The sequence below is a fragment of the Haemaphysalis longicornis genome, unplaced genomic scaffold, assembly GCF_048455015.1.
Source record: "Haemaphysalis longicornis isolate Haplotype H1 unplaced genomic scaffold, Haemaphysalis longicornis Haplotype H1 scaffold_2, whole genome shotgun sequence".
Taxonomy (NCBI): Eukaryota; Metazoa; Arthropoda; class Arachnida; order Ixodida; family Ixodidae; genus Haemaphysalis; species Haemaphysalis longicornis.
The window spans coordinates 293,821,678-293,893,766 of record NW_027526295.1 but is presented as its reverse complement, the minus strand read 5'-3'; positions in this window follow the sequence as shown (position 1 = coordinate 293,893,766).

Below are 72,089 nucleotides of genomic sequence, written 5' to 3'. Positions count from 1 at the left end.
ATGACTGTCATATGCAATACACATTAAGTGTCTGAATACTCTATATTAGCGATTGATAGTCTCATGCTAGGCAGTCTGATTCACCTGCAATAGTCATGTTTGGCAGCTGTTTCAAAATTAACTACTATGATTGAACTAATGAGGGGCAATAACAATTTTTAGGTACACTCAAATTAATTTACTTTTCAAGGGAGACGTATATCCTTCGTCAACTTCGCCTTGCACAAAATACACGACGGTCCCATCGCGACCCAAGAAAGCTCATATGTTACCTCAACATGCTTCCTAGGTGGTTTCTGTTGACAGACAGATTTCCAGCCGAACCCGCACGCATTTCAGGCAAACCCGCCTGCAGGCGGGGTGGTCCTGATGATTGGGCGTGAACAGGAGTGGCCGTTTCTGTTCATTTGCGAAGGCACCCAGGGAAGGACAGAATAATTTTTCTTAACGCCCCACCACACGGGTGCCCATCTCACAGGAATGAAGTTTACTCCTCCTCTTCCTCCTCTGTGCAGGTATGTACATGGACCATATGAGAGTAGACGTGCAAGTAGACGTAATAAAACAACGTCGCTGATCCACCGAGTTTAAGAAATGTGTCATGCGAAGCATCAAATATATTCTCGAAAATTTCAGATTGCGTGTTTCAGCGATCGAAGGAGCATGCACCAATCGCACACACGCATACAGGAGATTTCTGCACCTACATTCTGGATTACCTTTCGGCTTCGCCTTGTCCTCCTCTAGAAAACCACCTAATTGTGCAAATAAAGTTGCCATTATTATTATTAGTTGGCAGTTGTTTTATCTCTCACTTAAGTAAAACACCGTTCAGTGAAAGTATAACAGCACTCGTAAACACGAGCCTAGTCATAAGCTAGGCATGGTAAAATGTTTCGTACATTTTGTTGTTTTTAATTTACGAATCATATACGGTCAAAAGGAGCCGATCTGCCCAGCAATATCTCGCGTAACATGATATGACCGGCTGACGGCGAGTTCAAATCGGCAGCAGCCACTACGGACATGTAGAGAAGGTGTCCTTGAAGATAGGCGGCGGCGGCTTTATTCCGTATCGTCGGCAATATTCGCAAGCTTGTCTTCGCATGCAACGAAGTGACACAGCAGACACTAAGGCGTGTTAGAGTGAACCTTTGTAAATTACCCCCACATGAGTGACGCTCCTCACAATATGCCGAAACTGAATTTGGCGCCTCAGCCCGACTACCTCTTTTTGCTTGACATTTATTTTTGTTCGTCAAGCATGAATGCTCCGAGAAAACTAATAAAAAGCATACAAACTCGTAGAAAAACTCAGTTCTTGGCATAAAAATTGCCTAATTTTAGCTTAGGGCCCTAAATTTGTGCCTCGTTTTCAAGAAAAATTGTTAGCCATATCTTCAACTACTGATCTCGCAACTACAGCGTGGCATCATGGCGGCATCTGTGTTTAGACACATTTTTGAGCCAGCTTTACCCGCCTGGCACAGGGGGCAGGGAAGGATAGGAGGGGGAACAGGTGTGGAGCCATCTGGTCTTTTTCTGCCGAAACGCCGGTACCAGGTCTATCGGTCGCGGACGTCAGGAGTGACCGCTGTGCCGGAGTGGGCCTTGTGTAGAAGGACCTGGAGGCCTGGCGGTGTGTCCTCGGGAACTGGTGGGTCTGGGCTTGGGGTCGTTTCCTTGAGGTGACGGCGTCACCGCATTTTTCGGATACGGCGTTCAATGACTGGGTTGTTGAGGGCAGGTTCGGGAAATGGGGCGGGCGTCGCATGAGAGTTCTGGGAGGTACGAAGTGACACAGATGCCATGCGATGGGCCGTCTCGTTCCCTGGGTTGGACTGGTGGCCGGGGGTCCATTCTATAAGAAATGTGGTGTCATTCATTTCGGCAAGGTTGTCGATGGTTCGTCTAATTGCATTGAAGATGTAGTCATGCGGATATGGAGAGTGCATTGTGCTGATTGCCTCTGCATTGTCAGTATATATGACGACTTTAGAGGGATTGTGTTTTGTCTTGATGGACGGGAGATCCCTCTTAAGTAGGGCGGTTGCCAGTAGAATGGCTTTAAGTTCTGGGTCGATTTCGGATTTCGTAGAGAACGTCATGTACTCTGTCAAGCTCGGATCGTTGACGTGGTGTATCCCGCACGTAAATCGGTCAGATGCTAGTGCGGCATCAGTGTAGATGGCGTATGTGCCTGGTTCTAGTAGGTGCTGGAAGCGAGATAGGGTGTTTCTTTGATGCTTGTGCCTTTTCCGCTCTTTTGTCGACCTTGGTTTGTGATTTACCGGTTGTGTCCATTGCCAAGGCGGGTTTCGGGTCAAAGAAATGTCTGCTGACGGGCCCGGTGTAAAAGTTCGTGTCTCATCGTAGGCGATGAGATGACGGCCCTGAACGGTGAGTTCGCGACGGTCGGAATGGTTGTCGCGCGCTGCTTCCAGTGTTGCTTCAATTGGTGGCAGCGATGGAAAAGTATACAAGTCATTTAGCTTGGTGTGCCGAGGGAGTCCGGTAATGACTCGAAGCAGTGTGTGATGTAAAGTTCGAACTTTATTTAATTGGGTTTGCGTCAGGTTGAAGCAGGTCCCGCCATATGTTAGCCGGGAAGTTAGAATGGCTCTACCGATGTTCCGGATGAGGGCGGTGCTTGCGCCACTGAATTTTGTGCCGATTCTGTGGATAAGGTGGGCTGTAGTAGCCCAGCCCTGTCGGACCTGCTTGAGCCATTTTGTGGCGTTGCCTTTTTGACTGATAGGAACGCCGAGTAGGCGGATCCAACCTTGCGAGGATAGCGGAATCTCTTGATTTTCAAGGTAAAGATGGACTTTTTGCCTTTCCTGTTCTTTGCCACCCAAAAGCACTAGAGTGGACTTTTCCGGTGAGGGATGCATTCCTGCTGCCTGGATGGCGTTTTCTAGGGCAACAAGGGCTGCTTGAAGGTCTATGCACGCCTCCTCGGTGGTATACGATAATCGTCTCGCTCCGTCCACAGCGTGATATCATCCGCATAGACGGTGAGGCGCGTGCCGCTGGTTTCGTGTATGTCAATTGCCACCTGTCTCATCACCAAATTGAATAGCAGGGGTTATAATATGGAGCCTTGTGGTACTCCGCGGTCATTGTAGTAGGTCTTCGGATGGTCGTTGCCAGTTCGGATCTCGAACGTTCTATTTTCTAGCAAACTGGCAACGTGGTTGTACATCCTCTTGCCCGGATAATGGTTCTCGATTTCAGCCAGTATGGCTTCGTGCGACACCGTGTCGAAGGCCTAAAGCACGCATCAGAACGGGTCTCGGCGGCTCGTCCCTTTTCCCACATTTTTGGTGCCGAAACCCGGGACGAAAGAGAGAGTTAAGCGAAAGCCAAGTCAAAAGGAAACAATGCCTTCGATTCTAAACTCCTCGAGGCTACTAAAGGCGTTACAAACAGCGCAAACTTCTATGAAGAACGGAAAAGCCTACCGGCCAAAATGGGTATTGGATCCACTGGTGAACTGGTCGGTTCTAGGCCTCTCAGCTACACGCAAGGTTCAGCAGCTGCTCATCGAGGACAGAGTTCCAAGCTTCGGCTGGCTAACAAGCATCGATTTCATCGGTGGAAGCAGAAGCGGCGAGCTCCCGGACCCTTCTTGCTTCAACGGACTTGAATTCTTGGTACCTTTCAACTGGACTGCTTTCGGCCATTGACTCTAGCACGCCGTGATACTTTTAGCCATCTTCGCGCTGGAGAGGATGTTGAAAAAGAAGACGCCTTGCCTCCCTAGTACCCATTATCATCATCATGATCACGTTCGATTAAAGCACGCATCAGAACGGGTCTCGGCGGCTCGTCCCTTTTCCCACACCTAAAGGTCCCTGGTTCCGGCATCATAAATGTGCGAAAAGGGAGATTCGCCGAGACCCGTTCTGACGAGTACTTTAATGATACATAATGATAATGATGATGATGATGGGCACGAGGGAGGCGAGGCGTCTTCTTTTTCAACAATGCCAAGCCCATGCCAAAAAGGAGGTCTTCCCATGAACCCCCATGCCGACATGGCTTACCAAGCACAGTTTCCTCTCTAGTATACTTACTAAAACTCAATGGTCATGGTGAGCCATGGAATATAAAAGTGGGGCCCCCTTGTGGTGCTTGTGTGCGAACTAGTGTTTGAAGTACTGAAAAAGAAACTTTCAGTACATCGCAAGTGGACAGCAAGTGAACCGCAAGGAGGATGAGCAATCTGTTACGCGTTCTGAAAGAACAGGCGTCCGTGAGTGCGTGAAGAGACGCTGAAATTTCTTAAACGCTTTGTTATTGGTACAGGAGCATCCTCATTTTGCTTTTAAAAAGTAGAGCGCGATTTGGACAACGACAGTAAAGAAGGACGACGGGACAAGCGCTCACTTGCAACTAACATTTATTGAGGCATCGTCTCATATTTATACATAAATCCGGAGCATGCGCACGCGCACTTCGGTACACACATGAAACGCATCAACCAGAGAACATGCTCAAAGTGACGTTTTGAAAAATTCAAACTCGCTGGCACGCAAAAGCACAGAAGTATCGCTGACGCACTTGTCCCCTTTCTGCTTAACACAAAACGCTTCCCAGAGCTCCCTCGCCACTGTAGTATCACTCCTGCCGAGAATTCTAATTTGCTCAAAAAGAATTCTAATTTGCCAGCGAGTTTGAATTTTTGAGAACGTCACTGTGGTCATGTTCTCTGGTTGATGCGTTCCATGTGTGTACGGAAGTGCGCGTGCGCATGCTCCTGTTTTATGTATAAATATGAGACGATGCCTCAATCAATGTTAGTTGCAAGTGAGCGCTTATCCCGTCGTCCTTCTTTACTGTCGTTGTCCAAGTCGCGCTCTATTTTTTCTAAAATCATAATGCACCAAGTTGCCCCACAGATTTGCTTATTAAAGTTCCTTTCATTTACAATGGGCCCTGTTTTGTGTTTCACCATCGTCTCTACCACCAGCTCATGTGTTACTCTTATAGCGGTTTCCTCCTGCTGATCCCGCTATCTGTCGTTCTTCCTTCGCAAGGGACTTGTGCCGCCAGAGATATGTGCCTTGTTTGGTTACGCTAAGCCATCCCATAGCCATGTGAAACGTCTCATCAGAGTCCTCCGGTAAGAGCTTGGGCACCAAGTTCGTCTGTTCAACGACTGGTTGCGTGGGATCACCTACGCTCAGCATCAGGGCTGGACTGCACAGAGGTATCTGCATTCTCTCCGACGGCAAGCTTCCGAAGCTACGGAATGTTTGTGGAAGCGCAGGCCGCTAGGACTCCCGAGGAGCCAGGAAAAGTTGCTGTTAGCGAGGCAGCACCTGTAGTAACTGAACAGGTTACTGAGTAGTATGCAAAGCAGCCATGGGGTCGATTCAAGTGTCCATTAGTTTTCAGTTCGTCGTTTCCGTTAGGTTTAGGTAAGTAGCTACCATTATATTTACAGTTTGGTTTCCATGGTGACTACCACACTTTTCACTTACAGGAATTACGAAATGGGAAATTGCGTTGAGCCCATGGCTGTTTCGCATACTACTCAGGTTCCCATACGGGAAGATGGTGTAATTTTATTAGATGCGACGGGGCTATGTCCCTCCCTTGTAGTTGTTGCGCCGTACACACCCCCACTGCGCGTGCTCGGCTTCCTGAACGCTCGGTGGTGTCTTACCCTTTAATGGCTCCTGTAGCGACAGTGTTACCGGTGTCTTCCTGGGCCGGCCCGAGATGAGCCGAGCATGCGCAGTGGGGGTGTGGATGGCGTCACAACAAGGGAGGGACATAGCCCCGACCATGAGATGCTGGAGCGACAGTGTTGCTGGTGTCTTCCCGGGCCGGCACGAGACGAGCACGCTTCCCCTTAAAGGGATCCTGGAGCGGCAGTGTTGCCGGTGTCTTCCTGGGCCGGTGGATGGACGGACGACGGACGACGGATTGATTGATTGATCAAACTTTATTATGCGAAAGAGTGAGCCCCCTCCGGTGGGGGGGGACCCGTCGACGGGAGCGGAGCCTCATTCCCAGGCCCCGTACCGGGCTTGCAGCTCCCGCCCACGGGCCGCTAGGCTCGCGTGGACGTTTGCAGAGGGGCTGAGCCGAAGGATCTCCCATCGCTCATTAAGGGGAAGGGGGGAAGGGGAGGGTGTGTCGGGTATTGGTGCCTTTAGTGCGGTGCACTCTAGGGTGACGTGTTTTAACGTTGCTTTGCTAGTGTTGCAGAACGGGCACAGCTCGGAGTATTGCTGTGGATACATCTTATGTAGTAGTGTTGGGTGGGCCAGAGACCCTGCCTGTATTCCGCGTATTATCGTCTGGTCCCTGCGGGTGAGGGAGTGATGAGGCTCAGGTAGCGTTTGTCTATTTCCCCTGTACATTGTAATGATATCTTTATAGGCAGTGATTGGTGTCAATGAGTCGACCCCAGTTTCCTCCACCTCCCGGCGGGACATGTCTCGGACGTAATAGTCGGCGATGTTGTTGCCGACCAGGGAGGAGTGCGCGGGGGTCCAAATCAGTTCTACCTCGTTGTCTGGTGTTTTGTGCCGTTTGAGGACGCGTGCCGCCTCGGAGGAGATCAACCCCCCGCGGTGGTTCGCGTAGGCGTTCTTGCTGTCTGTCACGACGTGCGTCGCCCCGGGTTGGATTAGTGCCAATGCGATCGCCATCTCTTCAGCGTTTGTTGCGTTTCTTGTCCTCGTGGACGCCAGGGCGACGAGCCTGTCTCTTGTTGTTACTGCCAAAGCGGCCTTGTCGCTTCCCTTGACCAGGGCGGCGTCGACGTACATGACATTGGATTTGCCTTCCAAGCGCGTTTCCAAAGCCTTGGCGCGCGCTTTTCTCCTGTCGTCATCCTCCCCCGGCGCCATGTTGCGTGGGAGGGGTTTTGTGTTGATCTTGTCTCTCCAATGTTCGGGGACGCGGCCGGACGTTTGCACCGGTTCAGGCCTCCATCTGGTCTTTTTCAGTATCCTCCTCCCGTGTTCGGACCCGCTGAGACGCATCCTCTGATTGGAGAGGTGCGCCTCCACGAGCTCGTCCACTGTGTTGTGGACCCCCATCTCGTACAGCCGTTTGGTCGACGTGTACGCGGGTAGTCCAAGGGCTTGCGTCGTGGCTTTTCTCGAGGTGACGTCTAGTTTTGCCTTCTGTGTTCCGGTTAGGTTAAGGTATGGAGCCGAGTAGGTGGTTCTGGTAACCACGAAGTCCTGAACCAAGCGCGGAGCCGAGAGCAAGAGATGCTTTGCTTCTAAAAATATTTACACTATAAAAATATAGTCGAACTCAAAGTGCGACACTATGAAGTAACAGAAACAACCACAAATAAATAAGAAGCAATGAGAAAACAAGAAAACACGTGACGCGGTACAAAAACGAAGATTCTTTGGTTCTTCAAGCAGAAAAAAGTTAACTAGATAACAAAGTTACAGGATATGGCAGAAGATAAAAAATGTAGAATGAATGAAAAAATACGAAAACAATTAGTGGGGAAAATGCCTGAATGCATTGTCGCAACTAAGTACAGTTCCTTGTTTGAACTCCAGCAAGGGTTGCATCTCGATGTTGGAGCCAGACAGACGAACCCATTTTTTCGTCAACACTTCGTTGGCCATGTTGAATTGAAGAGCTGTTCCCCGGAAGCACTTGAGGGTACTGACATAGAGTGGAAAGCCGGGCTAGTCGAAAATGGTTTATTGTACGCAGTCCCAGTCAGGCACTGATGTTTTGTACTTGCAGAAAAGTTGGTTGGGTGCCTCGAAGTTCTTAAAATCCTCGGGCGCTGACGAGGTGGCCAGATCTGCGCTGGATGGCTCGGTCACCACAGCCAGCTCGGCCTTTATCCCGTTGGTCGCCTTTTCTCGCATAGAACTGCCTGGGATCCATGATAGCTTGACCCTTGGGATTAAGCAACTGGCGACAACGAGCTCGCGCTTTCCTTGGAGGGGTCCAAACCTGCAATCCTGAACAATTCCCGGTGACGCGGTGACCCTGCAATCCCGGTGACCCTTCGAATGACCTCATAGCGAGAGCAACTCTCTAAAAAAAAAAGCACCCGCATCTCGCGTGCACTAATGCGGTAATTACCTCTGGCAATATAGGGTGGTTTCACAAGGTACCTGCAGCGCCGCTCGGAATTGGAAACGTTTCCCGGGCAGGGAACAATTATATCGGCCAGACGCGTATCCTGACCTCTCCAGACAAACGGTGAAAGGTGAAGGGAATTCTCGCGGCTGCGCTATTCACCCGTCGAACGCCGTGTAAGCTCAACCGGCATGAAAGCAAGCACAAGCTGCGGTGCGCTGCGTGGTTATTCTTCTGCCTTTGACCTTAGAGGTAGCATGTTCTGCTGTAGGGCGGGCAAATTGACCAGCTTATAGGAATGGAAACACAACAGCGACTTGTGGCTTTTTGTGCTCGTGCCTTGGCATCAACCACAGCCAATTCCTAGTGTTGTAACGTTTGCAGAAGGAACGCGTTCCTGCCGTTCCTTCATAACTAACGAGTTACCGTTACAGTTCCACCGACCCTTAATGGAACGGTGGCGTTTCTCCGTTCCTACAAAAAGGAGCTAGTTCTAGGAACGCCGTTCCGTACAACACTGTAGGCATGTCAAATGGTGAAAGTGCATGGACTCAAGTTGGCGGCGACCGCCTGTGATAATCTCCGAAGGCACGTCAAAACGGGCGATCCATGTGGACATAAGCGTGGAAGCAACAGTCTCAGCCTCCGGCCAGCGAGTAAAACTGTCGATCACTGTCAAGATTTAACGGTAGCCCTTAGATGGTGGTAGCGGGCCAACAAGGTCGACGTGAATTGTGGAGGACCTAGAGTCTGGCAAGGGAAAAAAAGGCTAGAGACGATGTGGTGTGCCGAGAGACCTTGCACTGCTTGCGTGCGAGGCAGGAAGAAGCCCATGCACGTACGTCAGTATTCATGCCAGGCCAGGCGTACTTTTCGGCAACCAAACACCGTGATGCACGAACTCCAGGATCAGAGAGACGGTGAATTGAGTTCAAAGCAACGCGCCTGAGAGAAGCAAGAAGGTACGGCCATCTGCGGCTTGAAACCAGGTCAATGTCGCAAACAATGCTGATTCCCAAATCAGGGCAGATAGTGTGCTCGCGTTGGAGAGAGGAATTGTTTGAAGAACACTGTGTGCGGAACTCCTCGTCATCTCCGGCTTGTGCCAACTCCTGAGTACTTAAACCGGAGCGTTGTTTGCCCAAAATGCGGCTAAGGGCGTCGGCTGGGATGTTGTTAACTCCCTTGACATGCTGAATGTCCGTCGTGAATGTCCGTCGTGACTTGAAGGCGTTCGTAAGAAACTTGTGATCGGTGAAGATCACGAAGCTGCGGCCCTCAAAGAAAAAACTGAAATGCTTAACAGCGAGATATGCCGCCAGGAGCTCCCGCCCAAAAGTGCTGTAGCGTTTCTCAGTTGGAGATAGCTTCTCCGAAAAGAAACCGAGCGGGTGCCAGGTGCCGCGGATGTGTTGCTGAAATACACCTCCTACCGCACAGTGGGAAGCGTCTACCATCAGGCTCGTGGGAGTGTTGTGGCGCGGGTGCACAAGGAGAGTAGCAGAAGCCAGGCGCTCCTTGATGGTAGTGTATGCGCGATCGGCAGTTTCAGGCCATTCAAGCCTGCACTCGGTAGACTAGGAAGCTTGAAGGAAAATTTTGAGAGGGTGCACAATGGCCGCACAGTTTGGGATGAACCGTCGGTAATAATTAACCAGTCCTAGGAAACGGCGCAGTTTGCGTAAGGACTCAGGCTGAGGGAAGTCGATTACGGCCTTCAGTTTGTCTGGCAGAGGGCGAATTCCATTGCGGTCAAAGAGGCGACCGAGAAACTCCAACTACGGCAACCCGAATGTGCACTTTTCACTGTTAAGGATGAGGCCATTGCTCTGCTAGGCGTTCGAAAACTATCCGCAGATGGTGCAGATGCTCAGACGACGATGAACTGGCGACAAGAACGTCATCTATGTCGGCGAAAACAAAAGGTAAGCCACGGAGGACGACATCTAAGAAGCGTTGAAACGTCTGAGCTGCGTTGTACAATCCGAAAGGCATCTGGGTGAATTCGTAAAGGCCAAACGGTGTAATGATGGCAGTTTTCTTGCCGTGATCCTGAGCTACAGAGATTTGATGGTATGCTTTTTGGAGGTCAAGCTTTGAAAATATGGTAAATCCGCTGAAGTTATTGGTGAAGTCCTGTAAATTACCTAGGGGGTACCTGTCGGGTACAGTGGCCACGTAATTACCGCGGTAATTACGTGGCGGTAATTACCTCAGGGTCTCCAATCACCTGATTTCTTTGGAACCATGTGTAACGACGAGGACCTGTTGCTCGAGGACGGGCGAGCAATGCCGATCTCGACCATGTGATGAAATTTCTGCTCCGCGATTTTATGTTTATCTGGAGCCAGACGACGCACCATGGCCTGCGTAGGGGGACGGGTTGTAATGATCTGATGAACGACGTCATGCTTCACTGGCTTTGTCTAGTCAAGGAAGGAAACTCATTCAGCAACTCCCGGTACGGACAAGGTAGGTCGCAAAGAATTCGAGTAAACGCGAACGGGTAGACGGTAGACGATGGACCGGTGACAGAGAGGCCTGTTACGGCGTCCAGGATTCTTTTCGGGCCATGTCAACAGGGAGGCCGAAGTTTGAAAGGAAGTGCGGCTCTTAGAATGGCGTGACTCACGTTGGCCACGAGGAAAATCCAGCGGAACGCACGGCGTAGGCCGATGTTTACCATCAGAGTTTTTTTTTTTTTCGTGTACGTGGGGATGCAAGACGTTAATAGCTCGGAGACGGCACAGTGGTGGTTGAGTGCGGTCACAGGAAATAGAGGGGAAAACACTCACTTCAGCACCAGTGTCGACTAGAAAAGTTTGTCCACTCGTTGCATCCGTGATGTAGAAAAGGCGACTGCCGCAGGCTGGGGAATAGGTCGTCACCGCTAACGATCCCTCGTCGCGTTTTGCGACAAGCCACAAGGACGGGTGCAACGTTGCAACGTTGCACCGAAGCTGCGATGGTACCAGCACAAGGAATCAGTGTGGTGAGGCTGCTGGCGCGTTGTATATTCTGAAGGTAAACGTGCAGCGACGAGGGACGGGGAGAACGACGAAACCGACGAGTGTTGCAACCTTGCGACGAGCGGTAGCCAGCAGACGCGACAAGCCCTCTTGCGCTCTTGTAGATCTGTGACGTCGTTGGATACCGGTGAGGGCAAGGTGGTATGTTGGGAAGATCAAGCGGATGCCAACGTGGATGGAGACGAATGTAATGTGGCGACTTCCATTACCTTGTCGGCGTGCGCGGCCAATTGTGGCAAGGGAAGGTCAGAAGCTGTCGGGAGGATCATCTGCACAGACGAGGGAAGCCGTTGCAGGAAAAGTTCCTTCACCAAGCGGGAGTCCGTCGCAGAAGGTGTGTCGCCGAGCAGAATTGGCAGTTCGCAAAGGAGCTGGGAAGGTCGACGATCACCCAACTCCTTCGCTGAAAGCAGCCGCTGTAAACGCTTCCGCTCCGAAGGCCTCATGCGGCTCAAGATGCGGCCGTTAATGTGTCGTAAGGGTTCATGGTAGGTGGGTTTGCGAGGATGTTGCAAACCTCGACTGCGATCTCAATAGGTAGTAACTGTTGGAGATGGTTGAAGCGGGTCTCTTGCAACGTGATGTGACTCACTCGGAAACTTGCCTCGGCTTGATGAAGGAACCACACGTCGGGGTGCTGAGCGCTGAATGGGGGCAAACGGCAGGTGAGGGTGGAGATACCATAAGAAGAGGCTGCGGAGGACGCAGAATTACTGCCGCCGTCGCGAAGAAGGTCCATTCTGGCTCCTTGACTCCGCTGCAGCGTCCGGGTCACCAATGTCGGGAACGCGACAGAGAGGCGAGCCGAGACACGTCCGAACGCTATGCCGTGCATTCAAAAACTGGCGCCCCGTTTAATTCCACGCTCGTGGCATTCGTGGCTGATTGCGCACCGGTGGCGCGTGGCCCACACTCATTGCTTGTCACTCAGCCCCAGTGCCATCGCTCTTGCAGCGCCCGGCTGCGGCAGCAGACGACCCCAGCTGCTGGGGCGCCGCCACACCTTATTTTCCCCTTCCACCCCTTTTCCATTCCCCGAGCAGTGGGAGACGCTGCTGTCCAGCTGCTTCCTTTGCGATCAGTTCCTGCTGTTTGAGAGAGCTGTAGCATCCAGGACAGCACATGGCGACCTGTAAGAAGGCTCCACATCCACAAGGCTCTGCCAAATAATGAAGTTTTCTTTCTCTTCGCTTTCCACATGTCTACGAGTTTGAAGGTGCCTCTTCCAATTCGGCTTCCTCTGGAATAGTCGTTGTGGCTTTCTGAACAAATGTGTGAAGCTCTTCGACCTAGTATTTAATGTCCTATATTTCGTGCGTCTCCGTTCTATCTTCGCGAAAGTCCCTTTCGGCTGCCCTGAACTTACTGAACGTGTCCCAGTTTGTGATTTTGATCCTTTTTGATCTGTGATTGTGATTTTTGAGAAGGCCCTCTCTTTTGGGCTCGAGATGGCCTGCTTCGAGTTTTATGGCGACTATTTAGTGGTAGCTTTCGAGAAATTTTGTGTATTTACCCATGTGGCGTTGTTTAGAGCGTTCTCTAAGGAAGGTAGGTCTGGTAAGGTATCCACACTCCCGCTGTTGCCCGTACTAGTGGCGTACGCCGGGTAGTTTATCAGAGACAGCCCCCCCCCCCCCCTGCTGGGCATCCAGCCAGACATTCCGCGCCTTGATTTCTCCTCGCTTATACGCCCAGGCCGGGTTAGTGTAGCCCCATCCTGACGCACTTTCATCGTATGGCCGAAGGAAAAAGAAATTGGGGGGGAAGGACCATATCCAACCAAACGCCCACAGGCGGTAGCGTGAGGGAAGAAGGCAAGTCTGTATGCACGCTTTTTGAGCAGCCGCGATGGCTTTGCTGTAGATGAAGTTAAACTGCCGCTGTAGAAACGAAAGGCAAGAAAACCATGCACACAACGTGGTTGCTGTGCTGTTATTATGCTGCATACATCTTCCACATGGTTCGTTCCCTTCCCAATGGCTCCCGCGTTCCACTTTTACAAATGTCGCAGCTCGTTGCCTCTATCTATGCCCTCATTTCTTACCCCTTTTACTCGAGAGGGCCCCATCTATGAATGTCCGTCCTCGCGGCAGGTCGGGTTCAGGCGGCGGCATCGAGAAAGGACGTTGCCGTCCGAGTGTTGCGCCCCTTTTCTTCATTCTCCTTCTTCCTGTCTTACCACACAGTTACACGGTGCCCTTCTCTGTGCACCCTTATTCCCAACTACCTTCTCTAATTTTCTTTCCCGGCTATTTCGAAAATTCACACGGTTCCTTCCTGTCCAGAGAGTGCTCAGCGTCCGCCCAGGACATGAAAACCCCAGGGTCCTTCGTACAGTTTCTTTCTGTAACGCTTCTTTTCTACCGGTAAGGCTGCGCGCACGCTCAATGTTTCGTGTCTCTCGTTTCTCTCCCCTGCACACTCTCTCCGCTTCCCAGCCACCCGTGCCTCGCAGCCTGGAGCAGCGGCGCTTCGGGGCCTGCAAGGAGAAAAAGCGTTCGTTTGATTTGATCGCCGGGGACGTGCCATTTATTTTCCGGGTAAATTGTGCTGCCATAAGGAGATTGGACATCGTTTCGCTTTTGTGCGAGGCTTGACCTCCGCAGGAGAGGAGAAAGCTGGCCCGAGAAAGGCCCGCTCCGTTCGGGTCGATCATGCACCCTGATCTTCGTGCTCCTGGCCTTCGTTCTTCTTTTACTCTTCCGAACTGAAAAGGTCGGAGCAGGGAGAGCAATACGGGGCAGACACAAGTACAAAACAGGAGTAATAAACATAGCTCTCTGAGGCTCACTTTGACTTGCTCGCTCACTGCACATAAATGCGTAGGAACGCGAAGCAGTGAAGAAAAAAAGAACCCCTGTAGCCTCCGGGTCCCCCAAGCCACTGGTGACTTGCGGGTTTTGTGGGCCACTGTTAGTTCAACACCGAATAGCCATTGCTGACGGCTGCCCCCAGGAGTTATCAATTTAGAAGCAGCGCAGTTTATTTTCCGCGATTTAGACGTTTCACTTTGCTTTCCATTTTACCGAGTTAAGCTCCGCAATGAGAGCAGACGCGAGAACATTTATCCAGCCTCAGATGTTTGGCGAGGTTTGTTTCGCTGGGCGTTCAACTTTTCAAGCTCACAGGCTGGATGAGTTGTACATGGCTCGTAAAGTGGTGTCCTGTTTCCGCACTGTAGAAGACTCGCTGTTTGGCACTTCTAGATAGCATACGAATTTTACATAAAATTTGTGAACACAGGTTCGTTCTTAACAGCAGAGCTGTTGAAGGTGCACTGCGCCGTCCATACGCTGAAAAAATACCAAGAAAACGCCGAACGCACGTCAGCGTGCGTCTCATCACGAGCACCCGAAAAAATACCCACGAAATGCCCAGGAAGGAAAAAACCGGCACTGGCGAGCCGACGTAGAAGAGGGTGACGAACAAAATAGCGGATACCCCCAGTGGTCGTGCTAGTATGGCCAACCATTAAATCACCCCTTCGCCAGCCATGGTTCGTGTCTTCTATCCTTCCGCCGCGTAACATGTTTCGCCACTACTTGGTCTTGGCTCGGGGGAGGTAGGGTCCCGATCTCTCTTCTTTACGATAATAACGGCGGGGAGTCGTCGTTTCCGCAGATATTGGCCGCGAGGCCCACCACTGGAGAGGCTGGCGCTGCGATCGTTTTGACGTCACTTGTAGGATCACCGTTCCTACCTAGCTGCACAGTTGGCTTGCAGCGCGTGACACTTAGCTTAGGACGCGCGTTCTAAAAGTATTTTCGTGTTAATTCCCGTCGTTTGAAGTTAATTCTCAGTGCGTCAAGCGCAGTTTGACGTCATGGGGATTTTATAACCGTATCAACTGTGGTACATTCTCCACAAACAACTTGAGCGTGGTGCCGTACGCCTGCGGCCGAAGCGTAAGCTGCGGCTCGTTTCCCCGATCAACAATGTAGACTACAGTTATTGCCAAGCTAAGTTTCTAGATTTCCCTTGTTTGTAACAAATGTGTAAAGCAAGAAATCATGAAGCGTTTCCTGCTCGCAGAAACGCTCCGCGCACACTCCGCCGTGCCTGCCCGCAGGGCCGACGGAGCAGCTCGAACCGACACAGGTCGCGGCAGCAACAACTTGTCGACCCTGAATCACTCGTCCACCGTCCGTCCACCGCAGCTCAGCAACAGGTGTTATCGCGTCCTCCTCGCCCCTAGCAACGGCGCGGAGCGGAGGGAGAGCGTGTGTAGCAACGGCGCGATGACGTAGTGCGCTCGCCTGATGTCGCGCGCTCTCGCATTTCACCGCGCGAGGTGCAACGCAGTTCAGTCGGTTCAGTCTAGCGCGCGCCTCCGTCGAGGTCGGTCGCCGGTTCCGCAGTCTAGATGGATTCTTGTGAATGCCAGAGTTGATCACAAGGGGGTGATAATGTAACTAAGAGGCGAATGCCAACACAGTTCAACATAGCCCCCCTCATAGCATCAACCATGCATTCGCACTTCCCCATGCTCCCCCTCGGGGAAATGCGGGTGAATTTTTAAAATCGCGCTAGTTGTGGAAAAGAGAATTCGACAGTGGTGAATGTGGATGTTATAGTGGTGAAAAATTGTGCTAGGTAGTGTCATGAGCTGTGGTTTTCAAAGCGATGCTCAAATATCTGCTGCGATCTACGCCGACCGTCCCCGAAGGTCGGAACTGGCACCGCTGGCCCGTTCACGCGCGGTGCGGCGAGCGGCCGAAGGATATGTGCCTGCGCGCAAGCATCGGCCGAGGCCGTGGCAGGTTTTTCATCATCGATCACTTAAACGGACGCGGATACAAAGTTACACATACAAGAAAGGGGGTGACAGTGAACTGAAAAGTTGTATTAGAGACTCTCATTCGCAACTGTAACGATAGCGGCGAAGATATATCTGCCGCGACATTAAGCCTAAAGTTCCCAACATTCGATTACGTGCATCCGAAGCCGGCGGCGAGCGGTTCGAGAAGACCCTTTCGTCGCGCGCGCGCGTGTTGCGTTTAAGTTCCCCCATCACTTTGGGGGACCCCCAACGCTCGGTTCTCCTATTTTAAAACTCCCAATTACCCTAATTCATTAACGACGTGTTTCGCCTCGTACACAGCCTCGCCTTCTGTGAGCAATCGCTAGTTTCATTTATGCTAGAGGAAGGCAGGCTCACTGTAAACATAAAAGAGCCCACGTTACAATTATACATTCCCACGCTGAAGTCCTAATGAAAACTAAATATAGCAATGTCAAAACCCGCTCGCAGGCGTTGAAAACTCGCGTTCGTATACCATTTATACATTGCGGACAAGTTGTCGCGAAAAGTAAACATATCAGCCGTGCAGAGTACAGGCTACGGCAGTGATCGTTAATCAAATCCGGGAATAACTAGAAAACCATTGTAGGGGTAATAGGCACTGCTTAAGCCAAACTGCGCATCATAGCAGTACTTTTAAGCATGCGCGACGAAGCAATCCGATCACCGTTCTCACGTAGTCATTCCTTTACCAGGCAAGGCGAGCAGTAGGCGCGGTGAGATCACAAGTGAGCGACGCGCGTCCGTCGCTGTTACAAGGTGTTTGCTTGCACACACAGTATCGTACATGTCACGTCGCAAGTATTTCATACTGAATTTACCGTGTACTTTTCTCGGCATCAGTTGCATCGTCCTTGGCGTTAGCTGGCTGCGTACGAGCTGTGGGGCGCGGCGGTGTCGCCGGGAAAAAGCGAGTCGTTGATTGCTCGCCCTGATTATTCGGGTTGCAGACAACTTTTTTGGGTAATTTGTATCAAATCCACAAGGAGCGGGGGGGGGGTAGGGTGGCCACAGACACATACACACACACACAAACACGGGGCCGCATACGCACAGGAAATGGGTTGTAGCAGACGACAACCCGACCCGGCGTCCAACAAGTGACGTCATTCGTAGGTGGCGCCACTGTATGTCCTTGGGGCCAATATATACGGGACCACGTTGCATCATAACGTCGCGCTATGAAAACCTTTTACGACAGTCTTTTCGAGCTGCTAGTCAAGCGCCGAATTTATGCCGGCCTATTCCAGGGGCGCTATTCCAGAAGGCCGGAGTTTCGCCTACTCCCGAGTTTCCAGCTCCTTCGGTTATGAAAGTACAGATAGTGGAGCATTCGTTACACCTCGAGCGAAGTGCGCAGCACTCCTGGCATACTCAGCGCGCTGCGTTGGGACCGCTTACGTTGATAAAGTACGGCGCCTGCTATCTTCCACATGCAGCACCCTCTGAAATCGCTCTGCAATGCTCATTCCCGAGCATAAACTAGATAACCCCACTGCTACTTTGAAATCCCCAGCGTGGCTGTTGGCCACGATCGGTGTTCTGTTCTTCCACTGAATTATGTTTGCAACGCGGCCTGAGGGCAGTCCCAGTGCAGCTCTGTGCAAGCGCAAACCAAGCAATCAAGCGGGTTCCCTGTAGCGAATGGAACGCGCCCTGCTCCCGACCATGAAATATGGCTTTTGTTTACGGCTGGCTTGAGTGTGCACGGCGGGCGCTTATCAGAAATCGTCCCGGTCAATTGAAGAGCGTGCTGAGAATTGGCGAGTGCGTTTTAGGCGTTGAAGTTGTATCATTAGTCATCGACTATGTCTTCACGGCGTATGCAGAAGGCTCCCATGGGAAATTTCGTGTCGTTTTTGCCTCTCCTGTCGGCTTGTACTCCAGTTCGGACCGAACATTCTCGCGACTGTGACACCGTTAGCTGAGGGTGGCCTGGGGACTTTATTTTTGTTTTGTGTTTGTGCTAAGTTCTTGTTGCTGCTAGGGTGAATCAAGTGACGACTTAGTGGCTACAACGCTACGCCTCCACAAAGCGGACGCCATGGGCGGCTGTGGCTTCGATTGTTACGCCGCGCCCCGAAGGGGCTGGACGTGTTTGACAGACATTAGAACTCGGAAGAAACTCGGGTATGGTTTCGCACGGCCGAGTTGAACTCGGGACGCCCGTAGTGTCCGCTGCTGCGGCGTGGTGTATATTTATGGTCTCCGTAGCACGCATATTTCTGCCCCGACAGGTCTTTTAAACGAAATAGGAATTTCGAGCCCGTTTCTTTCTCTCGAAAACTGCTTTGCATTGGTTGTGCAGTCGTTTGGCTACAGACCCCCGTTTGCGATAACTTAGGTGCGGCTTTAGCTCCATGACCGTCGAGGAGCAAGTGTAGTGTGCGCTGTGGTTTTACGCGGCGGTCAGCTTTTACAGAAGCCTTGGTGGCGACCGCACCATCGACCGTCACCAGTCGACTGTCAGCGCGTGTGTGCGCAATACAATCAGTGCAGACGTGTTTTGCAGACCTCACCTTTTTTTTAGGTGGTTTGGCGGACATGGCTTCCGCAGGTTTGTACCGCACGTCTATCCGTCTGCAGCCGGAGCGTGCGCTTCAGTTATAGTCTGCTCGCAAAGCAGTTTCGAACGAAGCGTTGCATGACCGTGTGTTTTGTTTATCATCAGCGCGGCGGACAGTCTACCTCGCGGGGTTGCGTAGCGCGCATTTCTTGTGAAAACGTTACTGACAGGATAGTTTATATATATTACATATGGTGCCAAAGAGACAGTCGACGCACCGATAGTCGGTTGACGTGGTGTATTCGCAGGGGTGAAGCCGATAGGTAGGCAGGTCCGAGCGTTAAATGGTGGTGTTGGCCCGAAAAACGGCGTATACCCACCTAGGGGGATTGGCCAAGAAGAGTTATGTTTTCATTACGATCAATCATGCGAGGCAAAATAATAGAGCAGAAGAAATAATTTGGTCTAGGTTAATGAGAGAGAGAGAGAGAGAACACACGAAAAAAAAACAGTGAGAAGAGTAGGAAAACTATAGTAAAAGTCAGCCTAATCAGAATGTTTTTAACACTGCAGACGAGCTGTCTCCGAAATGAAGAAGTGGATGGCCTTGCACATTTCCCTATTGCATCGGCCCAGCCTAGTCATAACCCAGCTCGTTTCTCGCGCATGCACCTTATGGGGTTCATCTTCTTCCCCTGCCACGTCTTTGGCGCATATCCCCGTGTCTGGATTGGACATAACCCTGCCTTCCTCTTCCACACGGTCGATGCTGTGACGGCGACTACCCCGTTAGCTTGATGTCCTGTTGCATCTTTTCATTATCCTCTCTACAATACAATGAACGGCGCGTGCCTATTGTGAGAGGCGATCTTAACACCTTTCAACGGGTTTTGTTCGGCGTCACCGTCGTGTGGTAGGAAGCAGAACATGGAAAGCGAGCAAAAGGGAGAGCTAAGAATTGAAGGAACCGCGTGACGCCAGAGGGAGGGTAAGCGGGAGTGGGAAGGGCGCCAAGGAAGAAAGGGTTGTGAAGGAGGATTGAACTCTATGAACTCTACCCCCCCCCCCCCCCAAAAAAAAAAAAAAAAAAAAACGACTGTGGAGAGCTTCTTCGAACAAGAGCGGTGAACAGCAAAATGAAATAAAACAAACAACCCTGAAAAGTCCTTTTCCTTGTTGCTATTCCTTCCTTCGTAACACATGGCCACTTGGGGGATGGGCCCGGAATTTGGAACTTTGAGGAACTAACGTGCCGGGTTCGCAAAATTCGTAACATTGTGGATTCGAACAGTAACACTTGTAGGATAGTGCGTGTAGAGTGAAGCCTGAACGTGATGTCACGGGAGTAGGACAGGTGCACACCACCCTCGCAGAACCCCGATTCTAGTGAGGCTGTGGCGTGTTCCAGTGTGCTTGCACCCTAAGACGAACAAATAAAAGAGAAGAAACTGACGCAAACACGCAACAATCGAAAAAAAATCCGTTTAAAGTAATTCGTGCCAAAAGAAAAAGAAACGAAAGCGAGGAAAAAGGCGCAAGTACAATAAATTAAAAAAGAAATTGCTAATACATCTTACCGGGGTTTTGCCTTAAACGTACGTAAGCAGAATGGACCGCGCCGACGAAATTTTGTGTAGAAAATCGTAGGGTTTCGATAACGCAATACGAGCAGCAACTGTTTTGAATGTGGCGCGCTTTCGTCACCTGCTTTCATATTTTTGCCAGTCGGCCATAGTCACGTGATTGCACTGTGTGCCACCAACGGCAGAAACTACTTCTTAGAACGAAAAATTCCAAACGAGAAGCTCATATGAACGCCCGAAATAAAAAATAAAGTGGACTTTGCAGTGAAATACCGGTTAATAAATTAAAAGTACAATAAAATGAAGTAATTGGATTTGCGTGCCCCCAGTAGCCACCAGTGTAGCAGGGGAGCCAGAGAAAGCACTGAAAGATGCGCCACGCCCTAGTCGGGCATCCTTGGTGCGCGCTGCTTTGGACCGATTACGTCACCTCAATAATCAGCAAATAGCATGAATCGCATTTTTAAATCATTTTAAGCCCGCCTTGAAATATGTCCATTACGTGTAGGGGCGGGTACAAAGCTCGTTGATTCCCGAGTTTCGGTCAATCTCGGGCCTTCTGGAACAGCGCCCCAGGTCCGTCGGTACTGCGCTACAGAAGAGCAGGCTGGCTTGACGAGTCTGTCCTGACGCATATCCCGAAAGAGGAACTGCTAGACGGCCAAACAAGCGACAGTGTTAAGGGCACGGGGGCCTGTTCAGGCAACACTTCGCTCGCCTCCTTCCTACAGAGATCGGGCCAAGCGACGAGCTTTTTTTAACAAGCGTCTATCGGCTTTTTGTGTGTTTCTGCTGCAGAGCGGACGAAGAAGTGGGCAGCGGAACACTACGCTGTTGTTTCACTTTCCGACGATCAGGCCGCGGCCAGCTCAGTCATGGCCGCCCTGTAAATACATCGGTCGTAATTCATGCCCTTCCTCCTACCACCACGTAGCATAGTTTGGTAGAGGTTCATCCCCATCCCAGACCGCAGCTCCGTCCTTTCTCACCTCCTGAAAACGAGTTTTATGGGACACTGCGACCGCGAAGGCATGGCGAATTCATGGCGAAATGGATGGGGCATCGGTCTCCCCAGAAATGGCTGTGTGCGAAACTGCAGGCTCGCTCACTGCACCGTACTGCTATATCACCCAAGTCCCGCTGCGCCCGTCTGAGGTGCGCCGAATTAGCGGCAACCAGCGGCTGGCGTGAAATACCGCCATCCATACTGCCTCAGCTCGCCAGCGCCGCACTTTAGGACGCACGACTTTGAAGTGAAAAACGGGCCACAGACGCGAGCACACCACGGGCGTCGTCCTTTCTCGCTTTCTTCACCCCTCTGCCAACGAAAGCAGGACCCAGCCGCGCGAGATGAACTGCAGCGAGCTCGCGTGCCTGGCCCGACGGCATGCACGACACGGGCAAGCTGCGAATGGAGTTTCGGCTGCACGGCGTAACTCGGAGCCGATCAGCAGGTTTAGGGGAGCCTGAGTGGCTTGTCATCAGGACGGCTCGTTCATCACCCGCGAACGCAAATGAATCCCTTGCGGAACCACAGTCGCGAGCACTGTTGCTCCTTGGCGTCTCCACCGGAGGAGGCTGCGTGCGTACACCAGACGCTTACGGCCGACCTGGTCCTCGTTCGCAGAGCAGCCTCGAGAAGGAAAGTGCGGGCTTCCGCGTTTTATACCGGAGCTCCAGGAAGCGTCGCAGGCCCCCGGTTTTCGTTCGGTGAAATTCGCGCCCATCAATCACTACATTGCCGGTGGCCGACGGCCCCTTGAGAAGCAGGTGAAGGAGTCGCCGGTGGAGCTTCCAAGCTGTTAGCCACGCCTAGCGCGACACGTGGTTGTATTTCTTGGCTGCCTGAAAGCTGCGGCCTGGCTTTAACCGTGTTGCTGACGCTTTATGAATGCGTAACGACCTTCAAGTCAAGGGGCAACCAAGTACGGGAAACGTGCTGTTCAGAATTCGCGGGGATTAGTCGATAGTGAACACGTCCCCTCCGGCGAGTTATAAAAATACGCTGCAAGTGAGATATTTTGCATTTGTGATGGGTACGGCAGATTCTTGCTGTTCAAGAGGCAACGGCGAAGAAAAACATCTTCCTGTTGATGCTTTTCAGAAAAGGGTATGAGCAAGGCGCTGGAAGCTCCCTTAAGAATATAAAATAAAGTTGTTATCACCGTGTTGGTTGCAATTCGATCGAAAGATATACAAACCAGCGAAAAACGTTCGTTCAGCGGGTTCTTGTTCTCGGCAAAAAAAAATCTTCAGATATTCAAAGAATCGCATAGAAATGCGTAGTATTCTTGTGCTTTTTGTTTAGAGTGCATGTTCTTTGCAGTCAGATTTGGCTATCAGTAGCAAAAGACATTGACTCGTTCTCATTATTTTTAAGTTTTCTATTGTTTCTTTTAGCAAATGATGTAAATTTATACCATTACAGAGATGAAGTGGCTTTACTTCGCTAGTTTTTTTTTCGGAGATGCAAAACCTATAGGGTTGGTCCGTTATCGCTGTTTTTTTATTCGCATTTCCAACAAAAACTTTCCGCGTTATTTTGTTTAGTCTTTGTTTTTGAGAGAGGGTGTACAAGATAAATATTTTTCTTGATTTTGTCAGATAATTATCGCAAAAATGTTAGATGTTCGTCCCCATATTTATCTTTTTTGTGTTCTTATATATATATATATACATATATATATATATATATATATATATATTGCCGCGAACCATACATTGGGTTTGTTTATTTGTGTTTTGCTTTTACCGCCCGGCTGCGCCGGTCTGTGTTATCTCTGCGCCAAGGGAAGCGCGTGTTGCATTCTTTCTTTCTGTGCCGCATGTGTTATCTGTTGTGATAGGGAGAGCATTCCGATCTAACGTGAACAGCCCAGAATAATCTTCTTGGATCTACTATGTTCTCGATGTGAATCGACGTTTCGAGAACCACGCGCGCCGAAAGATAAAAAGCCTGCAGTGCGGACGCCGGGGCATTCGATTCTGCGACGCTCGCCGACGCAAGTCACTTTGTTGACCGCTGCTTCACCGCCTCTGTATTCTTTTGAGTTGTTAGGGGAGCACAAGTTCGCTCCAATAAACGTGTTTCTCATTCAAGACAACTGCATCGTCCTTGTCTTCGTGACATCTGGTGGAGGTGCGGGGTACGCACCCTTCATGCCCACTACAACCTCGGGAAGCCGCCAAGCCAGTCCAACAAGAGCCAGCCTCCGCCTGCAAGATTTACCACCCGAGTCCGGTCTACTACCGGAGAAGACGAAGAAGAAAGACGTCGCAACCAGCACCATGCTCAACCAAGCCAATCCTCCTGTCGTTCAGCAGCAGCCACGGAAACCGCCATCATTCCGAGGAGCCCCCGCAGAAGACCCAGAAGAATGGCTGGAGAAACTGGAGCGCGTCCGGAAATTCAACAGGTGGGACGACGCAGAAACGTTCCGGCACGTTTTCTTTTACTTGGAAGATTCGGCTCGCACTTGGTTCGAGAACCACGAGAGCTCCTTGACAAACTGGGCTCAGTTCAAAAGCGAGTTCACTAAGACCTTCACTACTGTGGTCAGAAAAGAACGCGCAGCGCTTTTACTTGAAACTCGAACGCAGCATCCCAACGAAGGGGTAGTGATCTTTGTTGAGGAGATGAAGAGGTTGTTTCGACGTGCGGATCCGGAGATGACAGAAGAAAAGAAACTAAGGTTTCTCATGCGAGGGGTAAAGCAGGAGCTTTTTGCTTGCCTTGTCCGCAATCCTCCCAAGACGGTGGCCAAATTTTCGTCTGAGGCGGCCGCGATGGAGAAGACGCTGGAAGTTCGAACGAAGCAGTACGATCGCCCGGTCAACGTGCTGGTTTCAGAGACGATCGGTGCCGGGGCTACAAGCTCCGACACACTGCGTGAGACCATCCGAGCAGTGGTCAGGGAGGAGCTTCGAAAGCTTTTTCCGACGACGCCGCAACCTCAAGTGGCTTCCCTGACTGACGTCATCCGCGAAGAGGTCCAACACGCTTTGGGCACTTCTATGCCATCCGAGGCACCCCGCGAGCCACAGGCGACCCCGCCCTGCTCCAACCCGTCTACAAGAAGCTCCACCGTACCGCCGTCCACTCTCGCCGCCGTCCCCACTGTCGCCGCCGTCGACCGTACCGCCGTACACAGCCCAAACCCAGACGCCGAGGAAGACTGACGTTTGGCGAACGCCAGATCATCGTCCGCTGTGCTACCATTGCGGAGAGGCCGATCACATCTATCGTCGCTGCCCGTACAGGAGACTCAGACTGCGTGTTTTCTCCGTCGACGCCCCACGCCCCCGACCCGGCCAGCGCCCTACCGAGATCGACGAATACCTGTCCAACACCAACCGAGGACCAGCCCGCTCACACCGATCGCCGTCGCCCTACCCATACCAGTCGCCTAACCGGCGTAGCAATGCTGATTTCGCACGTGGAAGGTCCCCCAGCCCACGCGGTGGAAACTAAAAGCAGCAACTTCTGGAGGTGAAGTTGCTCTACGGCGAAAAACTGGAAACCCTCCAACGACGCAAGGACGCGCTGAAGACTGTGATTCACGACATGCCCTCATCCCGACGACCCGACCTAACCCTGACGAGACTCCCGAACACGACGACAGCTACACGGCGCGACGCGTACCCGACCTGACCTAGACGTCCGTTGAGAAGACGACGACAAAGACGATGCACAGTGCCCGACCGTCAACACGTACAAGCAGAGATACGACGCCCCGACGAACCCGGAACTCGAGGAAGACTGCATCTGACGTCAAGGTGTCCATCGACGGCTTTGACGTAGTCGCCCTCGTAGACACGGGAGCTGACTATTCGGTAATGAGCGGACCATTTGCGTCTAAACTGAAGAAAGTTATGACCAGATGGGACGGCCCGCACATACGCACAGCAGGAGGCCACCTCGTGACGCCAAGTGGAACGTGCACATCGCGCGTCACCATAGACGGCACCACGTACCCTGCGGCGTTCGTCGTTCTGCCTAACTGCTCCCGCGACGTAATTCTTGGAATGGACTTTTTGATGGACAACGGTGCAATATTCGATCTGCAGACTAAGTCAATAACTTTTCCCCCCATCACTCCATGACGCCGGAACCGAACCCCGAATGACGTGCTGCTGTAAGGATGGCCGATGATCATGTCACCCTGCCACCCCGCGCAAGCTTGATGTTCGCAGTCTACTGTGAAGATGCTGCTCCTGACGTCGACGCTATCGTAGACACTGATCAAAGGGTGCTTCTCGACCGTGGTGTGTCTGCCGCAAGAGGCATTGCGCGCTTCAAGGAACACCAATCCCACATTTTGGTTACTAATTTCACCGAGGAGTACCAGAATTTAAACAAGGGCGCGGCAATTGCTTCCTCGAAGAAACGCAAGAAGCAAGTGACGTGATCGCGGTCGCCGACTTTGAACGCACACCCGTAGAAACCTTCAAGCTCCCGCAGCCCTTCGACGTGAATCCGGCGCTACCGCAAGAACAACGGAACAAATTATTGGCTTTGCTGCGTCGCTATAGCGAATGTTTTTCGTCGAGCGCAAAACTACGTCAGACCCCTCTAGCGAAGCACCGAATAATAACCGAAGATGGAGCCCGACCTACCCGACAGTCACCGTACCGCGTCTCTTCACACGAACGGGAAGCCATCCGGACTCAAGTCGACGACATGCTCAGCGACGACATTATACAGCCATCGAAAAGCCCATGGGCTGTGCCCGTCGTACTCGTAAAGAAAAAAGACGGCACATTAAGGTTTTGCGTTGACTACCGGCGACTGAACAAAATCACGAAAAAGGACGTGTACCCCCTCCCCCGAATCGACGACGCCCTCGACCACCTCTGCCACGCGAAGTACTTCTCATCGATGGACCTGAAGACCGGCTACTGGCAAATTGAAGTGGACGAGAGAGACCGAGAGAAGACTGCATTTATAACCCCAGACGGCCTATACGAGTTCAAGGTGATGCCGTTTGGGCTGTGCACAGCACCAGCGACGTTTCAAAGAGTCATGGACACTGTGCTAGCTGGCCTTAAGTGGCACACCTGCCTCGTATACCTCGACGACGTAGTGGTATTCGCCCGGACTTTCGACGAACACCTTGCAAGGTTGGAGTCTGTACTCGAGGCCATTTGTACGTCGGGGTTGACGCTGAAGCCTGAAAAAAGCCGTTTCACATACGGGGAACTCAAGTTCTTGGGCCACGTCGTCAACGCCGCGGGAGTCCTACCTGACCGGGCAAAAACTTCAGCCATTGCGAACTTCCCAAGGCCGAAAGACAAGAAGGGCCTGCGAAGATTTCTCGGGCTGTGCGCATACTACCGGCGCTTCGTCGCAAACTTCGCACGCATTGCAGAGCCACTCACGCGCTTGACGAAAGATAGCACCCCTTTTAGCTGAGAAAACGACCAAGAAAAAATTCCTCCGCATTTCCCCGAGGGGGAGAATGTGAAAGTGCGAATGCACGGTTGTCGGCCCGCTTGCGGCGCTTGCGCTCGGCCCCCGCAGCCCACCGCCTCGCCGCCTTCTCTTCCATCTCTTCCATCGGGTTTGTAGTATCACGTGTAGACCACGCAGTTATCAAGCCGCTATAACGCCGCTGAGTCGCCAACGCACGCCGCTGACGACGTAGTTTGAATGCGTTAAAGATATAAGGCGCGTCTAACACTGACATCACCGTCGCGTCCGTAGCTTGGTCGGTAGAGCGTCGCGCTGCGGCCGCAAAGTCCTCGGATCGAAACCTGGCGCCGGATGCTGTTTCTTTTTTAAATATAGAGGAGCACTGCGGACGCCGCCGACGCCGCCGCCGCCGCCGCCGGCGGTGGATGGTTTGGGGTCGCTTATAAAGTGCATTCGCACTTAAAAAGCATTCTGCGAGCTGCAAAAACGCCTGCAAAGCCCGCCCGTGCTCGCTCATTTCGACGAAAATGCCGAAACGGAAATGCACACGGACGCCAGTGATATAGGCTTGGGTGCCGTCCTTGTCCAAAAGCAAAGCGGCTGCGAAAGGGTAATCGCCTATGCCAGCCGTGGTTTGTCGAAGGAGGAGAAAAACTATTCTGCCTCTGAGAAAGAGTGCCTGGCTATTATATGGGCGATTTCAAAATTTCGCCCATACGTGTATGGAAGGCCATTCAAGGTTGTAACAGACCACCATGCGCTGTGTTGGCTCGCCAATTTGAAGGACCCCTCTGGCCGTCTTGGGCGGTGGAGCTTGCGCCTGCAGGAGTTCGACGTTACAGTCGTTTATAAATCCGGCAGCAAACACTCCGACGCCGACTGCCTGTCCCGCGCCCCCGTCGACCCACCACCACAAGACTCTGATGAAGACAGCGCGTTCTTCGGGATCGTGACGGAGAGCGACCTAGATGCCCAGCAGCGTGCCGACCCCGACTTACGCGTCATAATCAAGTACCAAGAGGGATGCAACGTTGCCGTTCCTAGGACCTTCAAACGCAGCTTACCAGCATTCAGCCTGAGAAACTCCGTCCTCGTGAAGAAGAATTTCAGCCCCGGAACAAGAGCGAATTACCTTCTCGTCATCCCCGCGGACCTTCGTGACGAAATTTTGGAAGCGTGCCACGACGACACGTCTTCCGGACATCTGGGCACAGCCCGCACTATTGGAAAAATCAAGGCGAGGTACTACTGGGCCGGCCTTACCTCTGACGTCACCCACTACGTCCGGAGCTGCCGTGACTGCCAGCGACGAAAAACGCCGCCGACAAGACCCGCCGGATTTCTGCAACCGATCGCCGTCCCGTCGAGGCCCTTTCAACAGATTGGAATAGACCTTCTAGGCCCGTTCCCTACGTCACGATCAAAGAACAAGTGGATTGTCGTAGCGACAGACTACATGACGCGCTACGCAGAGACCGCCGCTCTTCCGAGGGGGACTGCACAAGAAGTGGCGAAGTTCTTTATAAGCCAAGTTGTGCTGCGACATGGAGCCCCAGAAGTCCTAATCACAGACCGCGGAACGGCATTTACTGCGGAGCTGATGCAAGGAGTATTACGCTACAGCAACACGGATCACCGAAGAACGACGGCCTACCACCCCCAAACGAACGGACTAACAGAACGTCTGAACAAGACAATCGCAGATATGCGGTCAATGTACGTTGACGTTGAACATAAGACTTGGGACGAAGTGCTCCCGTATGTCACGTTTGCGTACAACACGGCTATCCAGGAGACGACGCAGCTGACGCCGTTCGAGCTTGTCTACGGTAGAAGGCCGACTACGATGCTCGATGCCATGCTTCCGCACGTAGAAGACGACGACCTCAACGCCGACGTCCACGGATATCTTCAACGTGCGGAGGAGGCCCGCCAGCTCACTCGAGGTCGTATAACGGACCAGCAGCTGGTGGATGCGGGCCGCTACAACCTCCGACGCCGAGACGCCGAGTACCAACCAGGGGATCGTGTGTGGGTTTGGACTCCCATCCGATGACGCGGACTCAGTGAGAAGCTCCTGCGCCGGTATTTCGGACCCTACCAGATTCTACGACGTGTTGGCCAACTTACCTACGAAGTGATCCCCGATGATGACTCCGGCACATCACGACAACGCACGTGGCCTGAAGTCGTCCACGTGGTTCGCTTAAAACCTTTCTACGGACGATGACGAACTTTTATTTTCATTTGTTCGGACTGTCGCTTATGTTAGCATCGGGTCGATGCACTCTTAGAGGGGGGGTAATGCCGCGAACCATACATTGGGTTTGTTTATTTGTGTTTTGCTTTTACCGCCCGGCTGCGCCGGTCTGTGTTATCTCTGCGCCAAGGCTAGCGCATGTTGCATTCTTTCTTTCTGTGCCGCATGTGTTATCTGTTGTGATAGGGAGAGCATTCCGATCTAACGTGAACAGCCCAGAATAATCTTCTTGGATCTACTATGTTCTCGATGTGAATCGACGTTTCGAGAACCACGCGCGCCGAAAGATAAAAAATTCCCCCGCATTTCCCCGAGGGGGAGAATGTGAAAGTGCGAATGCACGGTTGTCGGCCCGCTTGCGGCGCTTGCGCTCGGCCCCCGCAGCCCACCGCCTCGCCGCCTTCTCTTCCATCTCTTCCATCGGGTTTGTAGTATCACGTGTACACCACGCAGTTATCAAGCCGCTATAACGCCGCTGAGTCGCCAACGCACGCCGCTGACGACGTAGTTTGAATGCGCTAAAAATATAAGGCGCGTCTAACACTGACATCACCGTCGCGTCCGTAGCTTGGTCGGTAGAGCGTCGCGCTGCGGCCGCAAAGTCCTCGGATCGAAACCTGGCGCCGGATGCTGTTTCTTTTTTTAAATATAGAGGAGCACTGCGGACGCCGCCGACACCGCCGCCACCGCCGCCGGCGGTGGATGGTTTGGGGTCGCTTATAAAGTGCATTCGCACTTAAAAGCCTGCAGTGCGGACGCCGGGGCATTCGATTCTGCGACGCTCGCCGACGCAAGTCACTTTGTTGACCGCTGCTTCGCCGCCTCTGTATTCTTTTGAGTTGTTAGGGGAGCACAAGTTCGCTCCAATAAACGTGTTTCTCATTCAAGACAACTGCATCGTCCTTGTCTTCATGACAATATATATATATATATATATATATATATATATATATATATATATATATATATATATATATATATATATATAGGGAGTAGTAGAACTTTGAAGATGGTAGAGAACACAAGAGAAGAAAAACTTCGAACAAGGTAAAAGCACGATTGTGGCCTACGTTTCAGCAAAGAGAACTTGCTTTCCTCTTTGCTGAAACGTAGGCCACAATCGTGCTTTTACCTTGTTCGAAGTTTTTCTTCTCTTATATATATATATATATATATATATATATATATATATATATATATATATATATATATATATATATATATATATATATATATATATATATATATATATATATATTTATATATATATATATATACATATATATATATATATATATATACAGTAAAAGAAAAGGCTGCAGGGTAACGAACGAACATGTATTACCGTTTCGGCTTGGGGCAACCCTTCGTCAGAATAAAAAAACAGATGGCAAGTAAACTGGCTTATAAAGCAGCAGGAGCCAATCACGGTAATCATGGTGACACGTGTTGTCTTGGGCAGGACGACAACAGTTGATGAACGTTTGATGAACATTTGATTTCAGATCAAGGCTAACAGGATTTCTAAACGCCAGGTCACTTACACTGGGAAGAAACAATGACAGGTGTACAAAAAAAAATCACGCCATATCCACGGAATGAATGATGATAAGTGGGGCGAAGCTCGAGAGGGGGAGATCATCGGTAACCGTAACTCTCCCGTGAAAGTTCGCCCATTACATCATTAAGAAAGACGTAAGACTGTGTGCGTACATTGTACAAATCAACTTTTATTTTGTTCTTTTATTTTGTTCTTGTTCGTTTGTTGTTTCGTTTCTTCGTTTGTTCTTTTCATTTCGTCGTTGTCATGACTGGATTGCGAGGTCCCTTCATTACGATGGCTTTATGATCTATGAAATGAAGCGAGAGAGGTTCTTGTACTGGCTGAAATGGGAAGTTTGCAAACACTAAGTCTATACACGTTCCTCGGATCGTGGTAGGGTTCGTATGGATACATCTGAGTGCGTATTTGAAGAAAGAACTTTTATTTAGGGCGAACTTGTTCCCGAACAAGACGAGAGGAAACGAGCAAAGGTCCTTGCGTCTCGTTCGATCTCCGAGAACGACTGCCTGCGTTCGTGGCGTGATCTCTTGCGTGATCTCCCCCTCGCAGTGCACGTGCGCTCGCGCCTCCGTTGGCGAACACAGACAAGCTCGCGCTCCCGGTGCCGAGTTTGCGCTGCCGGTTGCAGCCGGTTCTTGCGCGTGCAACGCGGCCCACTTTGCGACATCTCCGAAAGCATGCGGCGGTCACGTACCACGAGACACAAGGGATGGACAGACCCATGGCTTTAGGAGCTTCGCCCCTAAAATGTAGATAGAGTAACGGGAAATGGGTGTGGGAAAAGGGCAGTGGATGAAAAGCAAACATTCTACTGAACAGCGGAGTCAGCATAAAATATATACAATGCAGTGCGGCAAAAAAGAGAAAAAGATAAAACAGTAACATCTGAACAGTCAGCCGGTCGTAAGGAATGCAGTATAGGGGCCCGAACGTGGGACAGGTGGCGCTGCTGGCGCCGTTCAACAGCGCCACCAGCGGAAGAAAATCGCAAAACTGAACTGGGTATTTCCTGGCGTGTGAATGTGGAGCACGCGTGTTTACGTGCAGTTTAAAAGTGCAACCGCTCGTTACCGTGATGATGTTGGTCACGTGACACGCACATTTTTTGCCAGAAACTAGGTCCGGGCGACGCGCGTTCATTTTAATTACGTAAAATTTAGGTTAATTAATTCATTAGTGGTCATTGACTGGGTAAAGTCAAATTGATGTCATTAGGGCATGTGAGGTATCACATTGAAGGTCTTAATGAGTGGAATCACGTGGGACAAGTTAAAAATTGCTTCCTGGTCACAGTCATGGGATAGTCATGTGAGTCATAGATTGGGTTAAAAAGTCATAGTGGTGCCACTAGGGCTTGTGGGGTATCAAATTAAAGGTCTCGATGAGTGGAATCGCGTGGGACAAGTTAAAAATTGCTTCCTGGTCATAGTCATGAGACAGTCATGTGAGTCATGGATTAGGTTAAAAGTCAATGTGAGGCCACTAGGGATTGTGAGGTATCAAATTAAAGGTCTTAATGAGTGGAATCACGTGGGGCAAGTTAAAAATTGCTTCCTGGTCATAGTCATGAGACAGTCATGTGAGTCATGAATTGGGTTAAAAGTCAAAGTGATGCCACCAGGGCTTGTGAGGTATCAAATTAAAGGCCTCGATTAGGGGAATCGCGTGGGACAAGTTAAAAATTGCTTCCTTTTTGTTTATCTAAATATAGTGTGCACTATCAAATTAAAAGTTATTTAGTTCGAGAATCCGTTTTAACAACGTTGCCAGTGTGTAACCATCAACCGGACTTGATTCGCAGAAGGCTTCATAGGTTTCAACGACAGCTCGTATTTCATCGCCGTGATGTATATTAGTGTACCATGAGGCTACGTCCAAAGTCACGAGCAGCGAACCGGGCGGAATGCAGAGTTCCATGATAGCGTTTAAAAAATGGTTTGTGTCTTTTACAAATGAAGGGAACTTAGGTGGAATATTGTTTATGAACGAGTCTACAGAAAGAGATAGTTTTTCTGTCACTGTGCCAATTCCGGATACGATGGGACGACCTGGATTATCTTTTTTATGTATTTTTAGCAGTAGATAGAATCTACCTGCTACCGGACTGAGTGGAACAAGGGATTTTATTGCGTCGGGTGCTACCTTATTAGCCTGTGCCAAAGTTTGTAGGGTCTCCTTGATAGTGGCATTAAATTCTTCTGTGGGATCGGCATCGACACGTTTATAAAAAGAACTGTCGGATAATTGTCTCAGGGCTTCGTTTATATAGTCAGTTTTATTCATGAGAACTATTGCGCCTCCTTTGTCTGCTGGCTTAATGATGATTTCAGAATGTGTCGCTAACAATTTGAGCGCGTTGCTTTCATCCGCCGAAAGATTCTTACGATATGGGGCCTGCTTTTTGTAGGTGTCAAGAATGTCCCGCATGACGGCAGATATATATATGTCTAGACACTTGTCACGCTGTGTCGGGGGAGTCCAATGCTTATGAGAGGGTAAAGGGTCATGCGTCAGGGCTGGGGCGATTGTGGAAATACTCTCGAAGTCGTAAATTGCGGCAAAAGTTATCCAGGTCTTTAAAGAGGGAAAATTCGTTAAAACCACCGGTTGCCGGGCAAAACCTTAGGCCACGAGATAACAGACCCAATTCAGCAGGAGAGAGGGTAGCGCAGGGCAAATTTACAATGCAAGAATTTTCAGGACTAGCAGACTGCAGTATTGGCTCGTATTCTTTGCTGACTCCAACATCTAACCGCTGTTGAACCGTAGCGGGCTGTACAATTCCATCGCGGGGAAATTTCTTAGATTTTACCAAACCGATTTCATTAATATTTTTAGGTTCGTATTCATGTAATAAGCCTATTTCGCGTGAGGACAGTTCGGATGACATCCTTATCTGTTTTTAAGTGTTGCCGAACGATTTTTCGGAAGACCTGGAAGAAGGCTCGCAGCGATCAATAGGAATTCGTGCGAGTTCAAGAGAAGCATTTTTTAAAACACTCTCCCTTCCTAGCGATGTGATGGGCGGACATTTTCGACGTAGCTGGCTTTAACATAAGGCCCTTAGAAGCTTTAGATGCTCTGACGTAACTTTTGAGGGAGGAGGCATGCAACTGGGAACGAATGCGTTTGTTGGCAATTTTTCTTAAATTGAGAAATGTTTTAGAGAGAGAGAGATCAACTTTATTTTGAGGAAGTGGCTCGAGGAGAATCGAAGTCCTATTGGTGGTGGCAGGTAACGGGCTGAGGGCCCGCCCCGTCCTGGACGTCTTCTCCTTAGCTTAGGTTGGTGGTCCCGTGGTGGCCGTTGGCTGGTGCCTTCCGGCGACCACTTCCGCCCTCTTGACCAGGCGGACCTGTAGGTCCGGGTCGGGGCTGCGAAGCGAGGCCTCCCACCTCTCCTCAGAGGGGATTTCGGGGAAAGGGTCCTGGGGGCATGCCCACATGATGTGGGCCAAGAAATGTTTTAGAAACTTGCCTAGAAACAGCACCGTTTGATGCTGGCCTGGGTAGTCACTTTTGCAACGAGGGTTTGGTGACGTCGGCGTACTTGCGGAGTTGGTATCTGGGGGCCTCGGTGGCGCTAGAAGTGACGAAGGGAGCACTGGAAGTGGGTAGTCCAGGGGAGTCGCACATCCTTGAAGGCTGAAACCACGGCCAGACGATGGTTCTGCGGGGTTGCCAGTCGGATGCGTAGGTGAAGCCAAGGCGGCTGCAGATGTGTCCGAATGGCTGGCACATGTCGGATGATGGGTTCCTGGGCGGCCTGGTACAGATTGGGGGCTCGAACGCAGGCTTTCCTGTGGGTGGACTATCCTTCCATTGGGGGATGACTCGGTGGCTGACACCGGTTCTTCAGCGTGACCAGGTGGTGGGTTAGGTGGTGCGTGGGCAACCTGGGAGGCATAACATGGGGTGGGGCGCTTCACGGGCTCGGTTTCGAGGACACGTGACTGGTGGCTTCAAATCACGCGATCCTGGTGCTGGAAAATCGGTGCTGAAGTTATGGCTGGTGGCTATATATATATATATATATATATATATATATATATATATATATATATATATATATATATATATATATATATATATATATATAATCTAGGGAGCAGTTGAACTTTTGAAGATGGTAGAGAACACAAGAAAAGAAAACTTTGAACAAGATAAAAGCACCATTGTTGCCAACGTTTCAGCAAAGAGACTTGCTTTCGTCAGGGCAATCTCTCGCCTGGCTGGCACGCTTTATATAGGGGTAGGGCCCCAGGTGAGAGGGGAGAAGGAAAGAAGTTAAATTGAGAAAGCGGATTGGTTTGGGGGTATGTCGGGGGAGATATTGAGGGGCAAAGAAGGTTGTATAGTTTGAGCCGTGAAGTAGGTCACAGGGAAGTCAGCCGGGGTTGATATTCGGGGAATGTTTGGAGAGAAAGGATGAGAGGGTGTTTGTTGACCCACCGGGGGGCATACCGAAAGGTTCTCAGAACCGCCGGAAGCAGACCAGGCGGTGAGAGTGGCGTCCTTATCAGAAAATATCTTCAAGCCTCAGGTCAAAAGAGGAGGTAGAGAAGGGGGGAAATAACTAGGTCAAGGAAAAAAGAAAAAAAGAGGAAAAAGAACAGGGAGGGAAACCACACAGACCCACACACAAAAGAAAAAGCAATAACCCGACAACTGAAATGGCACGTGTCGCCCATGGCAACATTCCTGGAACAGGCCTGTCCTAAAACTCAAAAACAAGAAAACAAACAAGACAAAGCGGAGCAAAAAAAAGAGAAATAAAATTAAAAATGGAATTCCAAAAGCAAAGGTTGGAGGGATGCGGGCGAGTATTAGGCTGGAAGCTAAGGAATGAAAATAAAAGAAATTAGGTGACCAGGTAAAGACCAGAGGGAGGGGTCATAGTCTTTGGATTAGGTCTATGCAAGACAATGCCTAATTCTGTATTCCCGGTGAATATCGCAAGGATTCCAAGTTGCCCCTAGACGCATTAAATCCAGTAGGTTCCATGGAGTTGAATTTGTGAATTAAATAGGATTCTCGGTATTTCCTGTCCCTAGGAGACTTAAAGTTTGACTGAAGTATATACAACTTAAGGTCATCAAAATTGTGGCCTGGTTGGTTGAAATGCTGCGCTACAGCTATGGAGGATTTGCTAAGAGTATCTGCCCGGTGACCATTAAGACGTAGGCTCATCTGTTGACTCGTTTCGTCTATATACTGTTTGTGGCACATTGAGCATTCCAACATATACACAATGTTGGATGAAGTGCACGTAAAACTTGAATTAATCTTGTGGACATAATTACTGGCTGTGCTTTTTACTATGCAGTCGGTCTGCAGGTGCCTGCAAGTCTTGCATCTGGGGCGGGAGCACCTGGCTATGACTGGTTGCTTTGAAGGCCCTGTTTTAGCATGCACTAAAATATCTTTTAGATTCCTGTTTCTCCGGTAGGTAACCCTTGGGGCTTCCGGGAAAGTCTTTCTAAGTCGGTCGTTACTGGCAAAAATGGGGTAGTACTTGCGCAGTATATTGTTTACGTTTGGGAGGGCGTTTGAAAATTTAGTTATTAGGGCAGGCGGCCTGGCGCTTTCGTTTTGTCGCTGTTTGTTGAGCACGTCATCCCTTTTGAGATTAGATGCACGTTGGTACGCCTGATCGAGCGAGCTTTTGGGGTGGTTCCTGTTAATAAGGGTGGACTTCAGTTCATCTAGGTGCTCTACGTAGTCACTGTCATCACTGGATACTCTTCTAAGCCTGGTGGCTTGTCCTACAAAGATCCCTTGCTTGCAGTGTCTCGGGTGATGGCTTTTATAGTCTAGGTACTGCTGCCTATCAGTTGGTTTTCTAAAAAGCGTGGTTTTAAGTTTACCGTTGTCTAAAATGACGGTAGTATCTAGGAAGTTCACTTCTTTTTCAGAATACTGGCAGGAGAATTTAATAGTCAGATGCGAAGAATTGAGATGAGATATAAACATTTCTAGAGTCGCGCTACCGTGTTCCCAAATCATGAAGATGTCGTCTATGTAGCGGAGGTAAACCTGAGGTTAATGCGGAAAAGAGCTTAATAGAGTGGCTTCAAGTTATCCCATGAAAATGTTGGCATAGGTCGGCGCGAATGGAGTACCCATGCTGGTTCCAAAAACTTGCAAAAAGTAAGAAGAGTCGAATTCAAAATAATTGAATGTTAAAACTAGTTTTAACAAAGTTATGTACACTTCTCGCGCATGTTGGTGCGGGTTCTCTGATAGAGCTTTTGAAATAGCTTCAATTCCTTCGACGAAAGGGATGTTTGTATACAATGCGGCAACGTCAAGAGTAACAAGGAGGGTTCCACTGGGTAGGCGCCCACCCTTATTTATCTCTTCTATTATGCCCATCCCAACTAATACCCCAACAGATCGATAATGCTTCCGTTGGGGTATTGTTATTCGAAACTATGGGTCTGCCAGGAATGTCGGCAGTGAACAATAATTCTACGAGGACTTTGTGGACTTTTGGGAGGAGGTAAAAACGGCCTGCATGCTTATTATTCCGTTTCATGAAATTTAAGTCAGTGGTCGTTATTAATTCTCTAGATCGCAGATCTGTGAGGCTCTGAAGGATTTTCAAGCTGTATTCCAGGCTCGGATCGTTATCTAAGGGCTTGCAGTGGCAAGGGTTATTGAGCTGCCTATAAGCTTCATCTTTGTATTTTCCCATAGGTAAAACAACTACTCTACCACCTTTGTCGGCTGGCTTTATGACTATGTCGGTTCTGGCTGATAGGCTATTTAGGGTAACTTCTTCCGATGGAGTTAGGTTCTTGCGCTTGTTTGATCGCTTGGTTGTTGCCAATATTTCTCTTGATACTGATTTTAAGTACAGATCTAATTCTGGAGATTGATCTACATCTGGAGTCCAAGTGCTAGGAGGGTGGAGGGTGCATTCGTTAAAGTCAAGTTGGTCTTGCTTTTCCGAAAAAAACTCGCTTAGTCGCGTTCTCCGAGAAAATTCAGTGAGATCTTTATGTAACTCGTATTCATTCACACGGTTATTTGTAGGACAGAAAGTTAGACCTCGTTCTAGGATACCTTTTTCGTCGGCCGTTAGTGTTTTGGAAATGTCAATGACGTTGCTGGGGCCGGTAGCGAGGGAGCTCGTTTTTTCTATAGGATTATTGGCTGGGGGATGAGGTTCTACTAAAGAAATCTCTGTATCGAGGGGCAACATTGCATGACCTAATACTCCATTGTCCGGGCTTTTGAGAGGCTGCTTTTCTACAGTGCAAGCCGTAAGCTCATCCTTTCTCTCCAAAAATTCCCCCAATATCAACCACCGGCTGACTTCCCTGTGACCTACTTCGCGGCTTAAACTATACAACCTTCTTTGCCCCTCAATATCTCCCCCGACATACTCCCAAACCAATCCGCTTTCTCAATTTCACTTCCTTCTTTCCTTCTCCCCTCCCACCTGGGGACCTACCCCTATTCGCCCCGAGCGCGAACACAGTCGGCCCCTAGCGGCGGCGGTAAGAACCGCTCCTAGTGTGGATGGCGCTCTCGCGTCGGCTGCTTTTTCACGTTGCGTGTGGCGCAAGGCGCGTGCTGCACACGACAAAACAACCAATATGTGTGCTCGTTTGGCAGTAATCAATGACATAGTAACCTCTGCGTGCTCGTTTCCTCTAGAAACGCAATAATCAGCGGCCGTTGCGGGTAATGCGCTGGTTTAATTCCACGAAACATCTTCGCTGTGGTCACCGCTTGAGTGTGAAACGTGTTATAAACATTGCTTCCACACATTTCACCTTTCTTATTGTTGAGTGCAGTCGTCTGCCGTTTCGGGAACGTCGAAGGGTGCTTTTTGAAGGTGGCGTGGCGATTATTTAAAGGATAAAAGTTTAGTACGCGAAACGGGTAAGAAGCGACAAGACCTGCGCATGCGCGTGCCAATTCCACATCCTTGTAAAATTGCGGTGTGTCCTTATAGAAAGAAGAAACAAACAAAACCATTTACACTGCACACGACCCGTGCGCTATCGCCCATACATTACCGGACACGTATTTTACACCCGCAAGCGTCTGTGTGACCGTGTCCTTCCCGTACCTTTTCTAAAATAAATACCATTTTTGGACTCAGGAGGAGGAATAAACATTTATTCAACTGTACCGAGTTGCTAATTTTACGTATTATTTAAAATACGTTTCTATGGATGCGCAAGAGTATTTAGGGGCAACGTTGACGTTTGTCAACGTTGCCAGAATGTCAACCATGGTTGACTCGGTTGACGTTTACCGAGCGCAGAGACACAGCAGGGAGAGCGAGCCCGAGTGAAGCAGATGACAAATACGAGAATCCCTAAGGTGACGTCACACAGGCGCGCTTCGCAGCGACGCCCGTGGTCGCGCTCACCGCCAATATAAACCGCTGGGGTTTTGAACCCTTTCGGCCAACAAGCCTATCGGGCCAGAAGACGCGGTGCCCTGATTGGCTGGTTAAAATGACGTCATATAGCAGAAAACCAGATGTGACGTTTATGAGATTTTTAAATGCAGAGCATTTCTTTAACTCACGATGTTATGCGTCCGTAACTCGGCGTCCGCAGCCAGTCAGCACGTGCGCCCCTCCCCCGCTCCTCCTCGCTCTCAACTACAGGTGCGGGCGCGCATGCGCGTGCTCCTATGCTGAAAGAGGCGTTGCAGCAGCAGGTGCTACCTCCTCTCCTCTACTGCGCGCGCTACGAATATACTCGTTGCCCGAGCGAAGGATCCACGGCCCGACGTTGACGTTTGGCCGCGGCTTCTCGTGCACGAAGTTCGGCGTCGGCAGCGCGCTTCAGACGCTTGCGTTCGGCGTCGGCAGCGCGCCGTCTCGCCGCCTTGTCTTCTGCCGCCGTCGATGAAGAGGATGGCACGTTGTCTTGAACTGGTACTGCAACGCTGACGTTGGCTCGCGTCGCGGTACTGGTTGAAGGTGTTGCTTCCATCGCTTATGAACTTCGACGATGGCGCACTGCCCTCCCGAGAGGGATAATAAGAAAGAAAAGAAAAGAAAGAGAAGAATAATAATAAAGATCCAACCGATTGCCCCGCAGAGAGGGTGGGGTGCAAACGATGGCAATAAATAACACGTTACGTACTTACGTCTCTCGTCTCTCTCTCTCTCTCTCTCTCTCTCTCTCTCTCTCTCTCTCTCTCTCTCTCTCTCTCTCTCTCTCTCTCTCTCTATCTCTCTCTCTCTCTCTCTCTCTCTCTCTCTCTCTCTCTCTCTCTCGTCTCGCAACCCAACAACCCAACCCCTACGACAACAACAACTACAACTACCACCGCCAACTACCACAACCTACGCCACGTGACCACCCCCAATGCTCTGCATTTACTCGTGTCCCTCGCGCGGGGGCATGCGACGGAGGTTTTTTTCTGTCTGTCTGTCTGCCGCCGAACGCTTTTCGTGGGGTGCGTGACTTTACCCTGGAGGGGGAAACGTTGTGTGCGCGCTTGTGATAGCGGTTCGCGCAGTAAACTTTTCGCCTTATTTGTGATGCTTACACGCTTAGTTATTGCTAAGCTTGGCAGTATAGGCTCGCTAGCCTTGGGAAAGAAAGGGGCGACGCGCCAAAAGCTTCGGCGCGCATGGCATAGCCGGTGCGCGGTGGAACATGGCTTGACTACGCAACCTGGTACGATTGAACTCCAGTAGTTGTAATTAATGCCTGTGACTTTAGATTTAATCCTAAGAGCAACCTGACGGGCAATGCCAGGGGTGAAAAAAGGATGACAGGTTGCGGTGTACAAGCGCCGCGATGAGGGTGACCCAAATCGCTTTCTTGGGCGAAGTTTCCCGCGCACTTCGAGTCATCATGAAAACAGGTCTGAGTTAGGAATAAGAACGTTTTGACAGCGTTAAAAATGCACACTACAGTCGTTGAATTGAAAAATTGATTTTTTTAGGGAAATTGAAACTGAAACTGAAGTAAAGACAGAACTGGAAGAGCTTAAAGGAGTACTGACACCAAATTTTGGTGGCTAAAAAGTGATATAATTGTCTTGAGTAGTTTGTACAGATGCCTCACAGAAATTGTTGCAGCGATCCGAGGCCGCAATCACATCTAAAATCGATTTTGATTGTCCAGGCCGCGAGCTTCCACAAATTGGCAGCACTAGCGAAATCGCTTTGGGCGTGACGAAACATCGGCCTGCGTGTCTGGCCGGTTCAGGGTGACGTCATATAGTCGTTTTCGGAACCGGAAACGATATCCTGCGCTGCTGTTGTTGGTGGTATTCGTTTGGGCAGGAGACGTGGTCGCAGCTGTGTGAGCAATGCTTGTAAACGTTGCGTGTTCGACGTCTTTGCTCTTCAGTTCGTGGCCGGCGCATGGTGTTCCCTTGCACTGGTGCCGAAAACTGCACGGTGCCGGCACCGCGCGGTGCGCGATGTCGACGGGCACCGCGGCGACGCGGCGGTGCGCGTCGCCGAGCTCGCCCAAGTTGTGCTATGGCAAGCTCGCGGTATGCGAAGTACTGCTCGTGGAAGCCTGTTCGAGCAAATCGACGACGACGCCAAGATGCATTATTTTCCACGCGACGACATGCAGCGCTAAACATGGACTGATTTCGTGCGCGGCCGCACGAACTGTCGGCCAAGCCGGCGGGTTCGGGGTTGCACGGGTCACCTTGGGTGTTGGGAACTTTAGGCTTATTATCGTGGCGACTATTTGATCGCTGGTATCTGTACAACTGCGAATGACCATCCCTTACACAACTTTTCACCACACTATTGTCGCCTTTTTCGCATATGGAGCTTTATTTTCGCAATAATTTCCGTTTCAGCGATCGGTGACCAAGACATCTGCCGCAGCCTGTTTTGATTCTAGCGCGCAGGTGGCGCCATCTTTCAGCCGCTCGCCGAACCGCGGTGCCGGCAGTGCTGGGTCGGAGCGCCGAACCTCCGCTTCCGGTCAGCGTAGGCTTACCATCGCGGCAAATATCTGAACGCCACTTATAAATTCAGCGCTGATAACAACCCTTAGCACAATTTTTCAACACACTAACATCTACTTTCTCGCATGTGGAACTTCTTTTTCGCGATCAGATTCATTAGAAGAGTGGCGACAAGGTGTTGCTATCACGGTCTGCGCTGCTTCGAGCCGCAGTGATATTAAAAAAACGGACGACGGCGAAGACATCACCGGCCTAATCGCCTGGCCAAATAAAGTTGTTCTGTCTGTCGGGTGGCAGCGACTCATCCGAGTCTGACGATTCAGACGACATGTCGACTGCGCGGGCGAATGCGGACCATGTGCAATCGTAGCAGACGATGCGGCGAACGCATGGAGGAAAGAAAAAATTCCCCCGCATTTCCCCGAGGGGGAGAATGTGAAAGTGCGAATGCACGGTTGTCGGCCCGCTTGCGGCGCTTGCGCTCGGCCCCCGCAGCCCACCGCCTCGCCGCCTTCTCTTCCATCTCTTCCATCGGGTTTGTAGTATCACGTGTACACCACGCAGTTATCAAGCCGCTATAACGCCGCTGAGTCGCCAACGCACGCCGCTGACGACGTAGTTTGAATGCGTTAAAGATATAAGGCGCGTTACTCACACTGATATCAGCGTGGCTTCCGTGGCTTAGTCGGTAGCGCGTCGCGCTGCGGCCGCAAAGTCCTCGGATCGAAACCTGGCGCCGGATGCTGTTTCTTTTTTAAATGTAGAGGAGCACTGCGGACGCCGCCGACGCCGCCGCCGCCGCCGCCGCCGCCGGCGGTGGATGGTTTGGGGTCGCTTATAAAGTGCATTCGCACTTAAAACGTCCCTGACGTCACGGGTGAGACCGTGACGTAAGGCTGGCCCGCTTGCAGGCTGACCTTCAAACGGCCATTTTCCCGCGCGGCGACCAAATTTGAAATTGGTTGCAATAAACGTGCTATAATTATTTCTGTGTTGGCGGCTGACGGCTTTTGGTTCGATTTTCGTAATTACTGGGCCAATAGGTATTCTTTACAGCATAAAAACTGAAAGCGAGAAATTTCGTGTCAGTACTCCTTTAAGGCTGCCAACGAAAGGCCAAATGCACACAACGACGAACTGGAAAGCAGAGTAGCGTAACTTGAACAATACTCAAGAAAAATAACATCGACATCAGGGGAGTACCGGAAACGCGAGGGGAAGATGTAGTGGCAATAGTGAGAACAATCGCGGAAAAAAAAGAAATTCCTGTTTCCGAAGCTGACCTTGATGCGTACACCGAGTACCAGCGAAGGGAAACGTCAAAAACCTAATCGTTCGCTTTTGCTCTCGCGCCAAAAAGGCTGAATTCGTCGCGAAGGTGCGGAAGGCACGACTGCAAACATACGAAATCAAACTTCATGGTACTGACCCAAAACCGGTCTTCATTAATGACCACCTCACTCCTGCCAACAAACGATTCTTTGGGAAGGCTCTAAACCTGAAAAAAGGAAACAACTGGCGGTTTCTCTGGGCCGAAGATTGCCAAATTAAGACCAGGAAAACCGGAAACAGCAAAGTTCACCATATTCGCAACGAGACTGATCACTTTATCTCCCGTTAATATGGCACCCGAATAAGCAAATAACACCAAAATGTGGCCTACATTGGATTGAACAAATTTCAATCGATCAGTAACCACACGTGCTACTCTGCTGCCCACGTTAACGCCCGTAGCCTCCGCAAACATTACAACGAATTTCACACTTTATTTTCGTCAACGACCTCCCCCATTTCTATCATTTGTGTCTCGGAAACATGGCTATCAGAAAGTGATAAGAACCTGTATGGCTTCCCGTCTTGTACCGCAGAATACTGCCACCAACGAAATTCAAGCCATGGCGGATCAGCCATTTTTGTACTAGGTAGTGTAACCTATAAACGTAAACTTGATCTTTCTCTTAATGTACCGGATTGCGAATCTGTATGGATTGAAGTTGAAAGTCCTAATTTTTTTAACGACAACAAGTAAACTGTTTTTGGCTGCATCTACCGTTCCCCGAGCTCTCCTATCTCAAGCTTCTGCTCCGCTTTTGCTGATCTCCTGTATTCTCTGTCAAACGAAAACCCAAACGTCGTGATCTTAGGGGATATAAACATAAACCTTCTTGAGGACTCGGTCGCGCACGTTAATGAATACACTAATTGCTTTTTGGCTATAGATATGAGACACTGATTCACTCACCAATCCGTTCTTTGAGCACCAACTCAGGGACACTTTTTGATCATGCGCTAACAAATGCTCTCACCCCACCTGAAGCGTTTATCAGTCGAGCAACCATTACTGATCACTATCCAATAGCCTTTTGTTTTCACTCTGCAAAAAAACTAGTCAAAAGATCAGTCATACAGAACCATATTCAACAAACAGCACTTCCGAGAGTTAATGTCATGCGCCCCCTGGTCCCGAGTCTTGTCGTGTCAAGATGCTCAGTCATCGTACAGTGAATTTACGGCGATAATAAACAACTGCACAATGTCGTCTACACCTACAGTAAGGTGTCGTACAAACTACTCATTCCCTGAGAACCCCTGGTTAACTCCCGGATTACTCAAAAGCAGCAGTAAAAAAGAAAACCTGTACATAAAAGCTAAGCGGCAACCTTTCGACGCCGTGCTTTTCAGGTAGTGCAAAAAATATTCTATTACTTTGACGCTATTGCTAAAAACCGCCAAAACGAGTTATTACGAGCGACGAATAAGTGAAACCGGTAGTAACAGCGGAAAGAAGTAGTGTAGCATTAACGAATTTCTGAATAACAACGCTCCTCTGAATGTTATCTCAGAAATACAACACAACGGTCTTTCGTTCAGCACAAACAAAGAAATCGCTAAAGCCTTCAGCTCATTTTTTTGACATCATCAAATGTAACGAATGCACCCTTTACTTCTGCGCAACGAAAGGTTTCACAATCATTCTTTCTTTTCCCAGTTTTATCCACTGAAGTTAGTTCTACTATCATCAATCCTAAAACAACCAGTGCCGGCTTCATAACATTCATGCGCGCTACATCAAGGATACTGTTGATACTATATCTGATGCACAAGCTTACATTGTAAATTTATTTTTAAAACTGCTGTTTTCCCACAAGAGCTGAAAAGAAGTAAATTTATTCCTGTCTTCAAAAAGGGGGATAAGACTGCCATGAATAACTACAGACCAATTTCTATACTTCCATCTTTTAGTAAAGTGATTGAAAAGCTATTTGAACAACGTCTTTTAAACTACCTCAACAAGTTCGCAATTCTGACGCATCGACAGTTCGGTTTCCGGCCCGGTTACTCCACTAATCTTGCTCTAACAGCGCTGACTGATCAATTTAATAAGGCAATTGATGAAGGCAAAATAGTCGGAACCATCTTCATAGATTTCAGTAAGGCATTTGATTCCATAAATCGTGATATTCTTTTTAAAATTACCCTCATATGGTATAATTTGTCCCCCTTTAAACCTCATTAGGGATTGCTTACTCGATCGAGAACATACCGTTAACGTTTCAGGTGCAATGTCGGATATAAAAATAGTAAATATAGGCGTACCACATGGGTCTATTCTTGGTCCAATCCTATTTTTAATTTCCATTAATGGCCTCCCAAACTGCCTAACATCTCCAGCCGGCTGCTTACTTTACGCGGACGACACAACCATTTACACCGCCCAAGAAAATATCGATAAAATAACACAGCAGCTAAATAAAGACCTTAGGAAACTTAGCATGTGGTGCGGCAGGAATAAGCTAGCAATTAATCAATCAAAAACACAATTCATGTTATTTAGTTCCCGTAAGCTCAGGCACGATAATGTGACCATACTCATTAACTTCCACCCCATATTCCCAAGCGATCAATGCTTGTTTCTCGGTGCACAACTGGACTGATCCCTTAAATTCACTCCCCACGTTCAGTATTTAAAAAAAAAAGACGGCATATGAAATCAGATTTTTGTTAAAAGCGCGTCAATATTCCAGCTTATCAACGCCGATTTCCCTGCACTATGCATTTGTTCATAGTCCCTTCAACTACTGAATCGTGTCTTGGGGCCTTACTTATCATTCGCAGCTCCCCCCTCTTCAGCACATTCAAGACCAAGCGGTACGACTGATAACATTCAGCCAGCACAACGCGCATAAGCCCCCACTTTTTCGGAAACTAAACCTTTTTACAGTTGACAAACTCGTTCTGTATAACCTGGGAATATTTGCTTACTATTTAACCGACAATTCGGAATACTTATACGTAATCAATATAAAGCTACTTACCAATCCTAACAACACACGGTTCTCACCTCAACACAACTATCTGTTTCCGAGAGTGCGCACAAACTATGGAAGACAAACGGTACAATTCGCTGCTATAAATAACTGGAACAGCCTCCCCCTTGAATGTTTAAGATCTGTCGCCTGTTTCTTCATTTAAACACGCACTCAGGACATTTTGATCCCGCTTATTCTTGTGCTCTGTTTTTTACTGTGATTACCTATAAAATTCATTATTACGCCCATGTTCTTCATCACCAATCTTTAAATCTGTTGCACTGTATAATTATGTATTCTATTTTTGAAAATATTTCTGTCACACAAACGTATATTATTTATTAGCCTTGTTTGTCGTATTTTACTCCTTATCTACTGTACGCGCGACTGCATTTCCTGTATCTTTTTATATCACTTCTCGCGTTTACTAACAAGAGGTCCCACTACAGTGTTTACTTTGCGACCTCTGTCTGTATATTGTTTTGTATGACATTCACCAGGATTTAATAACGTTGTTTCAATTGTTTCATACAACTATGGTTTAGTGCATAGTTGCTGTGCTTCGAGGAATATTGGTGCCCTCAATTTTAAGAGTACCAAAAATGTCCAAATATTGAAGTTGGAGTTATGAAGAATATTATACCAAGCTTCAAAGTAGCTCATTTGTACCCTTGTGGTACGTAAAGTTTTTGCAATGAACGCCTGCACGTAAGCTGCTGCTCCAGGCAAGGATATAAAGCATAAAAGAAGTCAAAGCCCAGTTTTCAAATTATAAGGAAAAAAATAGTGCTTAATTTGTTGCCATGGTCACCGCAGAGGGAAATTTTGCAGTGCAATACAAGCAACCAGCTAACGTACTTTGCTTTGCAAGCCATCTCCCCACCTTGGTCCGCAAACTGTACTCTTCACAGAGAAGCTGAAATTGGTGTTTTATGGAAAGAAAAAGGGTGCAAAGGCACTTCAATTTCAAGACAAGGCATTCCAGAAGCCCCGTGTTAAAAAAACATATGAAAGGCTACAATGCTGGCGACTTTTGATGAATGAAATCTATTTTTCAACTTCGGAATCAGTTTTCTCAAAACAGTTTTTTTTGCACTTATGTCTCTTGTTTTAGTGATTTCTTCATAACCTATAGGTGTATTTTTGATACCGTTTTTTTAGTTACATTCCTTGATCAACGACTCAGGTTGTGACACTTTTGGTTTTTCCGGTTTACTTTTTGTGAATTTTTTATTCAAATGGTCATTCATTGTCTATATGCCTGTTGTACATTCACCTCTAAAAAACTGAAAACTAAAAAAAATGTGTTCTAATAAAAAATCTAGGACTGTCACGACCTCGTCCATTCATTTAGAACTACAAAGTACTTTGAACAAGCTTGCTATCATGTTTTATAGGCCAACTTGGTACAAGGTGGACAGAAAAAAAATGTACAAATAAAAAATTTCAAAATATTACTTCGATATTTTTATGTCGTTATCAAAAAAGCATTTCCAGTTGCTTTGAAAATTTTCATCCAAATTCACAAAGAAATCAAAAGGTTGATTTCGAAAGCCACATCTGCCCTTAATTTTTCGATATTCGATTCAATATTCGAAGCAAGATATTCGTATTCGATTCGTATTCGAAAAAATTGATATTCGCACACCCCTAATATTTATATATACACACTACCACAACGATTACCCATGTATACCACAACGATTACCCATGTAACATCACTTGAATTCACACACGTGGCTCTACAAAGAGTGAAACCAGAGACAAGTGAAATGCACTTAACCACACCCTTTCTTCGATGTTTTAAGGTTAAATTAATGCATGATTTATGAACGGTGGTTGATTGAGTTGTATCGGTGTAGCACATGAGTGGACACTTTATTTTTTTTTGTAAAATGAAGGAAACTCAAACCCGGTGTTAGACGATCTCACTTCTCTGTTTCTGTCGCTGCCGACGGAGGCGACGGGATCATCGGCAGCAGAGAAGAAAGAGAAGGGCGATGCCATGCGTTGTTGTGAGCTCCCTTTATATTTATTAGGTGTGTGCGAATATTCTAAAATTTCGAATATTACACGAACATAAATATGTCATATTCGTATTCACTTCGAAAACTATGTATTCGAAACATTCCGTATATTCGACAGGGTTCGAATAATCGGCTGTTATCGAGTATTTGGATTGATTAGTTTAGGAATGGGGGAGGGGGGGGGGGACGCGACTTTCAACTTCGGAATAATCACCAAAACATCGTTTTTTTGAAAGCCACATTTTTGGCTTCTATGTTTTCTATTGTGAGCGTTTGCAAAGTTTTCCCGCCGAAAACCGTCGCAAAGTGGCAGCAAAAATCCTTTCGCCAGCCGCGGTGACACAATGTCAGCGCAAAGGGCGAAAAAACGGCATTTTCAGAGCGCTGTATTTCCGCAACGGTGTCACCTGGAACGGCCTGTTGAGCCAAGGCTTGGGGGGAACCGAGAAATGAAGCTCTCCGTGGTGCAAACACAAGAGAGAGAGAGAGAGAGAGAGAGAGAGAGAGAGAGAGAGAGAGAGAGAGAGAGAGAGAGAGAGAGAGAGAGAGAGAGAGAGAGAGAGAGAGAGAGAGAGAGAGAGAGAGAGAGAGAGAGAGAGAGAGAGAACAGACTTTATTGTCATCCCTTTTAAGACGAATGTACCGTGAGGAAAAGTCCGGTATCTTCGTCTCATTAGACGGCGGTCAAGAACCCGTGGTCCCTGGCGGCGTCCTCTGCCAGTTGGATGACAGCAGCTTGTATCCCGGGAAGAGAGCTGAGCAGTGCGGCCTCCAACTGCTCACTACTTCTTATATGGATTACTTGTTCAAAGGCCCGTGGTTTATTAGGACATTGCCAGGCCATATGTTGTAGTGTGGCTGCTGCAATGTTGCACCACTTGCATCTGTCCGTGTACCTATCCGGACAGCTGCGGTGGCACAGGGCGGGGTGAGGGAACGTATTTGATTGCAACCTGCGCCAAGCAACTGTTTGCCATTTGTTTAGAGCAGTGTGGGCAGCCGGAAATTTCAGTCGGCTCAGCCTATAGTGTTGAGTAATCTCGCGGTAAGTTGCCAGTCTCTCCCTCCCCCCCGTCACAGAAGAGGATTTATTTTCGTGGCATCTAAGACGGGTGTTCGATGTTCGATTGCGCGAGGGGCGAGCCCCGTGCCCGGGAAAGCGAGCCGGGAGCGCGAGCTATCGCTCAGCATCTCCGTCGCATCTGGGTGTCTTCGTCGTCTTCGTGCATGCTCCGGAGAACCATGGCGATGATACTTTCCGCACATTCCGGGCCGCGAGAAAATGGCCAGGCGCGAAATTCAAAGAACACAGACTATGCCTGGGTCCATCTTGCAACTTGATCTCACGAGAGCGGGTGAAGTTAATGGTGCTTTTGTTTCTTTTCTTCGGGGTTTTTTTTTTATAGACAAAGCCAGATTCATGAAACTGACAGTCCCGTAGCTGCGCAGCCTTGAGCCGAATAAAGCTCGTGGAAGCTCCAACTGCAGTAAGGGGATTTCACTTCCGGTTTACCATTTGGCTTCGACGTCAACATAGCCAACCATAATTCTCAGATGCCCACTATGTGGATGCGGAACACGCTGTGCCTCGTACTTAGTGCACCCCCGGAGTGCTTATACGCTTCGTCATCGCCGACTTTCGCCTCCATTCCATCTTGACGGTTAAAATTAAATCCGCCTGACGTCGCTCCGTCCCCATGTAGGTGAAACCAGCGGTTTCCTGAGGCTGCGCCTGAGTGAACTGAGCTAGGTCTATGGACTAATCCGGTCGTGTATATAGCACACGGCAAACTTTAAATTCACCGATAGCAATTTTCGCGACAAAATCGTTCTGCTAAGCATGCATACAGGCAGCATTCCACTCAATTCACCAACGCCCGGTTTGCGGAACCCAGGTGCGTGAAGTATGTGCCGTGCTCGCAAAAATGAGAAAGTTGGCTTCAGTGGCCTGCAGCTAAACACGAACGTGCTCATTCTTGAACTAATACGTCTAGGTGCTTTCTGTTTGTTCGGAGCTCCTCAATGGTCGGAGAGCGAACAACAGCCGGTAGTGATCCGCTTCCCCGCCCTAACTCAGCACCAAAAAACATGTTTGAGTGAGTGTAGGTCAACGCATCAATTTTTAGACCACATAGGGATTTGAATCGGCGCTAGGCCGCATAACCAGCACAACCAGAGGTATAGGCAATGTCGCAGGAGCCCGACATCCGCCTAGGCTCACAGTTTGTCAATAAACCTGCTCTCCGTTCGCTTTAAACGTGTCCCATCAGAAGCGTATTGCACAATCTTCCGGTAAGCACCAAGTAGGTTGAAAATATCTCACGATCACTAATGGCTCGCAAACTTTTGACTTGGTTAGCTGTGGCACATATGCCCGTCTGTCAACATTCATCAGATTGCTAATCCCGGATCGTAGGGAGGCGAGTCGTCATTTCGGGGGAACAAGAAGCGCGACCTCCCAAAAGAGCGGAATTAAGAGCGGCGCGTCGAGGCCAAGTCAGGCTGGAAGGAACGCTTCACTGACATCGCCATTATGCATGCAGTCACGAAGGAAGGTGTTAGCTGCTCATTAGCTTCTGCAGTGCAGAGACGCGCGTCATTCACGACCGGCAAGGACAGAGCGGCTGGGCAAACGTGCGCCAAGAGGCTGAAGCTGTCAAAATACGCGCCGCTGCTGTGCGTATTTTCTTTCCCTCGAATTCGGTTCCTCTCTTTACTCAATACACAAGACGAGGTTCCCCCTCCCCGGCCATTTTGGGTTCTGCGCCATTGAAGCAAGTCTAATTAAGGAGACGAGTTTAGCTTGCATTAAGAAGAGGAACATCCTTAGGGGCCATGCTGCTCGTTAAAAAAATAATCTTGCTGGCAAGGGCTGCTTCCGAGCGGAAGTTTGGCGTGACGAGAGCGCGCACAGAAAAAGTCTGAACGGGCGGAGAATGAAGGAAGGAGGGACGTGCTATGGCGCGAAGTTAATTGGCCCTGTGCGCTTTCCGCCTGTGTGCTGCTGGCTTTTTAGAATAATAAACAGGCTTTGCATCTACGAGTGAAAATACTCATTAGTGGGCGGGCCGGATGCGCCCGGTTCTTTGAAAACAGTGCGCAGAAACCGAGCGCGTTGAGGTTTGCGATGAATGGGCCAAAGCAACGCATGAACATCAGGCTTGACGTGAGGGTGCTGTAGATATGCAATACTGGTCCGAGGATATGGTTTTCTAGCGAATTCGGGGGGAATCACTGAACAGCGGGCGTCGGCAATACAGGAAGGCTCACTCAGTTAAAAAAAAAGTGTTAGCGTGTGGAACTTACGCGACACATAATTGTGTTAGGCGGAATTAGTTTATGCACGATGAAATATTTTTTCAACAGGCCTACTAAAATAGCATGCAATTTCGCTCCTGAAGATTTGCTTCCTAGGGAAAAGATTGCGCTGGTATTTTTTCGAATTTTCAGATGTTAATGTATTCTGAAAAATTTTCGGCAAAACCAATTCGCATTCTAAATGCTCTTTTCGTTCATTCTTTAGATGATCTCGTGGAGACGCTGACAGTGCCCTCGATGGCTTGGATCACCGGAATAATTTTCCGTGGGTGGCTGCTGGTGTTGTTGTTGTTGACCAAGGCAAACTTTTAAATTGTGACTATTTGAAATTTCGAGATTTACAGCCTAATGGTTGCTCGGCGGAATGAAGCAACGCTTTTGCATTGCAGCAACTGTATGGTACCGTCTGAGCGCCATGTTGAGCGGAAATACCCGCCGCGGTGGCTCAGTGGTTGAGGCGTTGCGCTGTTGAGCGCGAGGACGCGGTTTCGATTCCCGGCCACGGCGGCCGCTTTTCTGATGGAGGCGAAAAGCAAGAACAATTTTCTCAATAGTATGCCTGTACAAACCGTAACCATGGTAAAATACTTGGGGGTCCACATAACGTCTGATCTAACATGGAATCACCATATCGATACAATAACCAGCCAAGCTTCTAAATCACGCGCATTAATTAGGCGCAATCTGCATTTAGCTAACACATCCACAAATCTTGTGGCCTACCAAACACTTGTTCGATCAGAGATCGAACAAGTGTTTCCTAGGCCAGAACCCCCATCAGACGTATCTCGTAAATAAACTTGAGGAACTCCAAAATGAAGCTGCCCGATTCATTCTCAGGAACTACTCCCGAACATCAAGTATAACAGGAATGAAACAATCCCTGAACTTACCACTTCTACAACAACGCCGGCTTCATAGTCTTTTATCAGTTTTTCATAGGCTATAGCACAGCCAGTCTTCTTTCGCTGCCTCGCACATAAGAACCACTGGTCGCGTTTTTTCCCGTTTAGATCATGCATTCAAAGTTCAACCAATATTCGCGCGTACGAACCTATTTTTCTTCTCGCCACTCTTACTTGCTATTCGTCACTGGAATCAGCTCCCAGGTAACATCGTCACCCTCATTAACCACGGCTCATTTATCAAAGAGTTGCAGTTATTCCTCAATGTATAAATGATTTTTCAGTATTTGTGTCATTTTTGAACCTGGGGGATCGACATCGCTATCAACATGGGCTCACACCCCTTTTTTGTACAGGTCCTGGCATGCCTGACTGCAATCGCCCGTCCGATGTACAGCGCTACGGATAACCAGTCTCCACCGCCATTTCCTGCAAGCCACCGCATCGAGTTTACGGGTGTCAAGCAAGCGGTACTGTCCTTTCATCCCTTCCCGGATACGTGTCGCACATCGCCAGGTTTGGCGTCGACGGCGTTTTCTACCTGGCAACCTGGTACAGCGAGCGACATCCTTCGTCTGACACGAGTACTTAACCGCCACTACTTCGTTGGACGCGCGGGGCACGACATCGCTATCAACATGAGCTCAAACCCCCTTTTTTGTACACGTCCTGGCATGCCTGACTGCAATCGCCCGTCCGATGTACAGCGCTACGGATAACCAGTCTCCACCGCCATTTCCTGCAAGCCACCGCATCGAGTTTACGGGTGTCAAGCAAGCGGTACTGCCCTTTCATACCTTCCCGGATACGTGTCGCACATCGCCAGGTTTGGCGTCCACGGCGTTTTCTACCTGGCAACCTGGTACAGCGAGCGACAGCCTTCGTCTGACACGAGTACTTAACCGCCACTACTCCGTTGGACGCGCGGGGCACAGCATCGCTATCAACATGGGCTCACACCCCTTTTTTGTACAGGTTGGTTACTTACGCTCTGCTTCATGTTACCGTACCTCGAATAGATATGTTATTGCGGTGTCGTGCCCTGATACTGTATTTGAGTGTGCCGCTTCTATCAAGAGACGGTGTGTTTCTGGTGTTGAACGTATGCTTATGTGTCTTGCCCGTATGCTGTTAATGGTGTCGGGAGATGTTGAAAGCAACCCTGGCCCTAACGGTGATACCCCTTCCGGCCCTCATGACAGCCAATCTTCTCAGACCAGCATTGATGTCATTTTTGAAATTTTAAATCCGTTGGAATCAGGGCAAGTACAGTTTTTTCGCGAACTAAAAGCAGTGGAGGACCAACAAGCTGCAATGCACACCTCCATAGAAGGTTTGCTGGCCAGGGTAACCGTGGTTGAGAGCGACGTTAACTCGTTGAAACAAACTACGCCTAGCGCATCATCGGAAAACAATCTTGCTAGTTCTCTAACCCGAGACATCGCCCAGCTAAAAGGACAACTAGAAGTCGCCAATAACAGAACTCGCAGAAATAATTTATCATACATGGAATAACTGATACTGTAAACGAAAACTGGGCTGATTCGGAAGAAAAAGCACGCTCTTTCTTTCAAACACAATTAGGCGAATGCGTTAGTCCCGACTGTATTGAGCGTGCGCACCGAATTGGGCAATTCTGCGAGAGTAAAAACTGTTCGATTATTGTGATGTTTTCTAGCTACAAAGATAAGGAGCGCATCCTATCCTGTGGGCCTAAGCTAAAAGAGACTGATTTTGCAATGCGCAATGATCTTACCCCTGCTGTAGGATTAGCACATTCGAAACTTCTACAACATGCCCGTACGTTAGATTTACCGTACAAACTGAGGCATGACAAGCTAGTTATCAACAAAAAAAAACATTCGTCTACGATTCTGGGCTCGACCAAGTAGTCGAAACAAAAAGTTAGCTAAGCGAGACGCAGTTGTCTCCGCAACATGGTGCATGCGGTCGTAACTCTGTCCAGATAGCATTACATATTCCAGAGTTTACTATCCTCTTAGTAAACTGCCGTAGCATAAAAAACAAAGTTGATGAATTTGCTACGCTCAATTCAACAGCCAAGCCCCACATTATCATCGGCACAGAGTCTTGGCTTCATAGTTCGGTCCGGGACGCTAAAGTTTTTCCGCATGGCTTTGTCGTATATCGTAGTGACAGAAATACCCAAGGAGGAGGTGTTTTTCTGCTTGTCGATGCCAGCTTACAGTCTACTTCACTAACTGTATCGTTGAGTTGCGCAGAATCGGTATGGCGTAACGTTTACTTAAACAGCGGACGAGTCATCACTATCGGGTCATATTATCGTTCACCAGCATGCGCTGATCCGGAAGCCTTCAGTTCTTTATCAGACTTTCTGTCAACATTGAACCACGATTACATACTTGGAGGTGATTTTAACATGCCGGAAGTTCAGTGGTTGGATCAAAAATGCATTCCCACCGACTCGTGTGCGCTGTCTGCCAGTTTCTACGAGTTGATAGAAGCAAACGATCTTTTCCAATTTGTAACCGAACCTACCAGGAAAGGAAAAGACCACGCTTCCGTTTTAGATTTGCTCTTCGCAAATAGGCCCTCACTTGTCCGAAATACTGTAGTCGTCCCTGGAATTAGTGATCATGACTGCGTCCTTGCCTATTTACCGCCAATCAGATTCAAAACTGTGCACAATAACGCAAGTAAAGTTTTCTTTTATAATAAAGGAGATTATGTCTCCTTATCCAGGGAATTTGCATCCTTTTTACCAGAGTTTAACGAAATAAGCCGATGCTCTAATTGCAACACTCTATGGGAAGCTTTCAAGAACAAACTACAGCAATTAATAGAAAAATGTGTTCCTAGCAAACTAATTTCCCGCAAAAGGCGTGCCGACAAGCCGTAGATGTCCCGTGACGTACATCTGCTTATCAACAAAAAGCGCCGTCTTTTGCAAACGTATAGAAAAAAGAAAGACCAGAGCGTAATGGATGCCGTAAGGCTCCTTGGCAAAGACATAAAAATCCGGAACAAAATTGCTAGAGACAAATATCTCTGCTCCTTGTGAACTAAGTTAAAGGAAAATCCCAAAGAAATGTGGAAATTTTTGAACTCCCAGGGCAAGGAACATACAGGAATACCCTGTCTTCACGTTAACGGCACAACTGTTTCTGAGGACCATGAAAAGGCTAATTGTTTGAATCATTACTTTCAGTTTGTTTTCTCTCCAACGTATTGCGAAAACGCTCCGAGTGTCTCAGAAAAATAAATGAACAAATGGATCCCGTCATTGTGACCTATAATGGTGTACTCGAACTACTCCAGAATGTTAATGATTGACAATCCAGCGCGCCAAAACACGGCACAAAAAGAACGAGAGTTAGACAGGACAGCGCTGCCTGTCTAACTCTCGTTCTTTTTGTGCCGTGTTTTTGCGCGCTGGATTGTCAATCATGAACATTCACCAACTCGCCCAAATCACAGTCCTCTTGAACCAGAATGTTAAAGTTAATTCTTCAGGCGGACCTGACGGCATACCCAATTACGTCCTTCATGCCTGCCGTGAGACTATTGCCCACTTTCTCGTTACTCTGTTTTCCAAGTCGATCGCTTCTGGTGACCTGCCTGAGGATTGGAAAATCGCTAACGTTGCGTCCATTCACAAAAGTGGCCCGAAAAGCAATCCTGAAAACTATAGGCCCATATCCCTCACAAGTGTCTGTAGTAAAATCCTAGAGCATGTAATATATAGCGCCATAATAAAACACCTGGAATCTAATAGATATTTCACGAACTGCCAACACGGCTTTCGGGCAAGTGTTTCCTGCACAACACAATTAACAGAATTTAGCCATGATCTTTTCTCATCATTTGACGTGAAAGAACAGACAGACTGTGTATTTTTGGATTTTAAAAAAGCATTTGATTCTGTCCCGCACTCTTTTCTGCTCCATAAGTTGTCTTTTCTTGGCCTACATCTTGATGTTGTCCAGTGGATAACAGGTTATTTCTATAATCGTACCTAATGTGTCCTGATAAACGGCTGTAAATCAGGTGCTGTGAGTGTTAGTTCTGGTGTTCCGCAGGGGTCTGTTTAAGGGCCCCTGCTTTTCCTTGTATATATTAATGATATTGTAAGTATTTTGTCCTGCAAAGTACGCCTTTACGCGGACGATTGCGTTGTTTATCGCAGTATCAAAAGCCTAATTGACACGGACTATCTTCAAAGCGATCTCGACCATATCCAAACGTGGTATGCAAAATGGAAAATGACTTTGAATATTGCGAAATGTAAGCATGTTTCCTTCACACGCAGTCGCAGCCCTGTGTTATCAAAATACACTCTGGGAAGTGCGCATCTTGATACAGTGCTAGATTATAAATATCTTGGCGTCTATTTTTCATCTAACCTAACCTGGAAACGTCAGATTGAACACGTGTCCTTTTCTGCCTCCCGCATGCTCAACTTTCTAAAACGCAACTTCAGTGATGCTCCTCCAAAAGTTAAAGAACTTTTATATTTCACCAACGTAAGATCCATTGCGGAGTACGCCTGCGCCATGTGGGACCCACAATTTGAAAATTTATGTGCACTACTAGAACGCGTCCAGAACCGCGCCGCGCGATTTGTAACTAAAAATGATAGTTTTCGCACTAGCATTACATCACTTAAAGCAGAGTTCGGCTGGGAAACATTAAGTAAACGTCGGTTGCATCACAAATTTGAACTACTATATCGTATTTATTTCAATAAGACTGGTATTGATCCTAAAATTTTCTTACTACCCCCGCACTTTGTATCTAAGTGACGCGACCATGAGTGGAAAATTCGTGAAATTGGTTGGCGTACTAATGTGTACAAGGGTTCTTTCTTTCCCCATTCCATTGGGGAATGGAATAAACTACCAAGTAATATTGTTAATTGTACATCTGATACTTTGTTCCACACGTTTTTGTCGCACATGTAAATTTTTCATTGTGACACTGCTCGTACATTTGACGCGCTATTGTGCAGATTTGTACCACTTATTTTCATGTCAGTTTTCTTTTTTTTTCTTTTTTCCCCTTGTGATGAATCGTATTCATGTGTCTGCATATACCCCCCTGCTGTAATGCCTTATTGGCGCTGCAGGTAATATGAATAAATAAACAAATGAACCTCTTTGATTGGTTCAATGTTCGATGTTTGTGTCATTTTGAACCTGGGTCATTTTTTAACCCTCGAATTTTAGAAATTGGATAACTGTTGTGCGTATTTTTGTGTACCCTTTTTTTGTAACTATGCATTTCGACATGAATGTGTTTGTATTCGCATTTATATGGGTGTTCTTGTTTTTAATGTTACCATGTGTTTTCTTTTTCACTGCGATCGCTACGTAACGCCCGTAAGGGCCTTTAGGGTAAATTAATTAAAAAAAAACACCCATGTGTAAAAGATTTTGGTGGACGTTAAAGATTCTCAGGAGCTCAAAATGAATCCGGATCCCTCCACTACGGCGCGACTGCGTTGCGTCGGCGCATTAAACCCTCCAATCAATCAATGTTGAACGGAAATAGCAGCCACGTAAAGCTGAATGGAACAGAATTGAACGAGCAAGACAGCTAAACCACTGGATTCGCGTGAGAGCTGCAATATTAGCTCTTCTAAAAGCCTTTTTTTCTCTCAGAAACTGCGCCCACACATGTACAGTTACTATACTAGCAGACGCGTTAATCGTTTGGTCAAATATTTGTTTTTCCTGAAAAGTAAACACGTGGTAATTCGATACAATAATGGGACGATTCAGGTAGTTACAGTATCACCCGATGACCTTGCGACGGCATGTACTGCCTGGCGACGTTTTGACAACGTTACGCTTTTATTAGATGCGACGCATCTCTTGATCTCGGGTATGTCCCTCCTGCGTCGTCGGCGTCCACACACCACCTGCGCATGTGCAACTCTCCCGCGTTCTTCTCTCCGACAGCTGGCACAACAGCCTCACTCCGTCTCATTATCATAAACAACAAGAGTTGCGCGTGCGCGCTTCGCTCCGCTCGCGTCTGCTCCGGCGCGCAAGTGCGCGCATGCGCGACTCTCCTCCGCTGTCTTCTCTCCTTCAGACGCTGTGAATATAAAGCGGGTAGCGCGCTGCAGCGGTTCAGTCAGCGCTCGCTCTCGTTCGACTCCGCGTGACTTTGCTTGACGACTCCGTGCTTGACTTGATTCTTCCTATGAAGACGTGATGGAAGCGACAGTCCCTTCAGCGAGTGGACTGACGCAATCCAATACCAGCGTCAGTCCAAACGCTCACCCCTGATGCGTCGCATTACATCAGGGTTCCCTCGCGGGAAGATGGGCGTAATTTTGTTTTGGTAGCGCTACACAATGTTCGCTTGTGAAAGACACGCATGCGTTGGACATCTAGCTGCTTGTTTGCGTTGTTTGCTTCGGCGTTCTGTCTATTGGTGCTAATACGGCGCGGCACTTTCTTCCCTCTCGCCACCAGCACAGCACCGCTCACGTATCTCCTCTTCGATGAATCTCCTTCAATTGCAGCCGTCACAACTTCGCTAGACAAAAGGGGCCGAATTCTCCCAAACGAGGGCCGTCACTGCGAAACGGCGACGTACTGGCGTGCTAATGCATGCATTATTCGGTTCGGGAGTCTCGTGTAGGGGCGGCAAAATGTAGAAATCACCACATGGTCCGTTACCCTCAGGGCCACCTGGTCCAGAGCCCGAAAAGATGCGCAAAAAGTGCCTGCCGATTACGATACTCCCTAATGCAACATTCTTCTCGGTCGTCTCAGGAAGTGATCGCGTAATCAGCGGCGGCGCGCGCTACCCCGCAGTTGTCTCGCAGCACGTTCGTGCAGCCCAGCGTGCTGTGTAAATCGTGTTTGAGCCGCCCGCGCAAATCTCACGTGCACGCCTCGGATGACCGCGCTCATTCGGCAAGCTTATAAGCCCCGCCTAATTTGTGTCTGCTTTTGCCGGCCTCAGCCTATCGCAGATCTGGCCCATATGACGTCATAGGTTCTGTTGCGGGAAATGATCTAGTGGGTTGCATGGCAATTGCCTTTTTTAACTATGTAGCTTATTTGAGCGAAGTTTACGTTAAAAGTGGTGTCAGATTATTCTAACGAGGTAGTCTTTCAAATGAAGCAAACTTTTTTATGTCTGCGCGGCCCCTTTAAGTGGCCCAGCGACATTCCGTTTTTAGGCCAGTGGAGGCCGGGCACTTCCGCTGCGTTGCGGAACCTTAATTAAACGTGGTCATAGGCTCTCCTCCTCAACTAAGCCTACCTAAAAAGTACCAAACCACTCTTATTTAGGTAAACAACGAGCAAAAGGGATCTAAGCGACCATTTTACTAATAAAAGAATCCCAAAGAATGCATGGGCTCGAACCTAGGACGTCAGCGCTAAGAGCCGGGATGCTACAGTGGGTGGCCGATTAACTCTGCAGCGGCTTTTCCAGCATCAAAAGGATTTTGTGCTCATCCGCAACTAATGGCGTCTCGCCGTTTAGCGTGACGCCTATGACGTACGTTGTTGAGAACTGCTTTCAATATGGCCACGCTCGCTGGCCGACCGCCTCCTCATCGTCCAGCGTCAATGAGAATGCCATGGAGGAAAGAAACGTTTAGGAGGGAGTGTCACGTGACTATCGTGAAGCCTGGCCATAAAAAATTAAAAGGAAAAACTCATGGGAGCTGCCCCCCTCACGTGACAGGCAAGCGGTAGTTCTTTGCGTCTCATGCGGCCACCCGCCCGCGCTACGTGCATCGGTCCGTTCGGTTGCCGGGCCGCGGGTATTAGGGTTTCGGCGACGAGTCCCCGGCCGAGCGTTGCGCGCAGCGCTGCCTGAAACCCGAAACGCGCAGTGGGCTGATGGTGCAGGTAAAGTTGGAGGACGGGAGAGACAGAAAACATCTTTATTTATTGACCTTTAGGATCCGTCGAAGCTCACGCCGCAGTCGAAGTGTTGTGTGCCACCGCCGTTTAAAAGTGGAGGTGTAAGAGCCCGATTTCTATGTTCTGGTCATTTTATGTTTTCACCTCTCAGGCGCAATTTAGCGTTCGATACCCATAAACCTGTCACAAGGATTGAGTAGTCCTCAAACAACCAGCACGCGTACTGCCTACGACGCGAGGCGGAAAATGACCCGTTCTTCCTGCGCCCGCACCCAACATCAGTGGTTCTGCAACTTTTGTTTTCTAATGCACTGAAATAGGCAGCAACGCTCCACAGACGTCACCACGACAATTGTGGGACGTGCCACCATGCCGGAGCACCGGTAAGGCGAGCGTATGCAAATGCGCACGCGAGCGAAACCAAAGCTTTTCGCACCACCTTTCAGCTGATCGGACACTCGTTACAGCGCTATGATGTAAAAGGAAGGTGACGCGATAACTCCCAGCAGAATGCCAAACGCAATCGTCAAAGCACACGTGGCAAACACCACGCAGCCGTAGGCCGCTCCATCCTAGTGAATGTTTACAGCGGGGCGTTCGAGCAAAGCCAGTCGTGGTTCCAGAGGTGAGCGTCGAATTCGGCTCGTAGCTCGTGAAGGTGCTTCCTGAGCATGTAATCTACGTTTCGTGTCGCTTTAAACAGCGACAGTACTTCCACAATAACGAGGGTGGGAGCGCAACGCTGGCGAAACATCTAGTACGGCGCCTTCGCCAACGCCACTCGCCTCTCTTGCCTCCACCTTCACCGGCAGCCAGCCGGAGCCACTAAATGCTACCGCGGGCCTGAGCATGGGGCATCTTCTATGATGCATAGGTGACCAATAAAAAGAGCAAGGACTCATGGGTGCATTGTCTGCTCCCGCGGAGAACCGCCACTTCCGGTTCGAAAGCTCTCCTGGCCTCCCGTAGGCCGGCAGCTTTCACGCGAGCGTGTGCTGGTTGTTTATCTTTTTCCATCAAAAACAAAAATGCTCATGCATCGTGCATTCAATGAATAACAACGATGAATCCTACTAGGGGCTCCTCTGAAAGGTAAGCCCTCTGTGACGAATGAACAACACGCACACGCGTGCGCAAAAGCCGTCGGCGTACGGGAGGCCAGGCGAGATCTCGAACCAGAAGTGGCAAGAGCAGACGACGCACCCATGAGCCTTTGCGCTTTTTACCGGTCACCTATTGCGCGGGAGGAGCCCGAGGAGAGGAGAATGCGGCATCAGAGGAGGTTGGCTTGCCAAAGCTGGGCCGCCTGACGTCATTCTGCCTTCTAACATTTTTCATCCTCCATGGAGAATGCCGAGAACCAAAAGGTCTGTACGCGATGTGTTACGAATGTGCTCTAGTGCATCAAGAAGCCGCTTGTCGTCGTCTGTCCCGTGTATGTCTTTCCGAGTCGAGGAAATCTTGGTGGGCTGTTTTTTATGCGCAACGCCGTCACTTCGTCACCGATCTCGATCTCAGAACGTCGAAACTGCGTCTCTTTCTAGTTTGATTGTGGAACTTGTGCTGGTGCAACGCAACTTCTGTGAGGAACAAATATTATTGGCTTTATTCTACGGCACTAGTGGTGACAAGTTGTAAGCGTTCTCGCGAGGCTGAATGTAGCCGAATGTAGGCTGAAATCGAGGGTTGCACGGAAACCCGTCTGGTCAGGAAAACACATGAAAATAAAAACTGGATGTTTAAAATCCAAAAAAGACGTTTCGGCTCCCGTACGGGTGAATTGTTCACAATGAAAAGTGGGGGCGAAAGTGATCGGGTTATGTTTGCTTCAAGATGTGACGTAGGCAACGTACGTACATGTGGGGGAAGTTGCCGTCATTGCGATTAAGTGTGTGCTCCGTGGTCTGGATTGTCAGGGATTCAAGATAAAGCCGAGAGGTGCAATTCTTCTCTTTTCCGATTATTTTAAAGCAAAGCTTTCTACCTCTACCCCCCAAGGGTTCTTTCGCGACCGTTGGTGTCACCAGAAAACTCCAGCGAACAAATAAAAGAATTTACTGGCACCGCCGGGAATCGAACCTGGAACTAATGGACTAACAAAGCGAGAGCCCGTTTTCTTACCGATTTAGCTACGAGCCCTTTTTTGCAGCAAAGCTGTAAATGGCTAGGATCCAGCAGATCGTCTCCGGTCCTAGAGCGATGTAGACAGGAATCGCTAGCGAGCGCAGCGCCACGTTGCGGAGCCCACTCAAATCACCGGAATCGTATACAACTGCGCGCCACACCCCCGGGGCATGAAAAAAATCATACAAAATTAAAAAGGTCCTAGGGCCTTCGTAAGGCATGCGCCGTGTTTACCATACCCGCGCTATAATAAATTTCTACCCACGATTCCTGTGGGTTTTGTAGCGTAAGCTACACTGGCCGAGGTTGAGCAGTTTCGCGTGTGCCGTGAAGGGCCGTTCTGCGCAAGCGCGAGAGGCATTGGATTAGAATCGAGTCGATTGGATTGAATTGGCTTGGATTGGTTTGGCTTGGCTTGGCTTGGATTAGATTAGATTAGATTTGGATTGGATTAAAGTGGATTGTGTTGGATTGTGTCGCCGGCGCGTGCCTAGGTGTGCGCCTCAATTGCGGAGTAGCCAAGTCTGACGCTGCGTCGGAGCCGCTTGATAGCCGTTTCACGTGGCTCGGGAAGAGCCGTGCTGAGCATGCGCGAGGAGCAGTGACTGGACAGGACTGGACTTTCAGTTAATAGCCAGGAACAATGCTCAATCGCAAAGTACAAACAAACGTGTTTTGCTTCGTGCACCCCTCGGACTACGACCCAGTCAAACCTCAAGTTGAAGCTCGGCACCGCAGCTTTGCTGGCCATCCCTCTTCACGGAGTGGAAGGGCTCTGATTTTTTTTTTATTTATTACAATATTTCAGTACAAAATAAACACCATCAAACAAAGCACTTCGACGATAAAACTGCTAGTCATCACCTTGCCAGCAGGAAAATATTAAAATTGTTTGAGGTTGGTCAGTGTTTCCATCACAGGCAACCATTCTGGAGGCTCAGGCTGAGCCCTCCACACTTCAATAATCATACGCATTGAATCCCCGAAATAATGTCTTGACCATTTAGCGTTAACGTCCCTATGGCGTATGGCCATGTGGGATTTCCAAATTGCATGTAGGGCCAGGACAATAACGAGGTCGTAAGGTACTTCGTCACTCTCAATCGGTAAAAACCTAATACCGTGAGCGTCCAGGGGAAAATTTCTTTTTGAGGGTCCGCTGAAGCACATCCCAAAAGAATACCCCATCCCAGCAGTCCAAAAACACGTGTTCTACAGTCTCAGGTTTTCTGCACGGGTAGCAGTCAACCCCACCCGCAAAAACATTCCCTTTTCCTTGTGCCACGTTTTCACATCAAGGACGCCCACGTGAAGTTTAAAGAAAAACGTCTTAACCCATGGGCCAATCGCCATACGTTTCACACGCTTAAGCACATTCTGTCCGGGCCCTACACAGTACATCGATCTATACAAAGGAACGGGAAGTACGCAATCAACAAGGTCATTATACAATTTTTTACGCGTCACACTAGATAAATACTCTAGCGTGAAGCGTGCACGCAAAAACTTGGTGGCTTCTACCACCTCGCGGAAGTAGCCTTTCGTTGCACCAAAAAGAAAACAAAGCTGACGTTACAACAAAATCAGGAAGCGCTCTGGCCAACTTCACCTGACACACAGTGCGCAAAAAGGGGTCCTTCACATCACGAAGAAACAAAAAACGATTTACCACTTGACGCAAAAACAGATGCGATAATGACAGACCACCAAGACGTACGCGCCGAAACAGGTTCGTGCGGCTGGTTCTCTCCCATGACGACTCCCAAATCAGCACAGCAAAAACTCGGTGCAAGGCCTGTACATGTGCCCGCGAACAGTGCAACACCTGTATAACGTACCACAGTTTGCTATTTAAAAACACATTACACACTGAGGCCCTCGCAAATATTGAAAGTCCGCTACCCTTCCATTTCTCGGCCTTTTCACGCATTTCGACTGTTTGACTGCGGCAATAAGGGTCGCTGTCTACATAGTTCTGGAGGGGGACTCCCAAGTACTTCGCCAGCGTCGTCTGCCAGCTGATGCACTCGAAAACACTAGGCGTACTGTCCCAGTGGCCATGCCAGAAGCCTAGACATTTCTGCCAATTAACACTACTGGCACTGAACTTACAAAAAAATTTTAAGGTGTTTACAGCAATACTTATGCTTCTCCTATCTACAAAAAAAGAGCAATGTCGTCAGCGTAAGCTAACACTCGCACTTCACACGACTGAAGTTTAAAACCTTTGACGTCTTCGCTCCTGATTATAATTAAACAAAAGGCTTCAATGTACAAACAAAAAAGCAACGGAGACAATGGGCAACCCTGACGAACGGCACGTTGAACAGGAACGGGTGTGCCGATCGTTTTGTTAATAACAAGCGTAGTAAAACACTCAGTGTACGCCATGCGCACACCATTAAGAATAACAGAACCAACATTCACGTGTTCCAACATATTTAACAAAAGTTCGTGCGACACCTGGTCGAAGGCCTTAGCCATGTCTACCTGGGGCATTGCCAAAGACCCTTGCATGGCGTCACAACACTCGAGAACACCTCGGGCAGTATGAATATTTGTAACTATCGACCGCCCTTTGATCCCGCACGTTTGATGCGTCCCTACCACGTCCTTTATGACAGCCTGCAAGCGGCTAGCCAATATTTTCATTAAAACCTTATAATCTACATTTGTCAGACTAATAGGACGATACCCAGGGATCTGCCTGAGTTTCGCCACCTCCTCCGATTTCGGTATAAATACAGTGTGCGACACGAGAAAAGAAGGTGGCAGCACACCTTTGTGGTACGCCTCAGAGTAAACTTTACATAGGGCCGGGCTGATGTCACCCTTAAACGCCTTGTAGAAAGCGGCGCTCAGGCCATCAGGGCCCGGCGTCTTCCCTGGGCTCAACTCGTCAATAGCGCCGCGTATCTCTTCTACTGTAATATCTCTTTTGAGATTCGCCATAACTTCCTCGTCTAAGCACGGTAACAAAGACGTAAACTCTTCTCTAAACTTGACGGCATCGACAGGATGACAAGAAAACAAGTTTTTATAGAAGTCACAAAAACAACGCTCGATATTAGCCTGGTCACTATAAACCACGCCTTCGGCTTCAATTTCCACTATCACATTTCTGCGAGCATATGTCACCGCTTCCGCGCGTGAAAGCCGTCCAGCAAGTGCAGGCGGCTCTCGAACGCCAGCTGCCTAGGATCGCACCCACGGGTACGGGACGCCTCTCGGAACTCGGGGCGTGCGGTCTGGCAGCGGCAGAAAGAGCACGCCGGCACGACGTCGTGGCCGCGTCTTAGAGGCTCGCCCCTACTGGGCTCGCTCATTGCAGGCTTTCAATAAATGTTGTTCTCTCTCTCTCTCTGCGAGCATACTTTTTTTCCGCGCTGAACGCGCTTTTAGTCGGCGCTTCCCCGTGCAAAAATCGTTCAGCTCTTGCGCGCACAAGCGCACCCTCATAGTTCTCTTTATCTATTACTTCGAGCTGCGCTTTTAATCCTCGAATGTCATCCTTCAACGCCCCGGGCGATTCACACTCTTACTTAACGAAAACGTCCAGGGTACTTCATAACCAGGCTTCTCTTCGTTTCTGGTCGTATTTGATTGCGGATGATCTTTCGAGGGCCTTTAACTTAACTTCTTGTTTGAATAGCTCCCAATTAAGGGTAAAGTTAACGTTCTCTTCTCCACCGAAAAACGTCCGTGCGCATGGGTTAACGGCCTCAGTGAAATGTTCATCCTGCAGCAGCTTGTTATTAAGCTTCCAAAACCCACAACAGAACGCGTTGCCTGGTTTTGCGATCCTACCAACGGCTACGGTCACGAGGCAGTGATCGCTGAAGGAAACGGGGGAGACTAGATAGCTATCACACTCCGGCAGAATCTCTGCCGAAACATACACTCTGTCGAGGCGCGCATGACTGCTTCCCTGGAAGTGTGTATAGCGAACGGTACCGCTACTGCCAAGACTATCACCCACATCTTCCAGCGCAAAGTCAGCGACGATATCAGTTAAAACTATTGTACTTGCATCGCGGAAACTTGTCGGGCTACTTTTGTCTTGCGCGGAACACATGCAATTAAAGTCGTCAAGTAAAATAACGAGCCTCTCCGTATCGCAAAACCCGCGAACATCCTCGAAAAACCCCTTCCTTTCCGCTGCCTTCGTGGGCGCGTACACACAGATCAAGCGCCATTCGCTTGACGATAACACAAAATCGCACCCAACAAAAAAATTCCCCCGCATTTCCCCGAGGGGGAGAATGTGAAAGTGCGAATGCACGGTTGTCGGCCCGCTTGCGGCGCTTGCGCTCGGCCCCCGCAGCCCACCGCCTCGCCGCCTTCTCTTCCATCTCTTCCATCGGGTTTGTAGTATCACGTGTACACCACGCAGTTATCAAGCCGCTATAACGCCGCTGAGTCGCCAACGCACGCCGCTGACGACGTAGTTTGAATGCGTTAAAGATATAAGGCGCGTTACTCACACTGATATCAGCGTGGCTTCCGTGGCTTAGTCGGTAGCGCGTCGCGCTGCGGCCGCAAAGTCCTCGGATCGAAACCTGGCGCCGGATGCTGTTTCTTTTTTAAATGTAGAGGAGCACTGCGGACGCCGCCGACGCCGCCGCCGCCGCCGCCGGCGGTGGATGGTTTGGGGTCGCTTATAAAGAGCATTCGCTCTTAAAACGCCCACACTCGGACGCGGTGACGGTCTCTAGAGTTGCCCCCAAACTCCTTCGTACCATCAGGGCAACGCCCGCAGACATCCCGACCGCGTGAGCCACGCACACGTCGTACCTCGACGCAAACGGGCGCACCATACGATCTGTCTGCTCCTCTCTCTCAACCTTTGTTTCCTGTACCACCACCATATCCAGGTCCTGTTCGGTCACTAAACGATACAACTGATTCTGCCGTCTCCTGTCAGCAAGCCCCCTAAAGTTAAGCGTGGCAATACAGATTGGCGTGTTTAAAACCACCAGGTTGAGAGAGAAAACACACGGACCCCACAGCAGTTACGCTGGTACATTTGAAAATAAAACGAAACCCAAATACCGTAATACGACAACCCCCCCCCAAGAAAAAAACAAAACAAACGGAGCCAACTTGAGCCCGTTGAGAGAGCTTCACTTGACGCTCGTACATACAAAACACCGCAAACCCCCGCCCTGGCACGAAAGAAAAACTCTTCGACACCGAACACACCCCATCCCCCCAAAAATGCGCAATGACTGTAAGTAAAACCTTTCGACACCCGACACAGAACCAAAACCCCACGCAATACAACTAACGAGCGTGAGCCCCTCACTAGAACACGCCCTGCACTTTCCTTGCTTTTCAACGACACACAAAGACAATTTAAACATACTTTTAGTGGTCCAAAAGCGAAGGCAAGGATGGCGCTCTTACCTATTCTTCGATGCCGTAGGTCCTCTGTCATAGGGCGTGTTAAGCTTCGGCTTGAAGCTCGAGCGACGCAACGTAGGTCCCACACTCACCGACCCCACCGGTACGGAGCCGTCCCCCACTCAGCGTTGCCCGACACCGTCTTGACGCGGCCGCTTGGCCACAGACTGGTCCTGGTCGCCAGTTTCCAAGTCGACGCCCTGTTGGGGGGCGGGAGTTTCCAACGCCGGAAACTGGCCCGCCACGCTCAGCGGGTTATCACCATCGCCGTCGCACGTGAGCTGGTCTTCTTCGTTGACACCTTGCGCAGGTTTGACTACGACGGCGTCCGGCTCCTTCACCTCAGCGCTCTTTTCCGGCAGCGCGTCTTCCGTCACCGGGTCTCCGCTGCCCCCTGCTGCAGCCGCCTTCGCCTCCTCCTCGTCCATGATGTGCTCCGTTCGGTCCACATCCCCCACCGGCCCGGCCACCTTCGCGTACGTCCGCCACGCACTCGTTCGCTTCGTGACCGAAGCTGAGTGCAGCGCGGCACCTTGCAGTCGCGCCTCATGTGCCCCGTGCCAGAGCAGCGAAGGCACTGCGGGGCCCTGCCGGGCACAACCACGAGCGCCTGCTCGCCTGCGACACGGAGCTGGTGGGGCAGGTCCTCAGCCCTCACGCCCACGTTGAGCTTGAGGGTGACGGACCGCGTCGTCGAGCCCTTGTCATGGACGCCTTGTACACGCCAGCGCTCCCGTGAAACGTCGCTGACCCTCCCGTAGGGAGCCAGCGCAACTCGAACGTCGTCTTCGGTCACATTGTGAAGCAACCAGTGGAGCTTCAGCCGCAGGTCCTGGTTGGCAGGGTCGATGACGAGGCACTGTCGACCTTTGACTTGAAGCTCCTTTGCTTCCAAGATCTTCTTGACGCCTTGCTCCGACTTGAACGTCACCGCCCATACGTGACTCATTTGGAACGCCCCCAAGGCAAGCACCTCAGGGAGCAATTCCAGCCGAGACAAAGTATTGCGAAAATCTTCAACGCGATACGGGCGGGCACGCACGTCACCGTGCAAAAAAACGGTATTAAAAACAATACGTCCTGTAGGCAATGTCGGCAACGAAACTTCATAACCATCATCCTGAGCAAGAAACCTGATTGATTGATTGATTGATTGTAGGGTTTAACGCGCCGACGTAACGCAGGCGATGAGGCGCGCCGTAGTGGAGGGCTCCGGATTAATTTGGACCACCTGGGGATCTTTATCGTGCGCCGAAATCTCGTACACACGGGCGTTTTTGCTTTTCGCCTCCATCAGAAAAGCGGCCGCCACGGCCCGGAATCGAACCCGCGACCTCGTGCTCAGCAGCGCAATGCCTTAGCCACTGAGCCACAGCGGCGGGTGAGCAGGAAACCTGTTACCGCGGCCGGGCACGGCCACATTAACCGCTCCTGGGGAGATCTGCATCCTGCGTCCGTTCACTGTGGTGGCCGGAAGCAGAATCCATTTAGCTAGGAGCCCACGCGAAGACGGGGAAGACAGGTGGTGTACTCACCAAGCACATCTACGGGTTTTCCCCATGCGTTCTTGCTGAATGCCACGTGAAAGCGTCACGCGACCACTTACGCCCATCTAGCGACTCTGTGCGCACCTTGCTCATGTGCTAAGAGTTACAAAAATTAAAGGAAGCTCACACGAATGCATGGCATCTCACTTCGAGTACGCCAATGTGCCTCCAGTGTTCACGTAAAAAATCACCGTCCTTGTCGTCCGCCCCCACGCCAAATCAAGGAATACATTCAAATACTCCTTGATGGCCAGGCCATTACTCCAAGCTCCAGCATCAAGATCCTGGGTCTACATCTCCAGGCTAACACCAAGAGTGAAGTCTCCTTAGAGCGCCTCAAAAACAGCATTAATCAAATCATACACATGATCAGGCGAGTTGCCACCAAGAAACGAGGCCTAAACGAAACCGCTACTTTTTGATTAATTGAAGCTTTTGTCTTCTCGAGAGTCACTTACGTCAACCCCCTGTCTTCTTCTCGACAAGGAGGACATAGAGATGCTTTATATAATGAATAGAAAGGCGGTCGAGCAGGCCATTGGTCTTCTCATGAGTGCGTCCACAGAGGCTGCTTACACGGGGCTCTACAACACGGTGGAAGACCTTATATAAGGCCATCTTTCTAACCAGAAGGCCCGAATCAGAACTGGGGTGGGTAACCGCATGCTTTACCAGATTGGCTGGGCAGCCCAGAATATCACTCCGCTTGACGTACTCCCAGACTCTTGGCGACTGAAACTAAGGATGCTCGCTTCGCTTAGAAATATGAAGCCCTCACATGATGAAGGTCACCGAAAAGCACGGGCTCAAGCGCTAAACCCCACCTTAAGTGGGGATCATGCAGTTATCTACACAGGCGCCTCCAAACATCGAGGGCAGCAATACGCCATCATCGTGGCTACCTCCAGAACCACCCTCCTTGCGTGTACCTCGCTTAGGACCCAAGAAATGACGGCAGCAGAAGATACAGCCATCACCTTGGCTCTCACTCAACCATGGGATCGGAGGGTAGTTACCGATTCCCAGCAAGCCTACTGGAATTACCAGTCGGGTTGCGTGTCCTGACCTGCACTGCGTGTGCTAAAAAAACACTCCTCAAACGGTTCCATTCAGCTCATCTGGACACCCCCTCACGCTTCAATGGATGGCAAAGAATACGCCAACCCAACAAGCCTGCGCTATTACCTCCCGTGCTATGGAGCTGGACGAGGACAGTCACCTGCTTGTCACGTTCTTGGAGATAACCCAGCATTATCACCTTCTGAGACAGACCGTACCTTCGTCTTACCCTGACCTTTCCAGAGAACAAGAAACTACCCTACGGCTCATACAATCCGGGCTCCTTCCCAAAGCCTACGCGTCTTCACTTAATGCATCCGAATCGCTACGACGCTGAATGTAAATTTTGCTCAGAAGTAGGAACACTCCGCCCCGTAATCGGGGTGTGCGACTTTAGCCCTGAGCACCCTCCTCTTTCCATCAACTACCCAACAAAAGCAATGGGAGATGCTGCTGTCCATGCCCTCTCTCTACCTACCCAGCTTCAGCGGGTGGACAGAACAGAGGCCGCGCGGACTGCATATGGGCCCCACAGAAGAAGGAATCACTCCCCTGGGCTGCACTCTGGGCCATTCAGAAATCTGAACAGAAGTATTTCTTCCTCCTCCGTGTTCTCCTCCTCTCTCTCTGACGCAAATCTCGTTGCCTCCGTCCGCGGCGCAGAGACGGAGAAGTCAGATCGTCTAACACCGTGTTGGAGCCTACTTTAATTTTATAACAAAAGTTTCCACTCTTGTGCTACACCAATAGAACTCAACCTATCACCGTTCATGCATTATCCATTGATTTAACCTTCCCAAGAATATCTATTTGAAGTAATAAATGGTGTGGTTAAGTGCATTTCACTTCTCCCTGGTTTTACTATTTGTAGAGCGATGGGAGTGAATTTAAGTGACGTCGCATGGGTAATCGTTGTGCGTGCCGTTTACAGCTTTGCTTTCCAACCACATTCACGGGGTGGATTGGTGAGATTTTTTGCATTGATCCAATCTATTTCATGGTGAGTTGCTTCTGCGCGCTCAGCGAGAGCGTTAGAAGACACGTTCTTCTTTCTTACGTTGTAAATGTGCTGCTTGAGTGTTTCTTGAAAATTTCCTGTCTCGCCGACATAGCTTCGGTCGCAATCTGCGCAGGGAATGCTGTAGACAACGCCTGGGAACTTTTCCTCTGTGAGCTTGTCCTTCACGTTCACCAGGGAGTGCCGTAACTTTTGAGTTGGCATTTGCGCTACCTGTACACTGTAGGAGCGCAGAACACGCGCCAAGTGCTGGGAACATACGGTATCGGAGCACGACGATTGGGACGCATGTTGCCGGACAGCGCAGGAAGTTCTAGGTGGCGTTCCACGGAGCGCACAAATGACTCAGGGTAGCCACACGCAGAGAGGTCCCGATGCACGTGCTGTGTGTCGGCGGCGGCATCTTCCGGTTTTAATGTACTTTATAAGCGACCCCAAACCATCCACCGCCGGCGTCGGCGGCGGCGTCGGCGTCCGCAGTGCTCCTCTATAAAGAAACAGCATCCGGCGCCAGGTTTCGATCCGCGGACTTTGCGGCCGCAGCGCGACGCTCTACCGACCAAGCCACGGACGCGACGTGATATCAGCGTTAGTGACGCGCCTTATATCTTTAACGCATTCAAACTACGTCGTCAGCGGCGTGCGTTGGCGACTCAGCGGCGTTATAGCGGCTTGATAACTGCGTGGTGTACACGTGATACTACAAACCCGATGGAAGAGATGGAAGAGAAGGCGGCGAGGCGGTGGGCTGCGGGGGCCGAGCGCAAGCGCCGCAAGCGGGCCGACAACCGTGCATTCGCACTTTCACATTCTCCCCCTCGGGGAAATGCGGGGGAATTTTTTTTTTGCAAACCCTCTTCGCACGGCTTACAAGCGAGGTGATTACAGACCGTTTGTGGGAGGCAGGGTTCACAGACTTAAAATGCAGGTAGCGACCCGTATGGGTGCTCTTTCTGTACACGCTGAACGTCAAGGACTTTTCTTCGCGCGCTTTACCAGGACGTCCAGAAACGGCAGCTCGCCGTGCTGCTCCTCCTCTACGGTAAACCTGATTGCGTCATCCATGCTGTTCAGGTGCGCTGTGAATGCAGTCAAGGCCTCCTCTTTGATCACGCTGAAGCAATCGTCTACGTAACGTAGAAAGGTTCTGGGCGCAGGACGGAACAAATTCAGTGCTTGTTGCGCAAGCGCCTCCACCGTAACATTTGCTTCTGTGACTGACACGGCTGCGTCCATCACTGTCCCGTGTACCTGCTTGTAGAACGTGCGCTCGAAAGTGAAGTACGTGTTCTAGAGGCAGAAACTCAGGAGCCGCCGTAAATCCGGGACTTCAATAGGCGTGCGCTCCGG